This window comes from Panthera leo, chromosome D2, assembly GCF_018350215.1.
Source record: "Panthera leo isolate Ple1 chromosome D2, P.leo_Ple1_pat1.1, whole genome shotgun sequence".
NCBI lineage: Eukaryota > Metazoa > Chordata > Mammalia > Carnivora > Felidae > Panthera > Panthera leo.
Window position 1 is genome coordinate 1,441,279 of NC_056689.1, and position 72,089 is coordinate 1,513,367.

At 43.1% G+C, this 72,089-nt stretch overlaps 1 protein-coding gene across 1 annotated transcript; it reads left to right on the forward strand.

Moving 5' to 3' along the window:
• Positions 1–7,835: 7,835 nt before the first annotated feature.
• On the forward strand, positions 7,836–39,847 carry ZWINT (ZW10 interacting kinetochore protein). The gene is made up of 9 exons (XM_042908687.1): positions 7,836–7,908; positions 8,797–8,887; positions 8,978–9,101; positions 9,237–9,403; positions 9,514–9,570; positions 10,130–10,272; positions 10,349–10,508; positions 10,597–10,700; positions 39,256–39,847. Exons 1-8 carry the CDS (start codon positions 7,868–7,870, stop codon positions 10,672–10,674), a joined length of 861 nt encoding a protein of 286 aa, XP_042764621.1. The 5' UTR covers positions 7,836–7,867; the 3' UTR covers positions 10,675–10,700; positions 39,256–39,847.
• Positions 39,848–72,089: the final 32,242 nt, after the last annotated feature.

Genomic DNA, 72,089 nt, shown 5'->3' on the forward strand with positions numbered 1-72,089 from the left:
TACTACGTAGATGTTCCAATCAGATATACAATTTGCCTTAATGCATTAAAACACCTGCACCAAAGGAACATTTATCAAATTTTTAAATAAAATTTTCACTATGTATTTCATAATACTAGCTATTGAAAAACACCCTATAAGTTACTATTACCAAAATAACTTTAAAAAATTCAGCAAGCTAAATTGTGTAAGTTCTGAGGTCCTACTTGGAGAATATTTGAGACATAGAAAAAAATCCATCAGCCAATGGTCTAAAATGATATAAACATAGAAATATTCCTATGTTTAGGCATATAGGAAAGAGAAAACACTCTTGACAGTTATATCACTCATAATGAATAAAATTTAATACATATTTAGGGATTTTTTGAAAATATCCTGGCACACGTGCTTTATTTACCTAAATCACTATTATTGCAGCCTCTGAATTAATGCAAATCACAATGGAATTACATTTTAGTAATCTGTGTGTGATATGTGATGTGGAAAGCAAAAAAGTCAGTGATTCTGTAGAGAAAAGGGTCTAGTGTTAAAATTATAGAAGAAAATTTAAGAGATTTTAAAATATTACTTTTCAGCTAATGTTTATGGTGTAAGATACACAAACACACATATGAAGATATGTGTGAAGATAGAGATCGATCGATCAAAAGGTAGATAGATAGAGAGATAGATAGGTAATGTGTATATGAATATACAGACCTATTTATATATAGTGTTTTATTCATTGGATTTCCCATGACTCACTTAGAGGAGCTTGCCACAGGACAAAGTCTGGAAACACAACTTCAAGTCCTAAAACAATGCTGGGAGAGCTGGACATACCAACCAGAAGTTTCTGTGCAATGGGAAATCAGCCTCTAAAATATGATATATTGTCTTTAATGTTTTATAAAGTACTAGAGGCATTTTTCTGTAGACAATTGCAAAGATCTGTCTTATGACATTACTTATATTTACTTAATGCTCTATGAATTTCAGATGAATCTGCCCCATAATCACTTCATGCATCCCAATAAAACAGTTGATGTTCCATTTGAATGCTAACATAAGTACTATTTTCAAAACCATTTCACATGCGCTACATAAAAGCTTCAACATGAGTGAGGAAATTTTGTTTCCAGGAACATATGCTTTATTTTTTATCTTCCATTTGTTCAGTGACTGAATAGATGTTACCATCCTAATAATGAAAATATAATGCCCATATCAATTACATGGGAAGGGAATTCACTTCACTTCCTTCCTAGTTGTGCTATTATTTTCTGCAACAGAGGAAGAGTGAAACAAAATTTCTACATATAATTTATGGAGGGCATCAGAGTTTGATTAGCTGCAAACAAGCACTCTTAAAAGCTATAAACACAATTTGTGTATTTGCAACTTCTTTGCTGCAAATGTGACGTTTTCTAAACCATGGAATTATTTTAACCTGTTGGTTATGTTGAAATTAATGTAAATGTAAACTTTGTGCACTTAAAATACAGGGTATTCATATCTAATGTACCTAAAAGTTTCTTTGAACCATTACTGTCCAATTGAACTTTCTACCAATGGAAAGATTATAAAATTTGTATTGTCTGGTATGGAAACCATTAGGCATACATTGCCACTGAGCACTGAAATGTGGCTAATGTCATTTAGAAACTAAATTTTTCATTTTACTTAGTTTACCCTAACAATATTTAAATTTAGACCTAAAGTGAGGTCATTTACTATATTTGGGGAAAAAATGATTCGAAAGTCAATATTTCCACGGAAAACTTTTTTACATGTTCATTTATTTATTTTGAGAGAGAGGGAGAGAACGATTTGGGGAAGGGGAAGAGGGAGGTGGAGAGAAAGAATCCCAAGCAGGCTCCGTGCTCATTGCTTAGCGCAGAGCCTGATGCGGGGCTCGATCTCACGACTGTGAGATCATGACCTGAGCCAAAATTAAGAGTCGGATTTTCAACCGACTGAGCCACCAGGCCCCCCAGGAAGATTCCTTACTGCTAGCACGGGGAAAGCATTTCTCATTAGACTAGAAGTACGTACAAAACACAAATCACAGGGGAGCTTTATTAAAACCTCAGTGCAAAACTACTGATTTGAGAGTTGGCACGAATGCATCCCAATGCATTCTGCCAAAATTTTTCTGAGAACTTTCCATAGTACATACCTCCATTTCTTTGCTTTAATGCTTCTATATAATCTGCTTTGTATTCACTCTATATAATCTGGCTTCTAGGTTCTTACCGCTTTATCAAACATTTCTCTCAATAAATACTAACAATCACCCTGCTGTTAAATCCAGCTGGTAACTTCCACCCCATCTTACTCGACCTCTCAGTATTTCTCTTTTTTGGAAACCATCTTTTCCCTTGACTAACAGCACACCACACTTGATTGCATTTTCTTTTACCACTCTAGACTTTTCCCTTTCATTAAAAACCATCTTTTCTCCATAAATCCATAAGCTACCAGGGTTGTTCAACTATACGGGTTCCAGCCATCTGTTCCTTTTCACTATGTATTGTCAACCTAGAGAATGGCATCCATTTCCATGGTTTCGAGTTCCTGTATATTTACAACTATGAAACATATATTTCCTGTTCTGACCTTCTTCCACATCCTAAGCTTACTTGTCCATGTGCCTTAAAAATACCTATTTGGTTAGCCAAAATTCCTAGAAGTCAACAGGAACAAGTCAAGGATCTTTCCCTGTCATTCCCCACACAGGACTCTCTTCTTGTTAGAACCATTATCTAAGAAATTATAACATAATTCATCCTGTCGCAGAGTCAGAAATCTCAGCTCATACTTGATACACAGTTTAGCAATTTCAGTGTATCCAGATCCACTCAATCATAACATGTATGGATTAGTCCACTTGAACACATCAAGTTATTCCCACCTCCACTGCCCCTGCACCAGACAGAGTCATCCTCCACAAATGTTCTCATCTTTTCTAAAACTAATGGAATGGTATCATCTCCCAGTCTTTTCTTTCTTTCTTTCTTTCTTTCTTTCTTTCTTTCTTTCTTTCTTTCTTCTTTTCTTTTTTTTTTTTTTACCCAGAATTCAGGTTTAAATTTACTATACTGAAATCTGACTTGCCATCTAATAACCAAGAAACCTTCAATAGCTTTTAATTCCTCTTATGATAAAACCAGCAACCTTAAAACAGCCAAGACCTGGCATAAACTACCTCTCTTATAACGTGCATGTAACAAATTATTGTTAATTGCTTACCATTGGTTATGAGCAAACATATATCCATCTCACACCCTCAGTGAGCTTGCTGATTAGGAAAGGAGAAAGATATCAATCAAATAATTCTATAATTCAGGGTGCCTTGTTGGCTCAGCGGGTTAAGCATCCAACTTCGGCTCAGGTCATGATCTCGCAGTTGGTGCGTTTGAGCCCCACGATGGGCTCTGTGCTGACAGCTCAGAGCTAGGAGCCTGCTTCAGATTCTGTCTCCCTCTCTCTCTGCCCCTCCGCCGCTCAAGCTCTGTCTCTCTCTCTCTGTCAAAAATGAATAAATGTTAAAAAAAATTTTCAAATAATTCTGTAATGAAATGTAACAATTAACTGTAGTCAGTATTAAAAAGTCCACAGAGTTTTGTGAACCTATGATAAAGAGTCTTCATCTAGGCTCATAGGTAAAGGATTTTGAGCAGAAATCTAAAGAAAGATTAAGAGTTAACTTTAATTAAAAAAAAAATTAAAAACAGTTGCTCTTTAGAGTACATCATCATTTTTAAAACATAGAGGAAATTATTTAGATCCTTTACAGAAATAAAACACACTTTGCATGGTTCTACTCATTTATAAGATGCATTTTATGACCAATAGTATGGACTTGTTTGACCATGTGATGTACACTGGGGAAGAATGGATAGTCTCCTGTTAGGGGTAGTATTCTATCAAATATTGTAAATGGCTTACTGAAATTCTAACTGTGACTATAGATGTATTAAACCTCAGTCATTTCTCCTTGCAAATCAGCTAGGTTTGATTCATATGTTTTGACGGTTTCTTATTAGGTGTGCATAAACTTTTATGATTATTAAATTCAAGTGATGAGCTGACCACTTTATCACTATGAAATTACCTTTTTTATTTCTGGTAGTATGTTTTGTTTTGAGTATATGTATATATACTAAAATAACCACCCTAACATTCTTTTAATTAGCATTAGCACGGTAAAGTGTTCCCACCCTTTTACTTTTATCTATTTGTCTTTATATTTAGTGCATTTCTTAATGTAATTGTTTTGTTTTTGGATCCAATCTGATCATCTCTGCCTTTTGTGTATTTAAGGCACTTACAGTTAATGTAACTATTCATACAATTAGCCTTAAAGTCTATCGTTTTGCTATTTGTTTTCTGTTTCCCTCATCTTTTCCTCCTTTCCTTTTCCTGCCTTCTTTCAAATGTGGTATTATTCAGATTCAAATTTATCTTTTTTGGGGGGTTATTAGCTGTGACTCTTTACTTTCATATTTTAGGAGTTGCTTATATTAGTTTTCTATTGCTGTACAACAAATCACCACAATTTAGCATCTTGAAACAACACTCACATGTCATGTCTCAGTTTCTGTAGGTCAGGATCTCAGGCAGTTTCTCTGGGACAGGATTTTTACATTCTTCTCGGGGGACTCTAAGGTTGCAATCAAGATGTTAACCCAGCAGCGTTCTTCTCAGGAGGCTCAATTAGGGAAGAATCGGCTTCCAAGCTTATCTAGACTGTTGGCAGAGTTCAGCCTCTCGTGGTTGTGTGACGGAGGGCCAAGCTATCTGCTAGGATCTCTTCTCCAGCCCTGGATCCCACGTGATCCTCGCCGCTGGCCTTTGCAACCCGCCTGTTTGCTTCTCCCAGGCCGGCAGGAGAGCTCTCTCCTTTGGTTTGCTGGGGAACATTATACAACGAAAGGGCATCATACGAGTGTGTGATTTGCTTAATGCAGCCTAATCAACAGATTGATACCCCATCACCAGTACTATATTCTGTTGTTTAGAAACGAGTCACAAGTTTCACCTTCACTCAAACAGATTATACTAGGGAGTGACTCACTAGTGGCCTCCCTGGGGCGGGTCACACCGCTTCTTAAAGAGATCACAGTCCACAGCTTTATCTTTAGCCCAGTCTACTTTCACCTCACACACAACTTTAAATAAACAACAAAGATGTGTAGTTTACTTGTGTTTCTTTTCTCCCCACACTTTTTTTTGGGCTACATTTTACTTGCGCATATAATTCCCCCGATTGCTATTTTTATTAATATAGTTTATTAACTTTTAAAAAAAAGATTTAGTGGTAAAAAAAAAGACATTTTTATTCATGTAGTTGCCATTTCTGGCACTGTCCATTTCTTTGTATACATTCAGATTTCAATCTAATGTTTCCTTCTAAGTTAAAAGATGCCTCGCCCATTTCTTGTAGCATGGATCTGCTAATGACAAATTCCTTCTGCTTTTGTATGTCTGAAGTGTCTTTACTTAACCTTTGTTTTTGGAAGGTATGTTTCCTGTAACTTTCTAGCAGTGCTTTGAAGATGCTGCTCTAGTGTCATGTTTTTTCCATGGTTGCAATAAGAAAGTTACTGCAATCCTTATTGTTGTTCCTTTGTATATAACATATCCTCCCACACAAAGCTGCTTTCAAGGTTTTCTCCTATGGATGATTTCAAGCTGTGCAATCATGGTACGTCTTGGGATAGTTTTTCAATGTTTTAATTTTTATTTGTTTAGAGAGAGAGAAAGTATGGGGTGGGGGGGGGGGGGCTCTGTCAGCAGAGTGCGCCGCTCCAACCCAAGACCCCTGAGGTCGTGACCCTAGCAGAAATTATGGGTCTGATACTTAACAGATGGAACCACCCAGGCACCCCTTGAATAGCTTTTATATACAATTATGTAACCTTCTCCACATTTTAGAAAATGTAACCTTCTCCACATTTACCTCCTAAAAGAAACCCCATGTCCTCCTGCAGTTGCTCTCAGCAGGCGACCAATGCCCATCTCCCCACCCTCCTGCTCCCCTGCCCCCACCCCAACCCTGGATGACCACTAGTCGGCTTTCTGATTCTCTACAAGTGCCTAATCTGGGTATTTCATGTAGATGGAATCATACAACATGTACTCTTTTGTGACTGGTTTCTGCCGCTTACCACAATGTTTTCGACGTTCATCCACGCTTCAGTAAGTATATCTCATTCTTTTATTTCTGAAAATACCCCGTTGAGTGGATGCAGATTTGTTTTCCAGTTCACCGGCTGATGGACATTTGGATTGTTTCTACTGTTTGACTTTTGTAAATCATGCTGCTGTGGGCACACGTGTGTAAGTTTTTGTGAACACAGTTTCATTCCTCTCAGATCTATCCCTACATGAAGAACTGTGGTCCATATGGTCACTCATGTTTAACATTTTGAGGAACAACTATACTGTTTCCCCAGGCAGATGAATCATTTAAAAAAAACTTTTTTTAAACGTTTTACTTTTCAGAGACAGAGAGAGACAGAGTGCAAGCAGGGGAGGAGCAGAGACAGAGGGAGACACAGAATCCAAAACAGGCTCCTGGCTCCGAATTGTCAGCACACAACCCCACGGGGGCTTAAACCCAGAAACCATGAGATCATGACCTGATCCGAAGTCCTACCCTTAACCGACTGAGCCCCCCAGGTGCCCCCTAGGTGATCATTGTAAGTTTTTCTTTAATGGTTTTTTTTTTTGGAGAGTGAGTGGGGGAGGGGCAGGGAGAGAGGGAGACAGAATTCAAAGCAGAGTGGGGTAGGGGGGGACCCAAACACACCAACTGTGAGATCATGACCTGACCTGAAATCAAGAATGGGACACAGGCACCTGAGCCACCCAGGCGCCCCCAGATGCATCATTTCATATTCCCACCAGCAACGTGAACATTCCGCTTTCCGCACGTCCTCACCTTTTATCATCTTTTTCATTATCTCTTCTTATTTTTTGAACATAACTGTTTTTAATATCCTTGCCTGTTTGATTCTATTTGCTCTGATCAGTGATTTTTTTTTTTTTTTTTTTTTTTTTTACTTCTCACTATGGATTTTCTTTACCTCGTTTTTTGCAAACTTGGTAGTTTTTATTTGGCTGCTGGACACTGTAAATTGTGTGACGCTGGCAGCTGGACATTTTTGTTTCTATAAATATTACTTTGCTCTGGCCTGCCACTTACTCGGTGATGTGCTCGCAGTCCAGCGCTACCTGCTCCCTGCCGCGAAGGCACACGGCTCTGAGCTCTCAGCGCAGGGCCCGCGGCCGCTGAGGCTCCCATCCCGATGGGAGGAAACTGCCCCGGCTGCTTATTCCACATTCCCTGAGCCAGTTCCGGGAGGGCCCGGGGGGCGGACCCCCACCTCCTGGGCGGCCCCCGGCCCCCGGCCGAAGACCGCTGCGCTTCCGGGATACGTGTTCTTCCCGACTAAGGCCAAGCATCTGGGGAGGTAGACCCAGTGCTTTCCTTCACCCCAACATAGTTTAAGCCAACTGGATGCCGAGTGTCTCCCCAGAGCCCAAACTCAAACTTGGCCCTCGGTCTCCCGCTGGACGAAAACCTGCTCAACTGCGCTGCCCGGCCCACGCCACGCCCCCAGGCTCCAGCACCGCCTACGGGCAGGGCGCGCAGGCGCAGAGCGCCGGCGCGCCGGCCACGCCCAGCCAAGACCGCGCCGGCGCCAAACAGCCGTCACTCCAACGGCTCGTCGGCGTCTGCCAATCAGAGTGCACGCTGACCCTCGCTTCCCGCCCACTGGCCCGGTAGCCAATCGCCTGCCCCGGTGCTCACAGCGGCGAATTCAAAGCTCATTGAGGGCTGGACGCGGAAGAGCGGGAGCGCGCTGTCGGCGGGATGGAGGTGGCGGAAGACGGGGTGCGGGGCCCCGCGCTAGAGTGAGTGTGTGCTGCCGGGTGGCCGCCGGGGGCGGGCTGGGAGGACCTTGTGGGACCCCGCGTACTCCCGGGGTCCCTGGACCTCGCCGCGGGACGTGTAGGCAGGCACCCCCCTCTCCCTGCACGCACCCCGGCTGGGTCCCGGGGGCCGCTTCATCCCTGAGGACCCCGAGTCCCTGGACCTCGCCGCGGGACGTGTAGGCAGGCACCCCCCTCTCCCTGCACGCACCCCGGTTGGGTCCAGGGGGCCGCTCCATCCCTGCGGACCCCGAGTCCCTGGACTTCGCCGCGGGGCGTGCAGGCAGGCATCTCCCCCCTCCCTGCACGCCACCCAGCTGGGTCCTGGAGGCCGCTCCATCCCTGAGGACCCCGCGTCCCCTAGCGGGTAACACCGTCCAGGCATCAGATGTCTGGGAGGGTCTTTTAATTTTGGTCTGGACTGTGTCAGCGCGCACTCCGGGGGACTGTTCTACCCACACCCCTGCCTGCTGGTGAGGCGGCTCGCAGAGCCTAGAGCAGGCACCCAGCTCTCTGTCCGATCCCCGCCCCCAAATGTCCCCTGCCCGAGACCCCCTGCTGCCCATCGGAGCGCTGCCCCTTTCCTTCCCTATCCCGTATTCCCTGATGGCCTTCAGACCTTCCACCCAGTGGTTCCTCTTCCGTGAGACCTTTTCTGCCTGAGATCCTAGCCCCTTATCCTGACTCCCCCTGCTCTGCTTGTTTTTACTATCCCTTCCGTCCCCAGACAGCACTGCAGACCTTCCTGTAGATTCTGGTTTGGGCAAGACCCAGCGTTGTTGCGCACCTGCGAATGCGTCTGTGCGCACAGGTCGGCCAGGACTAGCGCCCCAGGAGTGTCCAATTTTCCCCTTTTTCTTGCCCCGGCAGGGCCCTGGGCAAGCTGGCACACGTCCTGGAGCCTACAGGCCTGCAAGAGGAGGCGGAGCTGCCGGCCCAGCTCCTGGCGGAGTTTGTGATGGTATGGGCAAGCCTGGGAGCTAGGGCAGCTCCGGGGTCCCCTCGTGGGGGTACTCGGCAGACGTCCCTCTTCTGCCCTCTCTCTGAACAGGACTCCCGGAAGAAAGACAAGCTGCTGTGCAGCCAGCTGCAGGTGGTAGACTTCCTGCAGAACTTCCTGGCTCGGGAGGACACTGCCCAGGGACCAGAGCCCTTGGCTTCTGAAGACGCCAGCCGTGAGCAGGAAGGGGGTTGGGGTGGAGGTGTGTCAGGTCAGCAATTTGGCTGATGGGAGGACAGAGGCCCCAGTGTGGCAGGCAGACAGGCAGGCCAGTCTCATCTTTGTTCTTGTCTTCGGTGGCTCCTTTCAGGGCAGAAGGCAATTGCTGCCAAGGAGCAGTGGAAAGAGCTGAAGGCCACCTACCAAGAGCATGTGGAGGCCATCACCAGGGCCCTGAGCCTGGCCTTGCCCAGGATGGAGGAGGCCCAGAGGAAGCGGGCGCAGCTCCAGGAAGCCCTTGAACAGCTCCAGGCCAAGGTGGGGCCAGGAGGAGGGAGAGGAGGGCAGGCATGCTGGGGTGGACCCCTGGCCACCTCCCAAATCCAACCAGAGAAACACTCTTCCTTCTTTGTTCCCCTTCGTTGCAGAAGCAAGTGGCCATGGAGAAGCTGAGAACAGCCCAGGAGCAGTGGCGGCTGCACCAGGTGGGTCCAGGCCCCTGGGGGAGTGTCCCTTCTGCACCCCTGCACGGCACTGGCCACGTCCTCTGCCCTGGAAACCTCCATTCCCTTCTCCTCTGTGAGGCCTCCCCCCACGGGCCAGGTCCTCTTCCCATGTCCTCTGCCCGGAAAACCTTCACCCCCTTCTCTGTGAGGCCTCGCTGCTCGGGCACCAGCAGGGAGTTAAATCGCAGCCTCGCCACTGACAGTGTTAGGACCTTGGGTGTCCCCTGACTTCCTGTGCTGTTTCTTTGTCTACTCCATAAGCCAGGTGGATGACGTCATCAGTATAGCAAGTGCTTAAAACAGTACTTGGCACATCACAGACTAACGTTCGTTTGTGTTAGTCTTTCCTCCGAACACTTTGCACTAGAATAGCTCGTTCTGACCCCTAGTCCTCTCTAGGCCCCTGTTTCCCCTAAAGTGAGTAGAGTTCCTCTTTCCCTCTGTGGGTCTGCACCCCAAGTCGTGCCTAGGCTGGGGATTAAGAGTGTGGCTGAAGGACCTCCACACCTGCTGAGGCGTTTTGCTCTCACTCCGGTAGGAGAAGCGTCTGCAGCAGCTGGCGGAAGCTTCTGCGGAGGTGAGGCTGCGGCAGACGGGGGCCCAGCAGGAGCTCCGGCGTCTGCATCAGGAGCTTGGAGCCCTACGGCAGCAGGCGGGGCAGGAACGGGACAGGCTACAGAGGTGAGGCTGGGAGAGTGGGCTGCACACCCCCGTGTGGCCCAGTTTTCCTCCCTCACCAGCCACCTCTTCTCTGCAGGCACCAGACCTTCCTCCAGCTGCTGCACACCCTGCAGGGTCAGCTGCCATTTCCCGAGGCAGAGACGGAGCCCCCACGGAAGCTGGACCCTGCCGAGGATGAGCCCCAGCAGCGGAACACCGGGGATGCCGTGGGGAGAGACGGGGCTGGGCCATCCGAGGTGAGTGAGAGGTGGGCCGGGGGCAGGGCGGTGGACAGAGGAGCTGGGAGCCAGGCCTGACCCATCACCCGCACCGTGTGTCCCCAAGGCTGACGGCCCACCGCCTGCTGTGGACATAGGCTCGCCGTGGCTCCCTGAGGGGCAGTGCCACGGGAAAGGAAGCTAGAGCTGCACGGCGTCCCCGGACTGCAGGTATGGAGGGAGGGGCGGCCTCAGTCCACCTCCTCTCTGTGTCTGAGCTGTTGTCCCTCGGGGGCTGGAAGTGGGAAGGAGCAAGGATTCATCTTGTGGCTGAGGCCTAGCACCTCGCTCTGTGCCCAGCCTGCCCTGGGCGAACCCCTGTCTGTCTTCTCACCGTGCCCCGCCCCCATCCTTGTTGCGGGATGCTCGGGGCTCTGGAGTGCAGCCTGGTTTCTGACCGGGACCTGGGTGGGGTGGGCTCCCGAGCCTGGAGCTCTGTCTGTTCCCCCTTTTGTGTCCATGGTCACATGTCGGTCGGTGGGCAGAGCCACACGTGGAGCTAGCGGTACAGCAGGTGCCGGGACCAGTGTGGACAGAGAGCGAGTGGGTGGGGAGGGGCCTGGCTGGCAGCCCTGACGCTGCTTGTCCAAACCCACGGGAATCCAGCTCGCCGAGCGTATTCACTGGAGGAGGAGGATGCTTCGTGCAAGGCGGTCGGACGTGGCGCAGTGACGGAAGTGGTGATGGCGTCCCTGCCTCAGGCTGGCCCCTTGCTGCGAGCCGGGGCCGGCAGCCGCGGGTCTGGCTCGGCCGCGCACACCTGCCCGCAGAGTGTGGTCCGCACAGACCAACCGGGATGAAGAGCAGCCCTGAGAGCAGAGAGAAGCCCTGTGTCTGCCTGAGCTCCTACTTCTGTCCGTATTTGGGTGTGTGTTTCCGTGTTCACTGTCTCCGTTTTTCTTGAGTGTGTGGCTGGTGTGGGCACACTGGGGGCACTGCTCTCTGGGGGACAGCGCGTCCCTGTGGGGAGTGTGAGGACTGCCGTGTGAGAGACACCAGCGACCACCCCAGCGGGAGACCCGTCGTCCATATGAGGGCGGGACCTTCCTGCGTGAGCGGGACCCCAGCGGCTCTGGGAAGAGCCTCGGGGGTTGTGTTTTCAGACGCCTTCCGGCAGGTGGAGACGGAGGGAGGTCTTTGAGTCCTGCTCTGGGCTCTGCTTCTCTGAGGGCCCGAGTTCCCTAGTGTTCTTTCAGACGTGTTGGCCCCGTTGTTTAGGTGTGAGATAGGTCTGATCTCAGAGGTGTTTGAAGACCCCCTCAGGGCTGAGTGAGGGGTCGGGATTGAGGACGCTTCTCCGTCTACCATGTGTGAGGGAGCAGGCTTCTAGCTCCCAGGTGCCCAGTCCCACTCACCCCTCTTCTTGCTGGGGGGCTCCCTCCCCGACCTTCTGCCTTATCTCTGTGGCCTTGTGGGCCCTGGGATTTCTACACGGGACAGCAGGCACATCGGCCCTGGGGAGGAGAGCTGCTAAGGGGCGCTGGGGTGCGGTTGGGATGCTGTGGGGTTGCCCGGTGCCTCGCGCTGGTGGCTGATGGAGCCCGCAGGGACAGGAAGACACAGTCCCCGGAGCCCCCCAGGCCGCTCCCAGTCCAGTCAGGGAAGAGCTGGGTGGACGAGCAGTGATCACACGAGCACACCCGAACTTCTGGCAAGCAGGCTTTCCTCCCCGAGTGGGGGCGGGGCCAGTGCGCCCGTGAGGCGTAGGGGAGGGCGGGCTGGTGTTGCACCGGCCAGTGTGGCTGCAAGACTGACCGACCAGCTAGGGGACCGGGCCTTATTCGCCGAGAGGAGCAGGGTCTGGCTGTAGCAGTGCTCTGTGCTCCCGGTCCCCTACGGACCATCCTGGGACCCTGGTCTCATACACGCACTTGGGCCTGTGGGCCTGTGGGCCTGCGGGCCTGCTGGCCTGCTGCCTGCCGGGGACTTGCTCTCTTTTCCACCTGCTGGAGGGACGGAGGCCAGTCCCTGAACCGCTGGTCTGGATGCCATTGCGCTGTCCTAACCGAAGTCTCCATGGTAACTAACACGGACCATCGGCTCAGTCCAGCACCAGAGAAACTCTTCTGGTTAAGAATAGTGTTTTCCTTTTAAACATGATATTCTTCTGTGGCGAAACACTGCTTTGCTTTTTCTTTGCTAGCTTTAATTTCCCGCTTCCCAGCTACTGTTACGTGTTTCTAGGAATTTCTCATTTCTCAAGCATATTGGTGTACCGTCATAGTATATTTTTTATTCTTTTAACGTGTGCACACTGTTGCAGGGTGGCCTAATGTGTATTCCTGATATTTTTGTGCCGTATCTGATGTTCCCTTTGATCTGTCTTCAGCTGTGCATTCATTTTCACATATTTAAAGATTCAGAATTGCCTTTTGTGACCTGCTCTTGTTTGTGTCTGCTCTGGTTCATTGGCCCGTAGGCCTGGCTTGGCCATTTCCTACCTTCTGTTTCTAGGTGGAGAAGATGTACTTGTTTTGTGAACTTTTAATTTCTATCAGGTAATACACTTGTGTATCTGGTTCTTTGTTTTCTCAAATAAAATGTAAGGCTACACATTTCTTGTGGCTTTCTCTAAATATGTTCACATTCAGTTCATAGAATTTTCTATTTCCCATTGTTTGATTTGTGAGTTTCTTAGAAAAGTACTTTTGCAGTTTTCTCTGCATGGGAGGATAATCTTTCTAAGTCTACTCTAATTTGGTCAGAGAATGTCATCTATATAAGAAATCTTTGGAAGGTGGCAAGGGATGCGGGTAGAACCAGGAATGTGGTCTCTTGTCTTTTCTTTTTTTGTGCTTCACAGGGGTTTGAAAGGACGTCTGTTTTGGAATTGTCCCTTGTGGTGGTTTCTATGTGTCTGTCACATTTTGCTTGTTATTTTTTCAGTTTTTGTCTCCCGGATACCAAATTTTTTGTTTTCTGAATGTCATCTCCTGAGAGGTGTGTTCAGGTCTCCGAGTATGATCTCCTTATGATTCTGGTAGATTCTGCTTCCCCTGCCCTGCGCCTACTGTGTTAGGGCACAAGTTTACACGTGGGTCTTCCTCTGAGCCGGGCTGTACCACTGTTGACGGGCGAGTGTCTCTTAGCCTTGCGATCTGCCTGCGTCGGTACCAAGGAAACTGCAGCTCCCTGTGTACCTTTGCCTCGTCCGCGTCTCTGACAGCCTTGTGAGTTTCAACTTCTCTTCGTCCTTGTGTCGTGCTGTGTTTTTAGAGAGCGAGTGAACGAGAGCAGGGGAGAGGCAGAAAGAGAGAATCCCAAGCAGTCTCTGAGCTGTGAGCACAGAGCCTGATTTGGGCTCGATCCCATGAACTAGCAGATCATGATCTGAGGCAGAAATCAGGAGTCAGACGCTCAAACATCTGAGCCATCCAGGTGCCCCCACTTTTTATTTTTATTGCTTTTATACCACATTAAAGAATGATTTTTTAAAAGCCAGTTTCATAATTTTTCTATCTTTGGTTTTATTTTTTTATCATTTTGTTTTCATTCCTTTTATCTTTTTTCTTCTGAAGGTTGTCACTGGTTGCTACCCCAGTTTAGCTTTTGAGTTAATAACGTCTAAAGTTAAGTGTAAGAGTCTCGATCTTGAACAAGAAAGGAAGCTTGGCACCACTGATGGGTCAGCACACTCTTGACTAGTAAGATGTTTCCGTTCGGTTCATTACTTCCAGCCTGTTCTCTCCTCACAAAGCGGACTGACTCTTCCCTACATTTTCTGGTCATGTTTACTCATTCACTTTGGTTTTCTGCCTGCCTGATTTTATATGTCAGAGCTTTCACATGGGGTGATTTCCCATCTGAAATACATGTGTCGGACTTTCTTTTAGTTATAGGGTCGGTAGGCTGTGCAACACTTCACTGTTTCTTACTGTGAAATCCTTTTATTCTGTTCTCATTCTAGAAAGAGGTTTTCATTGCGTAGAGGATGCTTAGGGCACAGGGGCTTTCGTTTAGAACATGACTCTAGCTTTCACTGTTGCTGATGGGAAGTCAGCTGGCCGCTTAAAGTTCTTCCTGTACATCTGGTTCGTTCATTTGTTCACTCACAATGCTTGTGGTTTGTTGGGCTTTCTAAATCTGAAATCGCCAGTCTTTTCAACAGTTTAGGAGTATTTTCAGTATCTTCTGTATAAGCTTCTTCCATACGAGTTAGACATCAATTAGATTTTCTAACTTTGTTCTTCATGTTATATAAACGTTCTTCCATATTTATAGTTACTTTTTTCTCTCTAGGATGCATTTTCTTTGTTTAAATCTCTTTTGTTAACTATGTTACTAACCTATTGGATAATCGTTAATTTCATTTTTTGTCATTAATTTTTAAGCAGCTCTGTTAGACCCCAGTCTACGTTATTTGGAGTTTTTGTGTTATTCTGGCCTACAGTTAGAGCTGATCCTTTCTGACCCTCATACAACATGTTCCGGTCTTTCCCCGGCGTTGGAAGGGTGCGTAGTTTCCATCTTTGCGGGCCTGCCTAGGTCCTCACCTTCCTCATGTGCTTCTTGTTTCTTCGTGTGGTTTATGTAGTTTTACTACCAAGTGTCCATTTTTATTGAACTTCGCTGTTGCGAATACTTTGTGGCTGGTCACAGGGGGAGAGGGTGGGTGTGTTTTCGTTTAGTAGCTTGTGGACACACTAATGTTCCTTGTGTCTCTCCTACTTCTCATTCTTGCCGGTTGAAGACTCTTTTTCATTCATATTTCTCAAAGACTTTTTTCTATTTTCTCTTTCAAAAGCACAAGCTTTTGGCTGTATTTTAATACTGCTTTAATGTTCTTTCATTATCCTCCTTTCCAAGGTGCCACCCTACAATTCTTTATTGAATTCTATTTTTATGTGACTGTTTCCACCAGGAAGATAATTCTTGTCAACACTTGGATGGTTTCAGCAAAGTTAATCCTTTGCATTCTATCTTTACAATTTTAAAATTTGTAAAGCCGAGATTTCACTTTGGATATTCTACCCTACTGTGAAAAGAAAGCTATTCTAAAATAGAATAATATAAAATATGATATGTGTTAAATAATAACAAATTACATAATAATTAAAGAAAGCTATTCTGGCCATTCTGGTTAATACACGCCATTCCTATCTTACAGAATTTATGCAACTTTTTGTATTGTAATTTTTATGGGTCTTCTTTGAGGCAATTATGCGTAAGTTTTAAAATACAGAGGATGAGGGGGCGCCTGGGTGGCTCAATTAAGCATGCGACTTCTGCCCAGGTCATGATCTTGTGGTCCGAGCCCCATGGCGGGCTCTGTGCTGATGGCTTGGAGCCTGGAGCCTGGAGCCTGCTTTAGATTCTGTGTCCTCCCCTATCTGTACCCCTCCCCCACTCGTGCTCTGTCTTCCTCTGTCTCTCAAAAAAATAAATGTTAAAAGAAATAAATACAGAGGGTGAGGGGCCACTGGGTGGCTCAGTCAGTTAAGCATCCGACTTCAGGTTATTGTCTCGCAGTTTGTGAGATCGAGCCCCTTATGGGGCTCTGTGCTGACAGCTTAGAGCCTGGAGCCTACTTCAAGTTCTGTGTCTCTCCCTCTCACTCTGCCCTTCCCCTGCTCACACTCTGTCTCCGTCTTTCTCTCAAATAAACATTAAAAAAAATTTGTTTTAAATACACAGGATGAAATAAATTAATTTCATTATTATTCCTAACCCAGTCTTTAAATGCCCCTTTTGGTACTTTGAGCACTGGGCTCTGAGGAATTTAGTGTTGGGGTCTTGATAAACTTTGCTTTTGAAATTTGGGATAACCTAGGCATTAGATCTCAGTCTCAGGAATCAATATCTTTTAGTTTGTTTTCAGGACTTATTAAACAGTTTTTTGAGGGCATGTACATTCTTTTATTTATGTTGTTAAATTGAACTTATATAACTGTTGACGTAGTTAGGAAAATCTTCACAGGGCTCTCAGTATACCAGATTAGGCGTCGGATGCCTGTTCCCACGTACCTATAACTTCTAAACTGTCAGATGGACTCCAGCAGACACACCTATGTGGACACGCGTGATTTGGTTCATCGTGCATTTCTTCTTTGTCACGCCCTAGTGAGGAGTTGATAATTACTTAAATGGATTGATTACTATATACCTAAAATTGCATTTTGAAATAGGAAAGAGAAGGAGTAAATCCAGAACTATAGGAGAGTGTTATCTCTGGTTGTTTTGCTTGGTCACCATGAAGTCAGGACTGTGTGGGAAAGACACGCAGATTTCGTGTTTAGATTCTGCTCTTGATGGCGACCGAGATGCTGATCCTTGTTCCGGTGTGCCTTTTTCAACACGCGAAGGAGGGGTGTGTTCAGAGTACGTCATACTTGTCAAATAAACACGTGGACACGTACACATCCACACCTAAAACAGGTGGAGAACTCGCGGATCAGATGGGGGAAGTGGTTTCAGGCTCCTTTTCTCGGACACAGGTCCTGTCATTCACACTGGCTCTGATTCCTCTGTTCAGGAATATGCATAACTTTCGTCCACAAATGAACTCACACCAGTGCCCTCGTAATTTAAAAGGACTTAGGAAATGCTCATTGCATTATATTCAGGGAAGATTTCTCAAAGAGCTGCCTGTTGAACTCAATTTCAAACAAATGCAATTATCCAGAGGCAGATTTCATCATTTATTGAATGTCAGCTGTGTGCTCAACATAAGTTTTGAGAATTAAAAGAAAAAAAAGGAAGATGATAAAGACAATCTCAGTTTACATTCAGAGACAGGAAGGAAAGACTAACTCTAACAAGCAGTACTGACTGTTCTCATGGAGTGAGGGCTGGCATGTTCAGCAGCACCGGGATGGCCACGTCCTCAGTAAAGCACAGAAAGTGACCCCAGTGACCTCAGGAGCACAAGAGGCCGGGCAGAGCCTGGATCACACTGTCAGGGAGGCCTTTACCTTGATGGCTGGGGGAGGCCAAGCCTTTACCCAGGAGCCAAGGAAACCTGCTGAACAAGGTTTTTTCCTCCTTTGGCAAAAAATCTCCAAGCCCCTTTTAACCCATTGAAATAGAAACTCTCAGGGAAGACCCGCCCCCGGGGAGGGCTTTGTGAATCCTGGCACATGCCCTTGTAGCAAGCGGTACCGCTGCCTTCACTGTGTGGAGGTGAACAGTCTCCCTGAGCATCCACTGCCTGCTCCTGCACGTGCCACAGTGGCAGCAAGCAGAGGGCTGAAATCCATTCAGGCTCCAGAATGGACCTCTGTTCTAGAATGCTGGTGCTTCACACTAAGTGCAGTAGTGATCACGATTACGAGCTCTCATGTTCTACCCACGAAGACCGTCACTAGAGCAGCTCAATGACGTAGTGCTCTCGGCTGGTGACAGTTACCGTCAGGACAAGTGCAGAACAACTAGACTGATGGATGGCCTGTCCCACAGTCACTGTTGTTTGGTGTGTTACTGGAGGCTCATGACTCCGTGAGAATTTTGGAAAGTATCACAACGCAACATCACTCACTGTGCCTCGGGTGTAGGCTACTTATCAAGGTTTTAGGGACTTACAGTTGAAAACGGGAAAAATCCTCAGCCATAATTTAAAATGTTTGTGATAAAGAATGGTGAACTATTTCCCATCAATTAGCAAAATGACTGTGGTTTTTAAACACTACCCTGTGACTACCATAACTTTGGTGTTAATGATTACATTGAACAATATTCGGAGACTTCCGGAATGTAAAGATGAGAGGAGCTTTATGTTAGGAGTCTTGTCACTGTTGGTGCCGGCGACAGGCTGTTCTTACTCTTTTGAGAAAGAATAAGACAAATATTGTTTGATTAAAACAGAAGTGTGGTTGCTACCGTAAGAAGAGATTTTCCATTTTCCCCCTTCCATCTATCTCTATCCCATCTCAGGGATTTTTAGTTTTCAGGATCCAGTGAACTAATTAACTCTGTTAGGGTGGTGGTGGCAGTGGTCTAAAGAAGTAGGCAGTGAAAAACAATGTTACGTTTATAACAACAGAAAGAAAGGGCTAGTAGATATTCAGGTAATTCTAGTAGTCATTATTGCATGTGGTATACCTTTTATGTAGGCGAAACACTGAAACTATGGAGTTCCATGTGCCTCAAGGAAAACAATTTGTTTTATAGCTAAATAATGGAATTGGGTTTGCTTGTTTTCGACATTATACAACAGTGTTACTGGTGTGAGTCACAGTGCCTGCAATTTAGCCTTGCCATTGTCCAGCTCGAACAGGGGATGGCCTGGCCAGTGGTGGTGAGATTTTCTTTACAAGGTTTACAATTTCTGGCAAATTTCTTGCCTTGTTTGTTCTTTTTCTGAAATTGTGTGTGTGTGTGTGCACGCACACACACACATACGCAGTCATATTCATTCATTCCTTTATGTTTTGAGACTAAGTTGTTAATTACATGCAGATTCAGAATTGTACTAACTCCCTGGTAGTTGTGTTCTGTTAGTATTTATTGATCACGCACTTAACGAACATTTCAGAGTACCTATGTGTCAGTTACTCTTCCGTTTTTTAATAAAAATCTATTTGACGTAACGTTGTATACATTTAAGGTGTACAACATGTTCATTTGATGTGTTTATATACTGTAGTATGATTGCCATTGTTGTGTGAAGCTACCATAATTAGTACCTCTGTCACATTAATAATCATTCCTTTCAGTGGTTAGAATACTTAAGTTCTAGGCTCTTAGCAAGCTTGGTGATTATATAACAGTGTTGTCTGGGTTCCTTTGTTCTGTGCATTAGATTTCTAGGGCTTCTTTACTACCCGTTACAAGTCTGTCCCTTCAAACAGTGTCCATCCTGTTTTCCCCGCCCCTGTCCTTTGTAGTCATCATTCTGATCTGTTTTCATGAGTTCGGCATTTTTAGATTCCACATGAGTGATCCCATACATTACCTGCCTTTGCCTGACATACCTCACTTAGCTTAACTGCTCAAGGTCCATCCACGTCTCAGATGGCAGATGTTCTTTAACATCACTGGATAATAGATAATGATATGTGTAGGTACCTGGATATGTACGATATATATGGAGACTATTTTATATAACGTGTAACGTATCTGCTTCTTTATCCATTCATCCAACAATGAACATTTAGGTTATGTCCACATCTTGGCTATTGTGACGAATGCTGCAGTGAACAGGGGAGTGCAGATCTCTCTTGGACACCCCGTTTTCATTTCCTTTGGGTGTACACACAGAGATGGAGTTGAACCAATGTACATTCCCACCATCAGCGGAAAGGTTCCCTTTTCTCCACATCCTCACCACGCTTGTTACCTCTTCGTGTGGAAGTTTAATTCTGAGCTCTGTATTCTGTTCTCTAGGTCTACGTGTCTATTTTTTATGCCAGTGGCATATTGTATCATTACTGTGGTTTGTAGTATAGTCAGGACGTGTGAGGTGCCTCCAGCTTTGTTCTTTCTCCAGTATCGCTTTAGCTATTCGGGGCCTTTTGCGGTTCCATACAAATTTTAGGATTTTTTTCTTTTTTCTTTTTAGTTTACTTGAAGCCATTGGAATTCTGATGGGGATTGTGTTGAATCTATAGATGGCTTTGGGTAGTACGGGCATTTCAACTATTCTTTCAATCCACGTACAAGATGTCTTTCCATTTGTTTGTGTATTCTTCAACTTCTTCCAGCAAGGTCTTGTATTTTTGAATGTACAGATTTTCACTTCCTTGATCAAATTTATTCCTAGGTATTTTATTGTTTTTGAAGCTATTGTGAATAGGATAGTTTTCTTTATTTCTTTTGTGGATGTTACATCATTAGTATATAGAGTTGCAACTGATTGTTGTATGTTGATTTTATATCCTGCAACTTTACTGAAGTTCCAACAGTTTTTTTGGTAGAGTCTTTGGGATTTTGTATATACAAAATGAAATCATTCACAAATAATGACAGTTTTACTTTTTCTTTCCCAATTTGGATGCCTTTTATTTGTCTTGACTAAATGCTCTAGCTAGGACTTCATTACTGTATTGATTAAGAGGGGTGAGAGTGGGCATCCTTGTCTTTTTCTTGATCTCAGAGGGAAAACTTTCAATTTTTCTCTATTGAGTGTAATGTTAGCTATGGGTTTGTTATACATGGCCTTTTATATGTCATGTTTCTTTGGTACCCAATCTGTTAAGAGTTTTATCATGAAAGGATGGTGCATTTTGTCAAATGCCCTTTCATCATCTATTGTGGTTATTATGTGATTATTTAAATCTTTCATTCTGTTAATGTGCTGTATTACATTTATTGATTTGTATGTGTTTGAACCATCCTTGCATCCAGAGATAAATCCCACTTGGTCATGGTATATAATCATTTTTATGTTATTTAATGTGTTCTTGAATTTAGTTTGTCAATATTTTATTGACAATGTTTGCATCTATATTCATCATGGATGTTAGTCTTTAATTTTCCTTTCTTGTAGTGTTCTCTTCTGACTTTGGTTACATGGTAATTTTGGCTTCATAGAATCAATTTGGAGGTGTTCCCTGGTCTTTAACTTTTTTGGAACAGTGTGAGAAGACTTGGTGTTAATTCTTCTTTAATTTTGGTAGAATTCACCAGTGAAATCACCTGGTTCTGGAGTTTTCTGTGTTAGGTTTTTGATTACTGATTCAATTACTTTACTACTAGTTATTGGTCTGTTCAGATTTTCTGTTTCTTCCTTATTCAGTCTTTGCATACGCTGTGTTACTAGAAATTCATCCATTTCTTGTAGGTTATATTTGTTGGCATGTAATTGTTTATAGTAGTCTCTTAAGATCCTGTGTATTTCTGTAGTGTCAGTTGATTTCTAATTTTATTGGAGTCTTCTCCCTTTTTTAATTAGTCTAGCAAAAGGTTTGTCAATTTTATTTACCTTTTTGAAAAACCAGCTTTTAATTTCATTGATCCTTTCCATTGTTTTTCTGGTCTCTATTTCACTGATTTCTACTGTGATCATTATTATCTCCTTTCTGCTAACTGTGGACGTAATTTGTTCTTTTTCTAGTTCCTTGAGGTGTAAAATTAGGTTTTTATTTGAGATCTAATTAACAGATGCACATAACACTAAACTTTCCTCTCAGAGCTGCTTTTGTAGCATCCCATAAGATTTGATATATTTCCATTTTCCTTTGTTTCAAGATAATTTTTTATTTCCCTTTTGATGTTTCCTTTGACCCACTGGTTGTTCAGAAGTGTGTCGTTCGGTTTCCACATATTTGTAGAATTTCTACCTTTTGTCTTGTTGATTCCTACTTCATACCATTGTGGTGAGGAAAAAAAAAAAAAAACAAAACCTTGGTATGGTTTCAGTCTCCTTAAATTTGCTAAGATTTGTTTTGTGTCCTGTCACAATCTGGTCCAGGTGCATTTGAGAAGAATGTGTATTCTGATGCTATTGGATGGAATGTTGTATCTGTGTCGGTTAAGTCATTTGGTATAAAGTGTGGTTCATTTCCAGTGTTTATTTTGTTGATTTTCTGTCTGGATCATCTATCCATAACTGACAGCAGAGTAGTGACGTTCACTACTATTTTTGTATTATCGTCTATTTCTCCCTTCATATCTGTTCGTATTTGCTTACCGTACTTAGGTGTCCCAATGGTGGGTACCTATATGTTTATGATCATTTTATCTTCTTGATGTATTGACCCTCTTATCGTCATATAGCAGCCTTCTTTGTCTCTTGTCACTGTTTTTGGCTTGAAGTCTGTCTTGTCTGATGTAAGTATGGCTGCCCTCGCTGTATTTTTGATTTCCACTTGCACGGAGTATCTTCTTCCATCTCTTCACTTTGAGCCATTCGTGTGGAGAGCTGAAACGAGTCTCTTTTGGCGGCTTAGAGTTGGGTCTTATTATTTTTATCCGTTGAGTCACTCTGTGTCTTTTGACTGGATAATTCGGTCTCCTTACATTGGAGCGATTATTGATGTGTAAGGACTTGGAAACGCCATCTTACTGTTTTCCTTCTGGTTGTTTTCCGTGGTAATGTGTTCAGTGCCCTCTTTTTCTAATGGTTTGTGAATCTAGATTGTTGCTTTGTGGTTACCATGAGGTTTATGTAAAACATCTCAGATAAAAGTTCTTTGATGCTGAAAGCAGCTTATCATCATTCCCCTGGAAAGGCTCCACCCTATTACTCCTCCTCTTTTATGTTTTTAATGTCACAGTTTACCTATTTTATGCTGTGAATTTATTACATTATAGAGTGTTTTTACTGTAGTTAAGTGGCCACGGTGCTTTTCCAATACAGAGTTAGTTTTCTAATTCTGGCTGTTTACTTCTCACCTACCCAAGTGCAGTGCACTGTCCTGATTTCGTGTCACCGATTAGCACCTTTGCATTTCAGCTTGAAGAACTCCTGTTAGCATTTCTTGCAAGTCAACTCTTGTGGTTGGCAACCTTCCTCAGCTTTTATTTATCTGGGGATGCCTTTATTTCTCCTTCGTATCTGAAGGGTGGTTTTGCCACGTAAAGTATAGTCGGCTGGCCAGTTTTCTCTGTCAGCACTTTGAATGTGCCATTCCACTCTCTCCTGGCCCGTAGGGCTTCTGCTGAGAGCCTAACAGGGTTCTTTTTAAGGGTTACGTTCCCTGGCTGCCTTTAAGATTCTTTATCATTGAGGGGTGCCTGGATAGCTCAGTTTGTTAAGCATCTAACTTCGACTCAGGTCATGATCGCAGGGTTTGTGGGTTTGAGCCCCTGCGTCGGGCTCTGTGCTGACAGTTCGGAGCCTGGAGCCTGTTTTGGATTCTGTGTCTCCCTCTTTCTCTGTCCCTCCCTGCCTTGTGCTCGTGCTCTCTCTCTTTCTCTCTCTCTCTCAAATATAAATAAACATTAAAAAAATTTTAAAGAAAGATTCTTTATCGTTGATTTTCGACAGTTTCATTGTAATGTGTCTTGGAGGTCTTTTCACATTGAGATAATAGGGTGTTCTAGTAGTTTTGTGAACCTGTGCCAATTTCTTCCCAGGTTTGGGAAGTTCCCAGCTATTAAGTAGACTGTCCCCTTCTCTTGTCCTTCTGGTATACCAGTCACTCTTCTATTTGCCCTTTTGACCTTTCTGATGGAAACTGATGGCTCTTGTAGGGTTTCTGCCCTACTTTACAATCTTCGTTCGCCTCCTCATTGAGCTGCACTCTCTCTGTGTCCTCGAGGTTACTTGTTCTTTCTTCTGTCTGGAGCGATGCTTCCTTCCTCCCCTCCTTTACTGAATTCTTCAGTTCCAGGATTTGCTTGGTTCTGCCTTATAATGTTACTCTCTTTTGTAAAGAAGTGCTCTGTTCATTAATTTTGTTCCTGAGTTCACTGAATTACTGTTCTGAGTTTTCTTGGAGCTTGTTGAATTTCTTCATGACTGCTGTTCTGAATTTGTTATCGGATTGCAGTTTTCCATACCATTGAGTTGTGTTGCTGGAGGATTACTGTCTGTGACACCACGTGTCTGGGATCGTTCACAGTGTTGGGAGACATGCACTTGTGCTTCAGCCTCTGAAGTATCAGTCACCGTCCTTAAGTAGGGTTTTCTGTTGACCGTGGATCTTACAGTTCAACGGTTTGGCCATTAGGAACCTTGTTTCTTTTGGAAGGTGGCTCCGTAGCTGGAGCGTGTTTCTCCTTTGACTCCTCTGGCAGACGCGTGCGCACAGGGAGCTGGTGGCAGAGCCCGGGCAGTTGTGGGCTAGGCGCCTGGGGCTCTGGGGGTCCCTCTGGGCCTGGTGTGGTATCCTCCAGGGGCCCAGGGCCATCCTGCTGCTGACGTACTGAAGCAGATGGCATGAGGCCCGTTTCTTCACGGCGCTTTGCCACTGTCGTCTTCCTCTTTCCCTGTCCTGTCCCTCCCCCGGTCTTGGGTGGTTCTCAGACGTGCAGGTGCTGCTGGAGACAGGGCCCCTCCTCGGCAGCCTGTATAGCTGCTGCGGGGGTCACTCTGCCCACGGGGGAGAAGGTGTGGCCTTTGCCTTGTAGTTCACCTGTCTCTAGACCTTGGTTCCCAGTCAACAAGAGCACGATTTAAGGGAGATGTCTTTGTTAAGTGACTCATCCATAAAATCAGTTTTTGTGGTCAGACAGGTTATAATATTTAATTTTAGTTTGGAAACTTAAGTTGTAAAGCTGTTTAGTGTTGTGTTTTGTTTTTCCTGGCGAAGTATCTTGAGTGTCATATTTTTTAAGTGTATGTGCATTTACATAAATTCTAAACTGAAGGCAGGCATTGTTCTTTCTTTATAGCTTAATTTTATCTTGTGTTATTTCTTAAGGAGTCATTTATTTCAATCATGAAGTCACCCGGAAGCTACGGGAAACCTTCCTCACTTCATCGTAGGACTGATTGCTATCCATGGTCTGCTATTTTTTATCTGTGAATCTAGTTTACCTCTAAGGAAGCTGAATGGACAGCCTGGCTCATTTTAAATTTTGTATTAAGAACAGAGTGCACTCATTTTGTTCAATGTCAGGTGAAGCCTATCTAATATTTCCTAGATGGTTAAGTATATGAAATTATATATAATAAAAAATTACAGAAAAATTAAAAATCTGTCTTCCTCCAGGTATCTCTGTCCCCACAGAAGTATACATGCTTGGCAGGAATGTGGATGAACACTCTCCATCCTTGGGGCACCTGAGTGTCCCGGGGGTTGGGCATCTGATGCTTGATCTCTGCTCGAGTCATGATTCCCGGGTCACAGGCCCCACGCTCTGCATGGAGATTTGCTCTCTGCCCCTCCCCCTGTCTGTTTCTGGCTCTCTCTCAAAAATAAACATTAAAAAAGATTTTTAAAAAAGGAGTTGGAAGGTAAGAGACAAAAGCAAATAGATGTTTAAACTATTATCCATTTATTTTCATACTGATTTTGTCATCTTTTAGATTATTTTAGTGAAAATAGCAGTTTTGTCAGCATAAATTTTAATTTTTTTTATGTTTTATTTATTTTTGAGAGAAAGCACGGGAGGGACAGAGAGAGAAAGGGAGACACAGAAGCTGAAGACAGGCTCCAGGCTCTGAGCTAGCTGTCAGCACAGAGCCCCACGCGGGGCTCGAACCCACAAACCGCGAGATCATGACCTGAGCCGAAGTCGGACGCTTAACGACTGAGCCACCCAGGTGCCCCTGTGGTGTACAGTTTTATTTTTTTTTATTTATTTTTTTTTTTTGGTGTACAGTTTTAAATCAGGATTATTAGTCAGTTCATAGGTAATAGACATTTAATGGTTTTAGGCATTAACTAGTTACATCGCGTTGTTACCGATTATAGTATAAATAACTGATGATCTGTGGTTTCACCTACAGAAACAAACCGACTGTAGCAGCAGTCGGGATATTCGGGGCCATCGAGCTTGGTTTCTTTCCACGGGTCACTGGCACATACAGTGACTCCCTGCAGTGACCCAGATGTGTTATCTGGGGAGACAGATAGCTAACCTTAAAGTGTGATGTGCAGTAAACTCATGTTGAGGTTTTTGTTGTTGTTGTTTGTTTTGTTTTGTTTTAACATTTATTCATTTTTGAGAGACAGAGACAGAACAGGAACGGGCAAGGGGCGGAGAGAGAGGGAGACACAGAATCCGAGGCAGGCTCCAGGCTCCAGGCTCCGAGCTGTCGGCACAGAGCCCCGTGGAGGGGCTCGAATTCATGTGCTGTGAGATACGACCTGAGCCGAAGTCAGACGCCCAAGCAACTGAGCCACCCAAGTGGCCCAGACGTGTTTTTTTTAAAATGTCGATTTCAGCTGTCTCTGAAGATTCCAGTTCCCAATCCCCTGTTCAGATTTTGCAAATTTGCCAACCCCCTCCCGTGATTATGACGCAGTGGATTTAGGGGCTGTTTCGTGAGAAACGCTGCATGATTCCCATGACGATCTTGGCACACTCGGCGCTACCGGCTTGCCGGGCTGGAGACCCGGAAGCCATGGACAGACCCGTTTTGAGCAGGACTGGGGAGGCGGGAGGGAAGGGAGGGCCTGGTCTCCCGGGACGGCTGGGGCCTGGTGGGATGACAGGACGCGGTGGTGGCAGGAGACGCAGCCTGAGGCCGAGGGGGTGGTCCTGAGGCAGTGGAACTTGTGCTGGAGGAGGTGTGACGGCGGGCTTGTGCGAGCGCAGTGTGTAACACACGCACCTGCGGAGTTGTGCAGGACGGGCACACCTCCTGATCGGGGAGTGCACGTTTCCGTCTCCGAAGAGCCGACTTGCCGGAGTTTGTCGTAGGCAGAAGTAGAACGTGATGAGATGTCCCCGGACCTGAAGCTCGTCTGCGCCGAGTGAGGCCCCACGGGTGCAGCCCGGCTGAGACGGGAGTCCAGGCCTGCCGGTGGCCCTGCCCAGGCCCCCACCGTGCTCCTGCGCCGAGCGAGGACAGAGCTGTGTCAGGTGGCAGGCACGTGATCCTGCTGGCCCCGCCGTCTGCATCCGCTCCTGGTGCCCGGGCAGGTGTCTGCGGTGACAGGATCGTGTGCCCGGAAACGGCCACTTGTCCCTTGTCACTCCACGCATCTTCCTCTTGGGAGACAAGCCTGCGGGCGGCACTGGAACGCTGGGCTCGGATGCCGCTGTGGCTCCTCACCTGGGGAGGCAGGTGCGCCCCACCCCCCCCCCACCCCCCCCCCCCCCCCCGGAACCTTCAGCCCTGCCCCTTCGGGAGCAGCCAGGAGCGCGTGGGGCCTCTGACGTCCCTGCGTCCCAGGGGAACCAAGCGGAGGGACGGCTGCACCCCACACCTCCCGGCCGGGCCCTGCCCTGCAACCAGGTGTGTGATGTGCTCACCTGTCACCTGGGGCCCCGGCGACACGTCCGAGTGACACACCAGTGACAGGCGCCTCGGGTCCCGGGCTTGCTCCGTCGCTGCGTCTCCCCCACGGTGACACAGGTATAGCCTCCCGGGGGGCTTGTGACCCTCTGCCCCGCGAGTTCCCTCCGACGGTCCCCAGGCCCACGTGCTGGGCCTGGACTCGGGGGCTCCTGGGAAGACTTCTGAAAGCTAAGAGCTCCTTCCTCCTTGCTCTGATTTCCGGAAGTCACGTGTCTCACCTGCGGTCCTGGTCCTGTTCTGTTTGATATTTCCTTTGTGATGAAGTCTCTGCCCCCTCTGCGCTCCCCAGGCCTCAGCCAGCCCACACCGACTCCCCCTGCAGCCCGCATGGGTGGGGGGCTGAGAGCTGTTGGGGGGGGGTGGTGGTGAGGGTTCGGGGGCGGCCGTTTGTCACAGACTCTTCCTGACCTCAGTGGTCTCCAAGACTTTCCCTATGAGCAACAGTATCTTTTAAAAAAATTAATGAATCTCAAATAATTGTCATCTTTTTGTTAAAAGTATAATTAGTAAAAGTGAAAATGTTGACTTTGAACAGTATGGTGTTTTAATCTAATCTCGGAGGATCTCCAGATGACTGAGTTGCCATGGCAACCTGTTGGGGTGGAAATGCAAGAAAACTTTAAATATGAAATGTTTTGATCGTGTCTGTTCCTAATTGGTACTCTCTCCTCTCCGGTGTTTCCACTGATGTTTTCATAACACTTCAGTGGAGTACACATTTATCAGCAGTTAGAAGTTGTTTTATAGACAGTGAAACTATCACAACTTTATGATTGTTACCTTAAAAATATGTAATATATTTGCGACGCTTTGACAAACCTTTTGAAAAGCTGTTCTTACCTCAGCAATCTTTGGCGCATCTCAGAGCAGAGCCCCAAGATTGCTCCTGTGACCTTCCGCGCCCCGGGCCCGGTTCCACCTGGCACTCCCCATGTTTTAGGGAAATTATCGCTGACACTCTCTCTTCCTTATTTGTGTATTCTTACTACAGAATACACTGCCCCTCGCGTTACAGGTACCTGAGAGTTGTTTCTTTCCTTATTCTTCTTATAACCCGTGAACCTTATTTCTCAGGGGCTCGGACTCGGTTCAAGCCAGGCACGGGTCAAGATATGTTTAAAATTGCACACGAATTAGGGCAGATGCAGCCTTGCAGGAAATCTCCAAATGAAGGAGAGAGGTTATTCGTACTACAACGTAACATTTTGAAATATATAGATCTTGCAGTTTTTAAAAAAATGTTTATTTTGAGAGAGAGACAGTCAAGGAGGGGCAGAGAGAGAATCCCAAGCAGGCTCCACGTTGTCAGTGCAGAGCCTGACGCGGGGCTTGAACTCGTGAACTGTGACTTCGTGTCCTGAGCTGAGATCAAGAGTTGGATGCTTGACCGACTGACCCACCTAGGCGTCTCAGATGTTGGAATTTTTTTATGGTGGAAAAGCATACATGACACAATTTGCCATTCTAACTACAAGTGTACAATTAAGTGGCGTTTAGTGCAGTCACACTGTTGTACAACAGCCACCACTGTCTGCCTCCAGAACTTTTTCATGTTCCCAGACCGAAACTCCTTACCCAGTAACGGTATGCCAGCCCCTGACAACCACCATCTACTTTGTGTCTCTGAATTTATGAGACTTATTATGAGACTTAATATATTTAGAGTTATTATGAGACTGAATATAAGTAGAATCCCACAACACTTGTTCCTCTGTGGCTGGCTTACTTTTAGCACGGTGTTTTCAATGTCAAATTTTTCTTCATTCAGTCTGAATAACATTCTCCTCCTGTATGTATGTATCACATTTTGTGTGTTTGTTCATTCATCAGTGGGCACTTAGGTTGCTTCACGTTTAGGCTCTTTTGAACAACGTTGCTATGAATGTGTACGTACAAATATCCATAGGAGTCCCTGTGTTCACTTCTCCTGAAATTCCGGAAGTGGAATTGCTGGATAATGTAATCCTAGGCTCAATTTTTGGAGAAACTACCATACTGTTTTCCACAGTGGGTGCAGCATCTTACGTTTCCACCAGCTATGCACAGAGGTTCCGGTTATGCTACATCTTCACCAAAACTTGTTACTTTCTAGCTTTTTTTGTTGTTTTTGATAATAGCCGCACTAATGGGTATGAAGTAGTATCTCATGGTTTTGATGTGCGTTTCCCCGTCAATTACCAGTGACCAGTGTCGAGCATCTTTTCATATACTAACTAGTTGGTCATTTTTTAGGTGAAATGTCTGTTCAGTCCTGTGACTGTTTTTTAATCAGGTCATTTGATTTTTTGCTGCTGAATTGTAGGAGCTCTGGATTTTCTGTATTAATCTCTTATTGGATATATGATATGCAGATATGTTCTCCCATTCCATGAGTCACCTTTTTGCTCTATTACAGCCATTGATGCACAAATATATTTTTTCTTTAATGTATATTTATTTTAAGAGAGAGAGCAGGGTAGGAGCAGAGAGAAAGGGAGCGCGAGAGAGAATCTGTGCTGACAGCACAGAGCCTGATGAGGGGCTCGATCTCATGAACCATGAGATCATGATCTGCGCTGAAATCAAAAGTCAGATGCTTCACTGACTGAGCCACCCAGGTGCCCTGATGCACCTTTTTAAAAAATATTTTAATATTAAGTGTTTTTAATTTTGATAAAATCCAACTTACCTCATTTTTTGTTGTTGCCTTGATTTTGGTGTCCTATCCAAGAAAACAGTACCAAATCAAATGTAGTGAAGCTTTCCCTCTGTGTTTTCTTCTAAAAGTTTCAGAGTTTAATTAGTTCTTAGATTTGAGCCTTTGATCCACTTTGAGTCAGTTTGTATATGGTATAAGTAAGAGTCTAACTTCATCCTTCTGCACACAAGTATCTGGTTTTCCAACACCATTTGTTGAAAAGGGCCCTTTTCCCATCGAATGGTCATGGTACCATTGTCTAATATTTTACCATACATGTGAGGATTTATTATTTTTTTGGTAACATTACTGAATTTGTTTATTCTTTTTTTTTTTTTTTTGGTGTGGAATATTTAGGGTTTTCTGCCTGTAAGATCGTGTTATCTGTGAACAAAAATAATTTTATTTCTTCCTCTTTTATTTGGATGCCTCTTACTTCTTTTTCTTGTCTAGTTGCTCTGGCTAGGACTTCCATTACTATGTTGAATAAAAGCAGAAAGAGGGGATCCTTGCCTTGTTCCTGATCTTAGAGGAAAAACTTTCAGATTTTTACTTTTGAATTTGGTGGTTACCATGCATTTTTCATATATGGCCTTTATTTTGTTAGAGGGTTTTCTTCTAGTTTGTTGAGTGCTTTTATCATGAAGGAGTGTTTTATTTTGTCAAGAGCTTTTTTTTTTTTTTTTTTTTTATCAATTGAGATAATCATTTTTTTTATTCCATTCTGTTAATGTGGTTTATGTCATTGTTTGATTTTCATATGTTAAACCATTTTTGCATTCCAGGAGTAAATCCTACTTGGTTTTGTGAATAGTTCTCTTAATATATAATTTGAATTTTGGTTTGATGGTATTTTGTTGAAGATTCTTGCATCGATGTTCATGAGAAATAATTGTCTGTAGGTTTGTTGTTACTGTTTTTCTTTGTCTCACTTTGATATCAGAGTAATGCTAGCTGCATAGAATGAATTAGGAAGTTGTCTTAGTTCAGGCTGCTGTAACAAAAATACCATGAACTGGTGGCTTATAAGCAACAGAAATTTATTTTTCACAGTTGTTGAGACTGAAGAATCCAAGATCAAGGTGCCGGAAGATTCAGTGTCTGGCAAGGACCCTCTTTCTCATTCATACCCCTGACCTCATTAGGTCCTTACATGATAGAAGGATGAGGGAGCTCTGTGGGTTCTCTTGTATAAGGGCGAGAATCCCATTCCTGAGGTCTCCATCATCATGACCTAATAATTGCCTTTCAAAGACCCCAACTTTTAATATCATCACTTTGGATGTTAAGATTTCAACATATAAACTCTAGGAGGACACAAACAATCTCTAGCAGAAGTGTTTCCTCCTCTTCAATGTTTGGGAAGAATTTGAAAAGGATTGGCTTAATTCCTTTTTAAATGTTTGGCAGAATTCATTGGAGACACTGGGCTGGGCTTTTCTTTGTTGGGAGGTTTTGATTACTGATTCAATCAACCTGTTAGTTAGAGATTTATTCAGATTTATCTCTTAACGATTCAGTCTTGGTAGAGTGTGTGCGTGTGTATTTTAATGTTTAAGGGAGGGAAGTAGGGCCTGGAACATCTCAGTCCCCCATCTGGCTTATACCTCTGTCTATTGCACTCTGTTTACATTGTGTTCTGTCCTGGAAATCATCGGCAGCAGCACTTACTGTTCATGCAGTAAGAGCTTCCTTCTTTTCCAGCCAGCTGTTCCCTCTCACTTTTGCATGTGGCGTACATATGGTTACACCACTGAAATTGATGACTAGGACGTATCAGTTCCCTTGCTGTGATTGAAGACTGTATTTCATCCTGAAGGCACATGTCTTAGTGCAGGGGGTGGTGACTCTGCTTTCGAGAAGCATGGATTCATGTTCCAAACCTGGTGAATAACAACACTAGTGTTTTGGAGACTCGGTCATCTTATCTGTAAAATGAGAATGTTAAAGTAAATGTTTTTTAAAGGCTCTGTTTTATCTAACTCTATGGTTTTATAGTGTAGATAGTAATTTAAAATTTGATACAGTATAAGTGAGCATGAGAAGAGTTTTCTTGTACCTGCTCAGGACACAGCTACCTGGAGCACTTTGGATTAGGTCAACAGGCAGCCCTTGTGAAAATAGTGAAGAGGGCACTGGAATAAGTTACTGGGACCTAAGGAAACAGAATCTGATTCTTAAATCAATATGCACCTGCCCCAGCCTTTCACAGAATGTTACAGGTTGTCTGTGAACTTTCCCCTGAGGGTAAAACAGACCCATCTCTGGACATTTTCCTGGAGGAAAGGCTCATTGTTGGCAGGGAGCATCTTTGGAGAATAATACTATATGATATACCTCAACTATCCTTTGATTCTGGCCTAGAAGAATATGGCTCAAATTCTTTGATAAATAAGGTTATAAGAATATGGCAGAAAAAGCCGTAATATAAGAAAATATGGAAGGAATGTAACCTAAGAAAATATGGAAGGAAAAAAAAAAAACAGTGAACAACTGTTGCAGACTTTGAGGCTGGAGTAATCTCTTGTCCAGCAAGAGATCGGGTGCAGAATTAACTGTGAGGGAGGCTAATGTCCAGGAGGAAACAAGAGCCGGGAGGAAGCGTCCTTGCTCCGTCTTTATTAGGATCAGAAGGCTTACAAGCGTGATGGACATGCACAAAGAGACAGTGAAACCGTGAACATTAACTCTTGTGTGAGGGAAAGGGGGTTACGAAGATATGCGGTGTTAGGGGTTTGGGTCAGTCCAAAACAAAATTCTGGCGCGGGGCACATGGCTGTTTACAGCAGACACCAGGCGCGTATCTGTTCATCTTAACTGGTCTAGGGGCTAAGACAGATGGTGCCTGCTACTGCAGGGTCAACAAGGCTCCTTTCTTTCACTAATTAGCGCCTGGAAATTTCACCTTGCTGTGGTGGTATGCCCTGTTTTATCTGTTTACCTATTCTGGAGGCTTTAGTCCTGTGGAAGCAGCTTTCTGCTTTTATACTATGCTGAGGCACTTTTGCCCTGTTTATCTATTCTCGGGCGCTTTTGTCCTGGGCCTTGTTAACTGATTGGTGCAAACTCAGGGAATTCCTTAACTTACTCACCACAAACAACTTCAGGGTCACTAGAAAAATAAACTAGGCTCATAAAGGTGGAAGGAACTCAATGGTATTCAAATGCAAGAACCATCCAGAAAACTCACAAACTGGCCCTTCAATTCCCAGAGAAAATAAGTTTGCTTTAATATTGCTTACTGCCGAAAAAAAATTATTATTGGTTATTTTAGGACTTGAGGCCTGTGTGTTTAACACTGCCATGAAGAAAATCTGTGTACACAAAGGAGATTCTTCTTTATTTTCGGAAATCATAGCATGGAAAATAGAACACAGAATATACTTGAAGAGGCTTCTAAAAGGAAACAAAATTCTATAAACAGTTTACTTTCCGTGTTAAAATGTAATGTTCATGAATAGTAGCCACAAATATTTCTTTTGATCAATATGCTGTTCTGTTTGCTTATAATTTATACATAATTAAAGGTTGTTACACTTTATAAATGTATAATAGGTGTTGCCATTTATTTCCTTATCCTATTAAAACGTGAAATGCCACTATCTTCTGTTATTTTCAGATAGTTCTTTAGCTCATGTTTTCACGCATGTGGCACCGTTGGTTATGTCACTTCTGCTCATTAATGTCAGCAACGATAGAGAAAAGAGAACTGAAGTATAAATGCTGAAGTATAAATGCTGAATCCATCATTCATTCAGAAATGAATTCTATCATTTGCATAAGTTGGATTCAGGCAAAATACAAGAGACCCAAGTGTGAGAAAGTATGGTCGTGTCCTTCTGCTGGTATCCTTCCGCTGGTATCCTTCCGACCCCGGTGGGGTGTCCTTCCGTCTCCATCCTGCCGCCCACCAGGGGTTTCCTTCCGCCTCGGACCTTCCGGCCCCCGTGGGGTATCCTTCCGGTGCCGTCCTTCCACCCCTGCGGGGTGTCCTTCTGCCTCTGTCCTTTCGGCCCCAGTGGGGTGTCCTTTTGGCCCCATCCTTCTGAGCCCCCATGGGGTGTCCTTCTGGCTTCGTCCTGGCTCCCCCGTGAGACGTAGCTGATGCAGACACTTGAGGGAGAGGACCCTGGGAAGCAGGCAGAGTAGTAGGCACCAGGAATCAGTCGGCCCACCAGGGCAACACATTGCCCTGATGGAACCTGCCTCCTGCACCTATTTTGGAACTTTGGAGACTTGAAACCTTACAACTTGCAGGGGATGGCTTAGATGATGCCTTGCGATTCATTTCAGTCAATTTCATCTCTAAGCTCAGCAACTTTTGCTTTTGCTGAAGCCCAAGCCGCGGGGCAAACAGTCGTGCGCGTGCGCCCGGAGTAGCTTGCCCCCAGCTGGCAGGAAGTCAGGGTGAGCAGTCAGGACCTGCCCTCCAAATATCCACAGTCTTGTTCTGATCCCTGAATGCTGCCTTGGACTATATCCTGGATGTCTGAATAAGACCTACTCGTCCCCTTGGGACTCACAAGTGACTGGGCAGCCTGGTTGAAGCCGGTGCATGGGTTGGCCTCATCTTGCTGCTGGAAGTACTGTTGATAATAGCCATAATTATACTCTGTGCAGGACAAATTAAATATCTTTAGCCCGACTCTCTGTTGGTCAGATTGATCAGGATGACAGATGGAGCTGTATACTCACGTGAAGAAATATTCAAGTTCCGCCAGGAATGTGCAGGGTCAGATATTGGGGCAGGCAAACAGCCCTTGCCTGAGCATCACTGCTGGGCATGGCAAGAATGCACAGTCCGACCACCCTGCCTGGGCGATTTCTCAGGGTTGTATGTGCAGCCAGCCACCTTGAGGAAGGAAGTGACCTCTCTAGGAGAAAGTGGGTTTGTTCGCTGTCTTCTGTAAAAGATGACCCCCATGGCCTCCCATGGCCTGTGCTCCTCCGATGTGACAAACCCACTGTATGTGTAGCTCACACTAGGGCCCTCCACGTTGGCCCCGTGGGACTGGGCCCCGAGGAGCGGGATGCTTTTGCTACTCAGTGTGCTGTGAGTAATAAAGTTTTTTGTCTCTGGGAAAAAACATCCTATCCAATAGAAGCCTGAAAAGAAAAATAAATACGTAGTAAAGGAATGTATAAAATAAGATAGAAATTAGTCCAGATAATTGCTAATAAAAAATTTACATAGACTAAATATACTTGATAAGATGCAGCAGTTTGAGAAGGAATTTTAAAATGATCTGTGACGTATACCAGAGACACTGCTATTAGAGGGCAGGACAAGTGATGAAGATCCTGGAGCGGTCAGGCATCAAACAAGTAATTAGGCTGCAGCTGTAAAATTTTAATATACACCAAGTATCTTGCTATATTAATATTTGTAAGCTCTCATCAAACTCGAAACAGTTGATCTTGTTAGAATGCCGCCAGATGGGATCCATATTGATCTTATTTAAGGTTTACAACAAACTCGAAAACCAGGTGTTTTTAAAAAGCAGAGAATGGAGCTGTGAACATTCGAGTAATTTCTCAAGAGCTTGCCTAGAACATGTGGCCCAACTAGGACTCAGTCTGCGTGTTTGGTTCCTTCTTTCCTTCCCTTCTCCACCCCTCCTCTCCTCCCTCCTTCCGTCCTTTTCTTTCTTCCTATCCTATTCCTAACTCCAAAGCTGTTACGCTTTCGGATCTGTCTTTGAGTCTCTTATTCATACACTAGTTACAAGTAACTTAATAAATATGAGATCATTTGGCAGCTGCCTAGGATGTTATGATAAATAGAAAAGGCCTCATTACATGTTAGCTTTGGAGACCTGACCAAATTATTCCAACCTATTCTCTGTGGTGTTCTGCCCTCACCGTTTCTTAAATAACAAGATTATCTAATGTCAGAAGCGCTGCATCCTTTGCAGTGGTCTTGGAAGGTATGTGTAGGGGAGAGGAGGAGGCTAGAAGGCCTAAAGAATGTGCTACTGTACTTGTGACGAGGGAGTCCTTTGTTCTCTGGGTCCTGTAGCTCTGGTGACAGTTTTCCCTTTCACACCCTAATGCCAGTGACTACAGAGAAGAGTGTGCTTTCTACTATGTGATCCCCTTTGCGGGTGGTGGGTGGGAAATAAGGGATAAAGGGGCCTGTTGCACGTGCAAGACGGTGGGCACATTGCACCCGCTCAGGAAGTCATGGGGCATGAACAGAAGAGCCGCCAGTTGCAGAAACGTGGCAGAAGCACAGCGGCACCTTGTTCTTTGTTCGTTTTTCTGCTATTACAGCTTCAAGGCGACTCCCTCTGGGGCCCTGCTCTGCGCTTTGGAGGCTTAAGTTTGGTGGCCCTTTTTACCAGTTTGCACCCCGTTCTCCTCAGGCGACCGCTCACACTGTGAACCCCGGTGCCCGTATCACAGCACCTATTAGTGTCTGTGACCAGAGAGCACACAGACTGATACTCCCTCGAGCTCTATGTAAACTGTAGAACACGCAAATTAGATAACTCGCTCGTGCAAGATGACTTTTTAACTCTCAAAAGACTAATGTACACAAAATGTAAAAAAGGACAGTTAAGCAAATGCCAATTAAAGCATCCTCTGAAGACCAGCAGCATCCGCAGGGAACTTCTTAGAATATTCTGAGTTCCCGCCCCCGATTACTGAGTGAAGGCCGTTAGTCTGTGGGATTTTTCTAAATGTTGATTTTATTTATTGAGAGAGAGAGTGAGGATGAGCAGGGGATGGGCAGAGAGAGAGGGAGAGAGAGAAAAATTCCCATGCAGGCCTCGCACTGCCAGCACAGAGCCCAACGCAGAGCTCGAACTCATGAACCATGAGATCATGACCTGAGCCAAAATCAAAGAGTCGTTTGCTTCACCGACTGAGCCCCCCAGGCACCCCACGTGAATCTCTGTTTAATAAATACTCCAGATAATGTTAATGCAAAATAAAATGTGTGAACCAGTGGCATTTATTTATTTATTTATTTATTTATTTATTTATTTATTTATTTTCTGTAGTGACATGACAGGTAAGACTTATTTGGACTCTTAATTTTATTTTATTTTTATTTTTTTTAAGATTATTTATTTATTTATTTATTTTAACATTTATTTATTTTTGAGACAGAGAGAGACAGAGCATGAACGGGGGAGGGTCAGAGAGAGAGGGAGACACAGAATCTGAAACAGGCTCCAGGCTCTGAGCTGTCAGCCCAGAGCCCGACGTGGGGCTCGAACTCGCAGACCGCGAGATCGCGACCTGAGCCGAAGTCGGCCGCTTAACCGACTGAGCCACCCAGGCACCCCTGGACTCTTAATTTTAAAAGAGTGAAGAAATAATTTCCAAGTAGTTCAGTGTTGGGTTACTGGTATAGAGGAGGAATTAATTTTGTAATAGAGCAGACCAACAAAAGTTGTGAGGATTCGGTAATATACGTGTGCCACTTGGACATGACATTCTGTAAATGTCAATCATCACGGAATTCTAACATGCCCACTTTTACATTTTAATATCTTCACAATCATGTGAGTCTTACAACCAATGCAATTAGAAGTATTGCGCTGATGAATTAACAGCTGTCCTCTGGCTTGGTTAAGAGTGAAAAATCGACTGCATGTTGCATATGCATGCCATGTCAGTGTTTTCACGTTCTGTCTGTCTCGTCCCTGGAACACAGTCAGACTCTGATTTGTTCAGGTCTTAGCTCTGTCGTGAACTTACTGTCCTCCTTAGTGATTCCCTGAGGTTATGTGAGCGACCGTCTTCATCCGTGAACTAGGCCGTCAGAACCGCGCTATCCTCATCTATATGCTGGGGGAAACAAAGGTCTCTCCAACTCTAATGTTCTGTGGTTTCAATGAAATACTATTAGAAATAAGATCAATTCACAGTGGTGGATGTAGACAGTTAAGGTAGCAGAACTGAACGGGATAAGAATGTCAGGAAGCAATGATTTTGCACAATAAAGAGCTTTCTGGCCTGGACAGAAAGGATGCAAGAGGAGGAAATATGATGACCCTAACAAAAATAATCCCGACTGGAGGGGCACCTAGGTGGTGCAGTCGCTTGGGCATCCGACTTCGGCTCAGGTCATGATCTCACGCTTTGTGGGTTCAAGCCCTGCGTCGGGCTCTGTGCTGGCAGCTCAGAGCCTGGAGCCCACTTCAGATTGTGTCTCCCCCTCTCTCTGCCCCTCCCCTGCTCACGCGCTGTCTCTGTCTCCCAAAAATAAATAAACATTAAAAAAAATAAAATCCCGATCTATTCCCTTTGTCACACATGGAGAGACCTGGGATCATGTTTCCAGGACAGAATGTGCCCCAGGGGAGGTAATTCCCGTGCGCCTGTGGGTCCTCAGAAGAGCCAAGAGAGATCACCTTCTTGATCATGGAAGAATTAGGGGATGAGCATGAAGGCTGGGGGACACACCAGACGGCTTGGGCCACTTCCAGCCTTCAGAGCTGCCAAGAGTGTCAGCAAAACTGGGGGACTTAATAAGGGGGCGAGCATACTTACAAGTCCCGCACACCTATTTGGAAACAGGAATAAAGCGATAGTGCTGTGCTCTTAATTTTGTTTCCCAACATGCCGTGTGGTCAAACATGTTTGTCTCCTATTCCAGATATTCCTTAAAGTGCTGGAGGCAAAAGTAAGTCCCCTCAGATACAGTCATAGCGTAAATTGTCTTTGGCTCAAGCAGACCACCTGCCATAAGGGTCTGAGCACATGTAATTCGGGAGGCGGTTCTCTGGAGCTTTGGCCTTGAGTGTGGAAAGCACGGGAGAGGGAAAGGAGGGAGGCCCTTCCTGCACTGCCGCTGCAGGTGATCAGGGCACCACCGCTCGCATCTCTGGGCCAGTGTGTAAAATGTGTACGGTGTGCCAGGCGGCAGGAAAGCCAGGCTGGATATGTGTTTGCCGGTCGTCCTGCGTTCGGGTTGCTCAGAGGATGACCCTCCTGGTCCTTTCTCTGCTTGCACAGTGTGTTCAGCTGCCAGAGTTCCGTACAAGACAAGGCAGCGCTAGAGCAGAGCGAGCAGGGCACCGGCGGCTTCTGCGGCCCCCTCTCGGCACCCCATGCCCGCCTTGGTCTCACGTTCCGCTCCTCAGGGCTCATCCTTGCTTTAGCAAGGTCACAGCCACTCAGGATTGTACTACACACCTACAAAAACTCTTTGTTTTTAAATAATAATTGTAAAATCACATGCACTGTTAAGAAATAACACGGAGTTCTCGTATTGCACTCAGGTTTTCCCTTTTGTACCACAGATTCCAGATTTACCGCAGCCAGCATCAACACACGTGACGATCTAGGTTGCCCGCTCCGCAAAGTGATCAAGATATTCGTGTGTACGGACATCTGGGTTCTGTGCTCCCAGACCGTGATTCCTACAGTTGCCCACTGAAGGTCTTCGCGGAGGCTGGATGGCCCAAGAGGGACCCCAGTGAATCTCCTGAGCTCCGGATACACCCACCTTTGTCCTTGCTTGTCACAATCCCACCTCCCGACCGAAGGGTTAGTGGCTTCCGGTAGTAGAGTATTTTATCTCTTGGCCACCTGCCGGTCTACTGGCAGGAGAAACTCAAATAACCATTGGTTGTCATAGCTTTCTATTTGTCGAAATTCAAGTCTCTGCTACGAAGAATGTCCCCCACCCGGCCTTCCTCCAAGACAGAACCTGTTTACATAGACTGATTTAATAGGGGAGAGAAGTATAGATTATGCGCTGGATCCTGAGAATGATAATGAGATAGGTCACTCCTAACCACCACACCTTGGTTCCTTGACCCGTACATTTTAGCTTCAGATACAGATGTTCATGGATTGGGATAAATGGAAGAATAAATATCGTAAGATATCCATGCTGCCCAACCAGTCTACAAATTGCATTCAATCTTTATCACAATCCCAAAAGCGGTTTTCACAGAAATGAGAAAAAATGATCCTATCATTCTTATGAAACCACAAAAGATCGTGAATACCAAAGCAATCTTAAGAAGAACATGAGGTATCATGAGAAATCTAAAAAAGTCAAACTTGTAGAAACAGAGACTAGGATAGAGGTTGCCTGGCTGGGGAGGAGAGACATAGGGAGAAGTTGGCAAAAGGGCTCAGACTGTCAGTTACAAGACGAGTAAGGTCTCATGATCGAATGTGCACTGATAAGTGGAGTTCACATGACGGTGTTGCGTGATTGGAATCTGCTAACAGACTAGAACATAAGTGTTCTCCCCTTTGCACCCTTCCCCCCATAAAAAGGTCAATAGGTAGGATGATGGGTGTGTTCATCAACTTGGCGGGAATCCTTCCACAATGTACACGTGTATCAAATCATCACACGGTACACTTCAAATATATTACAATTTTATTTGTCAATTATTTCTCAAAGCTGAACAAAAAGCAAACACAAAAAGAAGGAACAATGTTCAAAACTCTATTCTAGAAAACCGTATGTAAGGTCTCCAGAAAATTCATAGTAAACATTTATAAATCCTATTTTTTTGTGTGGAGAATTGGAATATAAAGTGAATGCATACACATTAGGTAGGAAATTTTTATCAGCCCAGTTTTGGCCAGTCAGCTGTGAGAAAGGGGAGAAATGATGACTTTTGTATAATTTGCCCGAAGTCTCCATGAGAATACTACCCCCTCTGGGATTCCTTTCTGCCCATGCAGAGTTCCTAGAAGGTACTTTTTCCAAGCGCGTTGTGTGGAAAAACGTGACTTCGTTTCTTCGTGTCCTGATGATCCATGTACACTCTGGTTTGTCAGAGCCACTTGTGCGCCTTTGTGATATAATGTGTCACAGACGATTCGCGTGGCTTCTGATCATGAGTGATTCTCCAACTCACGTGGGCAACTGCCGGTGCCTTGTCTCTTTTTCGTGTGCCTCCACGGGACTTGCATTTGAAATTGTTGTGTCAGGTAAACTGACTGCAGAAATCACGTTGTTATCAAAGACGTGAGCAGCCAGCCTTTGGAACAGAGACCTGGGGGTGGTGTAGACCGGGAGAAGAGCTGCCCGCGTGGGGGAGCGTGGCAGTGACTGTCGCCCAGGACGCACGTCCCGGGTGGCCTGGGCTCCTTGCTGTCTTGCTCCTTCATGCTGATTCTGTAATTAGTGACCCGTCAGTGATGTGTGAGGCCAGGCATTGGCCACGTTGGTTCTGATGAGGAACATTTGAAACCACAAAGGAATGTCCTCCCTTACGTTTGTTAATCCAGGCTGCTATCTGGGAACCAAACGCCCTGCTAAATACACTGCTTTCATTTTATCTGTCAAGAGTTCAGATTTTAAGACACTTTACCCTATTTTACAGATAGTTAGGGGGCACCTGGGTGGCTCAGTCAGTTAAGTGTCCGACTTTGGCTCAGGTCATGATCTCACCGTCTGTGAGTTCGAGCCCCGTGTCGGGCTCAGAGCCTGGAGCCTACTTTGGACTCTGTGTCTCCCTCTCTCCCCGCTTGCACTCTGTCTCTCTCTGTCTCTCAGAAATGAATAAACATTAAAAAAAAATTAAAGATAAGGGAACTGAGGCTCAGCGAGATTGAAAATGACTGGTTAGTTGATAAAGGAGAGCTTACAGCTCAAGGTCCCGACGCCCTGTGCAGTGGGCGCCAGAGGTCTGGACGGAAAAGAAGCTGGTCTCTGAAAAGCTGGATATTCAGTAATTGTCGGAGCTGCTGACAGTAAAACTCGTTTTCTAATCCTCTCCTGGAAACGTATTTTTGCGAGGAAAAGGAGAGTTTTTTTCTGGTTCTTATATTAAACTCAGTTCTCATCTCGGATCTTAGGACAAACGGGAGCAGCCACTCTCAAATGACCTCATTTGGATTTTCCTCCCAAAGATACTGCCATTCAGTTTCTCTTGCAGATTTCTAACGTACGCGTGAGACCTTTCCCTCATGAAGGCTGCCTCCACTTGAGGAGGTAGACGTTTGGTACAGTTTCCCTCAAAAACCTCAGAACCTATGAAGTGTGATATTTAAGGGCAAGAGATGTTATTTCCTCTCCAGCCCATGTGACTCACACATTAAGATTTTTTTTTTAATTTTTTTTTAATGTTGGTTTATTTTTGAGAGACAGAGACAGAGCGTGAATGGGGGAGGGGCGGAGAGAGAGGGACACACAGAATCCGAAACAGGCTTCAGGCTCCAAGGTGCCAAAACAGAGCCTGATGCGGGGCTCGAACCCACAAACTGTGAGATCGTGACCTGAGCTAAGTTGGACACTTAACTGACTGAGCCACCCGGGCGCCCCAAGATTTTATCATCAGGGTTAAAAGTTTTCTCAAAACTTTTTTTTCCTTCATCATAGCCTTTTTATCTCGATATCTTTGTTATTGTCTGAACATTTGACTCTTTGCATGTATTACTCATATATTTTAAAAGTTTATTTTGATTTGTATAAAAAGTCATGCAAAGTTCGATGGGTTGAGTGTTAGACCATAGCAAAATTTTCCCAAGTCAACTGTTTGTATTTAAATATCACATACTACACGAAAGTATATACTTTATACCAAATACAGTATAAATGAGAGAATTTAGCTGTGTGTTTCTAGAACCGCTGAGACAGTGATGTTATTTTCACTGTTTAAGTTTTTGCCCTTCAGTATTTATGGGTTACCAGCACTGTTCCCCATTTTTAAGAATTGTCTTTGGTTTGTATGTATGTATTTATATATTTAAAGTTTATTTATTTTTGACAGAGACAGAGTGTGAGTGAGAGCTAGGGAGGGGCCGAGGGGCCGAGAGAGAGGGAGACACAGAATCCGAACCAGGCTCCAGCCCCGACGTGGGGCTCAAACTCATGAACTGTGAGATCATGACCTGAGCCGAAGTTGGACGTTCAACTGACTAAGCCACCCAGGTGCCCCTAAGAATTGTCTTTGGTATTTAAAATATAATTCGTGGGCTGAAGGAACATAATCCCAAGGTGTTTATATGGTTAAACATCAAATAATGCACCTTGTTTGGTAAAAAGCATGACGCTATGCATATGGTGGTTGGGAGGTTAAACTGGGAAGGTTATATGTTACTAACTTTAGAAATTATGTCCTGATGGATTGATGGTTGATTTAAATATAAATTCGTGCCAAGTACCTGTTTTTAGGAGTGGGTTATTATGGCTGCAGTTTCCCTGAAGTCTTATTTCTGTTTGCCTTTGTGGGGCTTTAAGAAAACGAAGAATGGGAATGTGCAAATTGAGTTCTTTTTTTCCCTTTTGTATTTATTTGTTTTTATGTTTTTCTATCAGACAAGTGCCCTCCTCAGTCCCCATCCCCTGTTTCACCCAAACCCCACCGACCTCCCCTCTGGTGACCATCAGTGCTCTGTGGTTAAGAGTCTGTTTCTTGGTTTGCCCCCTCTCTTTTCCTGCCTTTGCTCGTTTGTTTCTTAAATTCCAAACATGAGTGAAATCATATGGTATTTATCTTTCTCTGACGGACTTATTTCACTTAACATCGTACACTCTAGTTGCATCCACGTAGTTGCAAATGGCAAGGTTTCATTCTTTATGTGTGAATAATATTCCATTGTGTATAGATTACGCTTCTTCATTCATCAGCCGATGGACACTTGGGCTGTTTACATAATCGGGCTGTTGTAAATAATTCTGCTATAAACATTGGGTTACATGTATCTCTGAATTAGTGTTTTTATATTTTGGGGGTAAATACCCGGTAGTGCAATTGCTGGGTCATAGGATAGTTCTATTTTTAACTTTTTGAGGCACCTCCGCACTGTTTTCCAGAACGGCTGCCCCAGTTTGCATTCCCACCAGCGGTGGAAGAGGGTTCCCCTTTCTCTACTTCCCCACCAACACCTGTTGTTGATTTTAGCCATTCTGATAGGTATGAGGTGGTATCTCATCGTGATTTTGCTTTGTGCTTCCCTGATGATGAGTGATGTTGAGCATCATTTCCTCAAAACGTTTAGAAAGAAAAGCACTGACTTTAGCCAGGTTTTCCCCTTTGTGTCTCGTAAACACGGACGGTCCAGGAGCTGGACGCCAAGTAGTGATGCAGCCCACTGAGGCACGTTGAGGCACTCACAGATAAATGTGCCCACCGTACAGTCCCTCCCTCACTGCTGCACAGCCATCCTGAGAACCTGGTGCATCACCAGAAGCCAACACCAGGTGTGGACGGGACGCCAGGCCTCCCTGCCAAGCACCGCGCTGGCCCGGGCTCGTCCAGCGTGGCCGTCGGCGCATCTGGTACACATCATCTCCAGTTCACATTCGACTCTGCTCTTTTGTGCAGCGTCTCAGGACACGCTTACTTGCCAGTCACACACAATAGCACACACTTCTCCCAGTAGCGATTTATAAAAATAATTCAGATGAGAGACTACTTTCAGAATTGTTAAAGAAGTCAGATACAGAGAATGTCAGCATTTCTTTTCCCCAAACTCACATTCTTTTTACGATGCCAGAAAGCTTTTTCCAAAATGTCTTGGGCCTAAATAAACACTGCAAGATGGAGGTAACTGCGTAAAATAAACTGTAAGTATTAGCATAATGTGGTATTGGGTTTTAGACTCCATTCGCTTTCCTGGTATTTTCTGTGTGACGCATAACTATACGAAGTGAACTCCAATCAACAAGTATTGAGGCAAAATACCATTGCAGATATGTGATTTTTGTTTGTTTTGTTTTTCCTGTTTTTCAGCTTTATTTCCTTGCTCCTATCACTTCCTAATCCGAGGAGCCCATTGCACTAAATTCCCTACGTCCCTGCGTGGTAGTTGTGTGCTCAGGACTTCTTTTTTCCTCTACCCTATTCCGCTGCTTACACTTCAGTGCAGGTGTTGAACAGACTGATAAATAAAACATAGCAGCAAAAAGTGCTGAGAATAAAAATACAGCACTGGGGAGAGGATAACTAGCTGAGGAGGGGGATCATCATGGGTTGGGTGCTGGTTAAAGGGATCATCATGGGATGGGGTCCTGGTTAAAGGGATCATCATGGGGTGGGTTCTGGTTAAAAGGGATCATCATGGGGTAAGTCCTGGTTAAAGGGGATCATGGGGTTGGTCCTGGTTAAAGGTATCATCATGGGGTGGGGTGCTGGTTAAAGGGGATCATGGGGTGGGTGCTGGTTAAAGGTATCATCATGGGGTGGGGTGCTGGTTAAAGGGGTTCATCATGGGGTGTGGTGCTGGTTAAAGGAGGTCATCATCAGGTGGGGTGCTGGTTAAAAGGGATCATCATGGCGTGGGGTGGTGGTTACAGGGATCATCATGGGGTGGGGTGCTGGTTACAGGGGGTCATCATCAGGTGGGGTGCTGGTTAAAGGGGATCATCATGGTGTGGGGTGCAGGTTAATGGGGGACATCATGGGGTGGGGTCCTGGTTAAAAGGGGTCATCATGGGGTGGGTGCTCATTAAAGGGGATCATCATGGGTTGGGATGCTGGTTAAAAGGGATCATCATGGGGTGGGGTGGTGGTTACAAGGGATCATCATGGGGTGGGGTGCTGGTTAAAGGGGGTCATCATGGGGTGGGGTGCTGTTTAAAGGCGATTATCATGAGGTGGGTGCTGGTTAAAGGCAATCATCACGGGGTGTGATGCTGGTTAAAGGGGGTCATCATGGGTGGGGTGCTGGTTAGAGTCATTAAATAGGGGCTCTGACAGTTGTGTTGAGGAGCTGGCGACATGAAGCCATCTCACACTGAGATATGGCAGGTGGTGTGGTGTGAAGATGTGTACCACCTTCTAGGACCTCAACGAGGGGTTGTTGGGTTTGAGATCCAGGGCTGGACAGTCGGCAGCTGCATTCGCAAGTGTGCAGTCGGGTTGTGGTCCACGTGGAAATAAAACCTTGGATGCTTCTGCGGTAGACATCATTTGTGACCGTAAGAGTGAGTGTATGTGCTCGGCAAGGGTAGGAAGAAAAAAGCACGACCCAGGAGGAGGCCAGCATTTAAAGACGGGAGTGTCAAGATCTCGGTGCAGAGGATCTGGGGGCGGCCAGTGAAGGGCACAGGAGGGAGGTGGGCGCTGAGGGAGGGATGGTCTCTTCTGAGGCCTTTTATTCGTTCGGTGGGGCAGTATTGTCGCCCTTTTCCGCAGTGACTTGTGTACCTTACGGTTTATGAAAAAATAAGAAACGTATGGTTCTGGAGATAGGCATTTTATCCGCCGAGAAAGAGAATTTGATGGATGTGCTGGAGATTTCAGGAGAGATCGAGGTCTGTAGATGTTGTGTGGGACAGGTAAGCACTGTTGAATCCCGGGATGTGGGAAGATGGCCTCACCGAGGGGCCATGTTACTCCGCTTGGCCGTGTTGTGCACATACATGGTGCACACGTATGCATACGCAGTGGGCTAATGACTGAATCTACCCAGAACTATGGTTTCGACCAAGAAAACAGCATGATTCAGCAAATCCTTCCATTGGGGATTGACGTGACCATGTGGTTGGCTGTGGCCAAAGGAAGAGCTGGGAGTGGTTTTCTGCCCTCTGGGCTGAAGCATTTACAAACCTGAGGGTCATGTTGGCGAAAGGACCTGGTATGAGCTGAGGTGGCCTCGGATGTTGACCGAGTGCAGGGGGAGAGCCCCCCTGAGGACGTAGATTGATGGAAACTTTTATGAGAACGGGAATTAACCTTTTGTTGTTTCCAGCTGCTGTGCGTTTGGTGATGTTGTCACGTGTCATCTGGTGTGTCCTGCCTGAGAAACAGGCATGTTTGCGGGAGCAGGTGCCTGAGGTCAGGGGAAGGACGAGGGCAGAAATGCTGAGACGTAGAAGCATGAAGCCTGTGAAGATTTAAGTCACCGGGAGTCGCGAGGGTGTAAGTGTCGGGTGCGGAGATGACGTTAGGACGGAGTGGGGAAGGAGGAGAGCATGGGGTTTACTGTGGTGTGTGACCTGCGACCACGGAGGAGGGGGGACCAAGGAAGGTTCTGGAAGTAGCTATAAAAAGCAGAAGGAGGTAATCATAAAACAAAATTAACCTCAAAGGATGTGGCTTTTCAAAGGGAATATATCTGAAGCACATAACCTTTTATCAGAATTTCAAGGTCCATAGCAAATGGCAACTTTAAAAATGGGTTGTGGGGCGCCTGGGTGGCTCAGTCGGTTAAGCGGCCGACTTCGGCTCAGGTCATGATCTCGCGGTCCATGAGTTCGAGCCCCGCATCAGGCTCTGTGCTGACAGCTCAGAGCCTGGAGCCTGTTTCAGATTCTGTGTCTCCCTCTCTCTGACCCTCCCCCATTCATGCTCTGTCTCTCTCTGTCTCAAAAATAAATAAATGTAAAAAAAAAAAAAAAAAAATTAAAAAAAAAAATGGGTTGTGTTCTTGGATTTCAGACCTCAGAAACAGCATTGAAATATACTCCCAAAGTAAGCACTTTGCCGTGTGGGAGTCTCCAAACGATAAAAGACTATTTGGACTGAAATTATAATGTGTTCACACAAATTACAAACCTTGACCTCCACTAATGTTGCCTCAAGGTTGGTTTTTCTTCTAATTAATTCACAGTTATGATATATATATTTTTAAAAGTATGTCGGTTTCTTACATTATTTGGAAAGAAAAAGACAACATCTGTCCCTTCCACTCAATTTTAACGTGAAGTCAAAACTGCGAAAAAATACAGTCCGCCTACTTCCTTTTACACGAATTTATATTCATTACACTTTTATGTCAAAAACCTGGAGTCATATACTTGACAACGTGAACTTTTGTCTCTATTATCTAGTGATCAATAGTGTTTGCTTTTTCATTATTATTATCCGGCAAAGTTCGTTGTGTTGCTTGGCCTTGTTTAGTGCTTTGTAGAATTTAGGAACATGAAGGGGTAAAGCAGCACACACCGCACCGGACCTCCAGGCGGTTTGGGCAAATAGTACGCGGCCAACTATGTTACAAAGTGGGGAAGGACCCCTTGTCTTCGCTGGTATTTCAATGGCGCTTTTACGATCCTACTACCTGCTTTAAGTTTCCAAAGTCCTTTATGGTAATTCGCTTGGAAAATTCCATAATTATATCTATGTGTATTACACCTGTTTCCTAAAATCACCATGACAATCCCGTTAAAATACTTTTGGCGGGAAAACGAGTATTGTTTTCCCTCTGGATTTGGTTTAAAAATATATGTATTATCTAAACTGAGATCATGTAAAAGTGACATATAAAGGGGATATTGTGGCTTTCAACTTTACAAAATGAACCGTTTTCGCTGTTTGCATTTTGTTTCTTAATCAGCAAGACTATTTGTAGGACCCTTTTGCCCATATTTTTTACAACCTTATGAGCAAATGAGCAATTGACGACACATATTGAGAATGTACTATCTGGTTGCTTTTCACATCCATGTACACAGGTGAAACCATGATGGTCACGATGACGAATGTACCACATGGAATACTGTCCTGCTCCTTCGCAGCCCACCTCGCCAGCCACTGACCATGTCCCCAGGCACAACTGATGTGCTGTCTGTCACCCTGAGTTTGCCTGCATTTTCTAGGATTTTATAGAATCGGAATCATGTAATACCCGCTCTTTCTTTCTTTGGCTTCCACTCAGCGTAGTCAGTTTGAGGTACCACGTTGTGTGGATCCTTTGCTTGTTGCATTTTGGCTTATTTTATTTTTAATGTATTATATAGACCTGTCACAATTCTCTTCTTCCATCACTTGTTAATGGGCTTGTGGTTTGGGTTGTCCCTGGTTCTGGCTACCACGAGTAAAGTTGCTGTGACGTTTCGTGTACGGTCATTGTGTGAACATGTGCTCGTATTTATCAAGGGTAAATCCCCATTCCTGTAGGGGCTGAATTACATGGAAGTGTCAGGAACTTTTGAAGAAGCTGACAGCTTCTCCAAGTGTTTCTGCCCCTTTACAATCCCACAGTCATGTACGAGAATTCCGGTTGTGCCCTGTCCTCGACACTTGGTGCAGCTTTGTTATTTTTCGACATTTTTATGGGGATTTAACAGGTGTGTCCTTGAGTTTGACTCTTTAATTGGTTTGCAGCTACTAATGTCGAGCATCTTTCCAAGTGCATTTTTGCCATCATGTATCCTGTTTGCTGATAGGCCAGCTCAAACCATTTGCCTCTTTGTGAGAAATTAGTTGTCTTATTTATTGTAAGTCTTTATATATTGTGGATATAGGTTCTTTATTGAATATACAATCTGAAAATAATTTGTGGTTTGTTTTCTTTTCCATTCCCTTGACTTTTGAAGAGCAGAGATCCTTGACGTTGATGCATTATGATTGATCAGTTGTTTCTTTTTATGGCCCATGCATGTGGTGCTGTAAGAAACCTTTGCCCCACCCAAATATTGTCTCTGGCCTGGCCGTTCCTAGCCCTGTGTGGCTCTGTGGTTACACCCTGTGCTCTGATCCGGTGGTTCTTTCTCTGGAGGCCAGTGGCCTCTTCACACACATGTTCAGAACACATCCACACAAGGAGGACTGTCACATCCCCAAGCTGGTGTCTCTCTGTTCACTTCTTTCCTGTCCAGTATTCTTCACCGTGTGCCCCGGCTTCCTCAGCCTCCTGGCCTTCCAGCTCCATCCCCTCAATTCAGGGGGACTTCTGGGCTGGGGCCACAGCCTGGGAGCTGTCTTGAGGCAGCCAGGTGAGGCAATCGTGGGGATACCATCATTATTTCCCCTTCCTCAGCGATCTGTGTTGTATACAGTCTCACCACCGTTGTTTCGTGTCTTTGTGTAGTTGTTCATTCGTTCTAGGTGATTCCTATCCCTGTTAGTCTGTCTCAGCCAGAAGTGGAAGACCCAGTGGTGTCGACCTGACATCCACTTATTTCGCTCCCCTTTCCTGATCTCGTGTCTGTTACATAGTCGTTTTGCTGTCCCGCTCTTACGGCTGTGACATGTGCTTCTTCATTAACCTCATTACTGTTGACTCCAGAGTTGTCAATGGAATTGAGCGAATACATTACTAGATCTCCATAAATCAACTAAGTCATTTATTTCTAAGGGTCAGTCAGGATGAATTAATTGCATGCTTTTTGGGGAGACAGCTCTATGGGTTCTCGTGTTTCTGCGTGTCATGTAAGCAGAGGAACTAACTTCTTCTTGATTATCTTTTCAAAGATGTTTGCGTGGAGACTGTCCTTGGAAGACAGAGATGACATTGTCCTGTAAAGCGAAGGGCATGTTTGCTTACAGTCTTGGAAGATAGAGATAACCTGTGCCTCCAGAGCAAAGGGCAGGCATGTTTAGTGCCCTTTATAAAACACTCGGGTTATCTGACTTCAGGTTTCCTCTCTTGTACTCTCTACCCACCTGTAATCTGGCCCTTTCCTTGTAGCCCTTTGGGAATTAGCGCCTAGGGAACCAGCACAAGAAACTGTTAGTATTCTGACTGCTGCTGTTTCTGAGAGTCATAAAATCCTGTGTCTCTGACCAAGGAGTCCTATGTCTTCTGCCAATGCTCATGATACTGTGGCGGAGTAAATTCTCACTTAAAAGAAGGGCAAAATCTCAGACTTTTTACAGTTTTGACGCGCTTTTGCAAATAATTTGCAAACACAGGTTGAATAGAATTACTAGTGGCAATAAGTTTCTTCTACTGGTTTTAAATCATTATTAATGTGTGACAGCTATGTAAAAAGGGTGTTTTAGACCACACTGGTGTGCTATGACATATCATGCTAACATCTCTTGAAAGTGAGCAAATGGAACAAAGGAAACATTTTGGCACACTTCCTGAATTGGTAGTCAAATTTAACATCAATGCATCAAAAGAAATTCACTGAAACTAAGTGAGTCTTGAGGAATTTTTTTACTGCTTGCCTTACCATTCTGTCTGGGACATATCAAAACATAAGGAGTGGCAGGAAGTAATAGCCTCTTGGATAAAGAGGACTGACTTTTCCTTTTCTTCGGGTCTTTCCATTGGTCTCTTTCTCTGAGCAAGTGGAGAATGACAACTATAACAAGATGAGGTCACTTCCCATGTTTACATGTTCATGCTTGAGAGGTTGTAACCACTTGGATGAAGCAACCTGACTCCCAAGTAATTCACATTTATTTTGAGTGGTTGGTAATGTATCAAGCAAAGTGAAGTCCATAGGAAACATACACCACCATCAATATGAAAGACAAACACACGTAATGTATCCAAGAAATTTTTGTGTTTCTTTGAGCATATTGTTTGACCTTTGTGTGACTCTGCCTCCTCGTCTGGAAAAGGCAAAATAATGGCATTTACTTCAAAGGATTGTTGTAGGTATTAAATGAGTTTGTATATGCAAAACATTTAGAACATAACCTTGCACTTAGAAAGGGAATTCATAAGTCTTGATTGGCTCTAATTATAAAGGAATAGACTCATTACCGAAGTGTTACACAATAAAATTAATTAAGTGAAGGAAGAAAGATGTATGATTCCTGTGACAGCAGTAACAAACTATCACAAATTGGGTGGCTCACAACAACAGAAACTTACTGCCTCACGATTTGGGAGGCCAGAGGTATGAAATCAAGGTGTTGATAGGGCTTTACTCCATCCAGACCCCACGGGGTTGTGTCTTCCAGCTTCCGGCAGCCCCAGACGTTCATTGGTTTGTGGCAACATAGCCCCAATCCCTGCGTCCGCCTTCATATGGTTTCCTCCCTGTGTCTCTCCATCATCTTCCCTCTGTATGTATCCATATCTATATCCAAGTTGTTCCTTTTCATAGCGGCACGATCATATTGGATTAGGGCCCACCCTAATGACCTTATTTTAAAATTTGATTACCTCCATAAAGACCCTATTTCCAAATAAAGTCACATTCTGAGGTAGTGGAGGTTAGGACTTCATCACATCTCTTTGCAAGGAAGAATTTAGTCCATAGCAGGAGGAATTATGCTACCTGTGTAATTAAGTAATATGGATACTTTATTGAAAAAAATGTATCTAAAAATATAAGAATATGCTCCATAAACTTACCGTTACTTAACATTAAAATATTTTAGGGTAATCTTGACAACGTACAGAGAATGCTTTATTAGTTACAGTGATACCACCCAAGTGGCAATGGTGTAAATGCGATTTACAGTTCAGTTCACGTGGCCACGTTCCCTTGAAAGCATATGACTGGTGATCATGGGATGGGAGCAAAGATTAAAAGACATAGCAGTTTTTGTATTAGGTCGATTTTTCTTAATAAATAATAAAATAATTTGAATGACCTAAAACACAACTGCGTCGAGCAGCTGGGTCGCGGGGTGGATTTGTACGGAGCTAGCCTGCCTGTAGGCGGTGCCTGTTGAATCCAAAGACTCTGAAGTCTATGTGTCTGGACATTAAATCCCAGTAAGTAGTGGGGCTTATTATACTTAACATGGTCCTGATTAACTGGTGACAGTTAAGAATCATTGCTTAGGTCTTCAAATCACATTCATTTGGTACAATATGACTTCGTTCATTCAGCTGTGGCAACAAGACCTAAAGATATACGTTGAACAATTATCTCCATCACTTTACATTTTAGATTCGAATTTCATCATTATTTTATTTTCTACTTGCAATGACAGACATTAGGTAAGCTAATTAGAGCTAAAACATTTAGTCATAAAAAATATGCCCTCAGAAAGGATTAGAACTCAGGCATCGCATTCTGGACTCATTGTCAGTGTAGCATGAATTGGGGGAAAGAGTGGACAGCAGATCATCAGGGCTCTAGATCAAGCATTCTGACAAAGGGAGACATAGAAGGGATCGAAGACTCTACCCCACTGCCTCCACATCTAGGACTTTGTGGAACAAATGCTAAAATAATCCAGAGGTTTTATCATACACCCAATCAAAGAACCGTATGTATGGATGGGTATCACTTCTTCCCTGTGTTTTCTCAGAGCAGCGCTTCTTCAGAATTCCAGGGGCTGAGTTCAGTCAGCTACAAAAGAATCAGAGATTTTGAGAATATATGAAGGTGAAATATAAGAATTTCATGAATAGACTATTCCAAGCCTTTCCTATAATTTAACTTTAAAAGAGGGTTGTATGTTAGCCAATCTGACAATAAATTATATTTAAAATAAATAAATAAATAAAAAATAAAAATAAAAGAGGGTTGATTTACATTGGAAGGTCTAAGGTATCACTTAGAGTTAAATTATTTTTAACAAATTCAGATGGTCTATGGTGGGGCAAAGTCTCACTGTACTGGGCACCATATTCTAAGTCTCTTTTCTACCATGAGAATTATAGAGCAATCCCAAATGTACAAGATACATTGCTTTATTTAAATTAGCTACAGTCTGATGTTGCACAAATATGAATGAATAACAAGAAAAAGAAGCAAAACCAAGTGGAGTAAGGGCCCACGGAAAATTACTGAAATGTGGAATTTCCCTCTATTACGGCAGTTAATCATCTAAGGCTTGAGAAAAAAGGGACATGAGGGGCCTGAACTTGGTTTAGGAATGTTACAATATCCATTCATGTATAATACTAAAGACAGTTATAACCCTAGCTATTGTATTTTGAATAGTCTCTGTGTGTCAGACATTGTGATAAATGTTTGGTGATAGACATTTAATTAAAACAACCCATTGAGTTGATAGTATTGTTTCCTGTGTGGAGATGAGGAAAATAAGACTCTTGTATATCAAACAACATGCCATATCCATGAAGCTTCAGGTTAACATCATGGTAGACATTGTTCAGGTGATCAACAGCCATCATAGTCTTCCAAGGTCCTTGGTGAGAAGTCCACATATAGCATGAAGCCACAGTCCAGCTTCCCACAGAATCGGGTGGAGAAGAGTTATGGAGAAGGAAGGATTCCAAGTAACTGCGGTGAGGCTACAAGCAGGAGTTATCTCCCTGGGGGTTAGAATGTCAGACAGAAAAACTGAGTCTATTTAGTAGCAAAAGAATGCCAGACGTGGATTGTGGATGTACCACACTTTGCATTCACCCTGCCTCATCTTGACAAATTACCTGTTCTAAGTCACAACATAGTGATGGTCTCAACCAGGATTCAGACCCAGCTCTACCTAAGTGCCAAAACTATGTAATTTCCATTATGTGTTAATAGTTTACCTGTAGGGACTGAAATAACAGGCAGAAAGCAGGCATGGCCCCCAAATATTCAGTTGCTTAGGAACTGGTTGAAAGTGACTTTAGGTGGCAAAATGACTTACCTTAGCTACTCTGTATTTCAGAGGGTGAGAAAAAGTCTATTGAAGTAAGAAATTTAAATAAAAAAGTGACCTGTCAGCCGGCAAATAAGCACATTAATTAATTAATTCTGATATTATCAGTTGATCTCTTCTTTTTTGATTTTTCATTTTTCATTTTTTGTTTCTTTACTTTTTTATTTAAGTATAATTAATATACAGTGTTATATTAGTTTCAAGGGTATGATGTGGTGATTCAACACGTCTATACATTGCTCAGTACTTATCACAACAAGTGCCCTCTTTAATCCCCATCACCTATTTAATCCATCACTCCCCTCCCCATCCCCACCACACTTTCTGGTAACCATCGGTTTGCACTGTATGTTTAAGAGTCTTTTCATTTGTCTTTTTTTCCCCTTTGTTTGTTCATTGTGTTTTCCTCAAATTCCACATATGAGTGAAATTATATGGTATTTGTCTTCCTCTGACTGATTTTTTTCACTTAAAATTACACTCTCCAGCTCCCTCCATGTTGTTGCAAATGACAAGATTTCATTCTTTTTATGGCTGAGTAATATTCCAGTGTGTGTGCATGTGTGTGTGTGTGTGTGTGTGTGTGTGTATACCACATCTCCTTTATCCATTCCTCCATGGATAGATACTTGGGTTTCTTACATAATTTGGCTGATGTAAATAAAGCTGCAGTAAACATAGAGGTGCATATATCTTTTCAAATTACTGTTTTCATTTTCTTTGAGTGCATTCCCAATAGTGGAAATAGTGGGTCATAGGGTAGTTATAGTTTTAACTTTTTGGACAAACCTCCATACTGTTCTCCACACTGGCTGCACAGTTTGCATTCCCACCAACAGTACAAGAGGGTTTCCCTTTCTCCACATCCTCGCCAATGCCTATTGTTTCATATGTTGTTGATTTTCGTCATTCTGACAGGTGTGAGGTGGTATCTCATTGTGCTTTTAATTTACATTCCCCTGATGATAAGTGATGTTGAGCATCTTTTCATGTGGCTAGTGGCCATCTGTAGGTCTTCTTTGGAAAAATGTCTATTCTGCCCATTTTTAATTGGATTATTTGAGCTTTTTGGTGTTGAGTTGTACAAGTTCTTTATATATTTTGAATATTAACTTCTTATCAGATACATCATTTATAAATACCTTCTCCCAAAAGTATGTTGCTTTTTTGTTTTGTTGATGGTTTCTTTGCTGTGCAAAGTTTTTAATTTTCTTCTGGTCCCAGTAGTTTAATTTTGCTTCTGTTTCCCTTGCCTAAAGAGACATACCTAGAAAAATGTTTCTACTGCTGATGTCAGAGAGATTACTACTTATGTTTTCTTCTAGGAGTTTTATGGTTTCAGGTCTCACATTTAGGTCTTTAATTTATTTTGAGGGTTTTTTTGTTTGTTTATTTTTGTTTTTTGTGTTTTTTTTTTTATATGTGGTGTTGGAAAGTGGTGCAGTTTCATTATTTTGCATGTAGCTTCCCAGTTTTCCCAGCACTGTTTATTGAAGAGACTGCTTTTTCATCATTGTATATTCTTGCCTCCTTTGTTATAGATGAATTGATCATCTAAGTGTGGGTATTTCTGGGCTGTGTGTTCTGTTGATCTGTGTGTCTATTTTTCGGCCAGTACCACACTGTTTTGATTACTACAGCTTTGTAATATAACTTGAAATCTGGGATCGTGATACTTTCCAGTTGTGTTCTCCTTTCTCAAGATTGCTTTGGCTACTCAGGGTGTTTTGTGGTTCCAGACAAATTTTAGGATTATTTGTCCTAGTTCTGTGAAAATGTTGTTGGTATGTTGACAGGGATTGCATTAAATCTGTAGATTGCTTTGGGTGGTATGGAAATTTTAACAATATGGGTTCTTCTAATCCATGAGCATGGAATGTCTTTCATTTGTATCAGATACTCTTTTCAAATATGCATTGTTAAATACAGAGTTCATAAAGATATATGGAGGGGTGCCAGGGTGGCCCAGTTGGTTAAGCATCTGACTCCCGATTTCAGCTCAGGTCGTGATCTCACGGTTCATGCATTCAAGCCCTGCGTCATATTACCAGTGCTGACAGCTCAGAGCCTGGAGCCTGCTTTGGATTCGGTGTTCTCCTCTCTCTCTGCCTCTCCCCCACTTGTGTGCACACGCTCTCTCTCTCTCTCTCTCTCAAAAATAAATAAACATTTTAAAAAGATATATGGATATATGAGTTTTATTTCCCAGTAGTTTTTGTCTGTCATAGAAATACTCAAACTCTTCTTCCAGCCAGTGTTACAAGGGTAGATTTTAGAATTTTTAGATTTGACCAGTCCCATTGGGCAAAACTCAGCCTCTCTGAGACATAAGTCCTTTAGCAGTCCAATGGGAATAGCTATCAATACCTGCATCGTAAATTTGGTGAGGGGCATCAGGGTGGCTCAGTCAGTTAAGCGTCTGACTTCGGCTCAGGTCATGATCTCATGGTTTGTGAGTTTGAGCCCCACATTGGCCTTGCTGCTGTCAGCGCAGAGCCTGCTTCGGATCCTGTCTCTCTCTTTCTCTCTCTCTCTCTCTCTCTCTGCCCTTCCCCTGCTCATGCTCTCCCTCTCTTTCTCAAAAAAAAAAAAAATCCAAAAAAATTTTAAATAAATAAATAAATAAATAAATTTGTTGAAATAATGCAATATAGATTCTAATATCATTTCCATCATCTTTATCAGCATCCTCCTTTTCTCTCTACTTACACATCTGTGTCTTTTTGTGTGGAATAAATTGCTGTCTTTTCTAGAATGTCACAATCTATACTAAACGTGTTCAGTCCACTTCAAATTCTGACAGCTTTTCAGGACACCCCTTACGCCCCAGTGCCAAATAGTCAGACACTCATTCAGGTACCTGTCTCTGAATCAAAAAAGGATTCAGTATTTTACATAATCCCTTACTGATGATCAATTTTGTCTTTTCCATTTTATGAGTTTAATGAAAGCAAAACTCTAGCTACTTTCACTTAAAAATGATTATTTTTAACTTATCACCACAGCAATACCTTGCATGTTAAATAGATAGTAATACCAGCTTGGATGGGCTTGGCTGGGTGTTAAGACCTTGCCTCACATCCCCATCTTCTTTCAGTGTTTTGTGGTCATTGATGGTCCAGCAGCAGCATCTAGAGTGAAGCCAAGAAAGGAATCAGAGGATGACCCTAGAGGTTCTTGTGATTTTTATTTTTTATTTAGGAGAATTTTTATGGATTCTGCACACTTATAAGGATACTACTAAAAATAATACCTGGTCTCCTAGTTCTTCATCATTAATATACATTATTGTATTTTACTTTCACTTGTTGGCAGATGAGGATGGATAGAAAAATTGTTGATAAAATTTTACATGACAGGGATGTTTGAGATTAATTCTTACTTTGTAACACGGATTGCCTTCATTAGCTATCGTGATTAATAACAGACAGATGGGATTCAAGAATTCTCTCCAGAAGAGATTGTAAGACCACAAAAGACTCCAAATCGCCAAAGTTATCTTGAGAAAGGAGAACATGCTGGAGGCATCATGCTCCTTGATTTCAAACTACGTTAGAAAGGTATAGTAATAAAAGACAGTATGGTGCTGGCATAAAAATAGGCACATGGACCAATGGAACAGAATAGAGAGTCTAGAAATAAACCCATGCCTATATGGTCAATTAATTTATGTCTTACGGCATAATCAAAAATCAGATCAGAATGGATTAAAGACTTGAGTGTACCCCTGAAACTATAAAATTCTTGGATTAAAACATAGGGAAAAAGTTCTGTGAGATCCATCTTGGTGATGATTTTTTTTTTTTAATTTGACACGGAAACAAAAATAAGCAAGTGGGACTACATCAAAGTAAAAGCTTCTGCACAGCAAAGGAAACCATCAACAAAATGAAAAGGCAAGTTTGGAATGGGAGAAAATATTTGCAAATTATAGATATCTTAAAGGATTAGTATTTAAAATACATAAAGAACTCATAACTCAATAGCAAAAAAAAAAGTAAAAGAAAACATAAAAATGGTCAACAGGTATATGAAAAGGTGCTCAACATCACTAATTATCAGGGAAATGCAAACTAAAACCACCATGAGATATCACCTCATACCTGGTAGAATGGTTATTATCAAAAAGACAAGAAATGACAAGTGCTGGTGAGGATGTGGAGAAAAGGGAACCTTTGACAATGTTGGTGGGAATGCAAACTGGTGCAGCCTCTCTGGAAGACAGTAGGGAGGTTCCTCAAAAATTAAAACTAGAATTAACACATGGCCCAGCAATTGCATTTCTGTGTATTTACCTGAAGGAAAAGAAGACAATGAATTCTAAAAAATAATGTGCATCCCCATGTTCAACGCAGCATTATTTACAATAACCAAGATGTGGAAACAACTGAATGTGTGTGTGTGTGTAAATGAGACACAATGAAATACTATATAGCTATGAAAAGGAAAGAAATCTTGCCATTTGTGACCACGTGGATGGACCTTGAGCTCATTATGCAAAGTGAAATAAGTCAGACAGAGAAAGACAAATACTGTATGATCTCATTATATGTACAGTTTTAAAAACAAAGGAAAAACAAGTTCATAGATACAAAGAACAGACTGGGTGATTGCCAGAGGCAGGTCATGGGGTTGGGCAAAATGTGTGAAAGGGGTGAGAAGGCTCACACTTCTAGTTATAAAATGAATAAGTCATGGGGATGTAACGTAATGTACGTGTAATGTACGCATGGTGACTATAGTTAATAGTGCTTTATTGCATGTTTGAAAGTTGCTAAGAGAATTGATATTTAAATATATTTAAAAAGATATTTAAAAAAATTTGTAGCTATGTTGGTGAAGGATGTTAACTAGACTTATCGTGGCAATCATTTAGCAATATATATAAAAATGGAATCATCGTGGGTTTTTTTGAATTATTATGTTTTATACCTGAAAGTAATATTATTTTATATGTCAATTATACAAAAAATATTAAACAAATTAAATAATTTACAATGAAACAAAAAAGAGATTATAGGAAAATCTTATAGTCCTGTTCCTTTTCTTTTGTTGAATTCTCTCTTAATATGTCTTTGGTCTGAGAACTAAGGGTCTTACACACATACACACACACACACACACACATACACACACACATATATATATTTTGCATATATATATATTTAATTTTTTAAGTTTAATTTTGAGAGATAGAGACAGAGCATGAATGGGTGAGGGGCAGAGAGAGAGAGAGAGAGAGGGAGACAGAATCCAAAGCAGGCTCCAGGCTCTGAACTGTCAGCACAGAGCCTGATGCGGGGCTCGAACTCACGAACTGTGAGATCATGACCTGAGCCAAAGATGGAGGCCTAACTTACTGAGCCACCCAGGTGCCCTATGGGTCTTACCAATTTATAAATAAGTTACCGTGCCCAAAAAAAGGGAGAATATGGCAGTCGTGTAGAATGACATATGCTAAGTTTTCATTATTTTATTCACATGTATTTTCTAAGCATATGGTAAGTTATATTTTGTATATTATTATTATTAAAAATTTTTTTTTACTATTTATTTATTTTTGAGACAGAGACAGAGCATGAACGGGGGAGAGACAGAGAGAGAGGGGGAGACTCAGAATCCGAAGCAGGCTCCAGGCTCTGAGCTGTCAGCACAGAGCCCGACGCGGGGCTCGAACCCACGGACCGTGAGATCATGACCTGAGCTGAAGTCAGACGCTTAAATGACTGAGCCACCCAGGCACCCTGGTATTTTGTATATTATTTTACTTCCTTGGTCAGACATCAAGGTTAACAAAGTTAGATCCCTTCTTTACTACTACTTAATAATTTCCTCTAAAACTACCATAATCTGATATACACAGATGATTTTGTAAGCAGATATTGGAGTGCTGAGGTTGTTGATAATGCATGAAGCTCTCTCTAACACTTCCCAATCTCCCTTACGTTGAAAGTACAATTATATCTTCATTTTTACGTGAAGAAACTGAGAGTTAGAGATGTTGAAATATTGTGTTATACAGCAAGGGAGAACTAAAATCTGAATTTGAACTCATGTGCACTTGACTCTAAAAGATTTTTTATTAACTATGTTATGAAGTTTTAATCACCATACTTAAAGTGGTAGCTCTTAGTTGATGTATTTCCAATCATTTTTAAACTAATTTTTTTCTTTTATGGAATACTCAGAAATACTGTTTTAGATCATCATAATTTAAGTAATACACGTGCCTCTCAGATTATCTTGTACTGAATTTCTTTAAAGCAGGCTGTATTTTTAAGGATGTATGTACAGTACTGTATTCCTCAGCCCTTCTTTTTCACAAATGGCCCAACTGATGATTTTCAGTCTGTAATGTGTTTAGAGTAACAACATTTTACTTACTTAAAGATTATGCCATCATAACTTAAAACTTGTAGGTCATGGTTCAAAAATAAGAAATAATTGAAAAGAGAAGAGAAACAGCCAGAGTAATTCTTTTGGGTTTAATAGATGTAGAATTTATGATTCAAGGCTTAATTTGAAGCTTAATACTATGTAAGTGTTTGGCATTTCCCTGAAACACAAAACCTAAGCAAGATTAATATTTCAAGGAGGAGGCACAGCAAGAGATTAAGCCCACTCGTCCCACCCACAACTCAGTGTCACCTTGTTTTTCTTGGGTTGGTAAGTGTAGAGTGATTCAGAATATACCTTACCCCATTGGATCGGCTAACTACTTATCAAAGTGTTAACAAAATGTAAGGTTAACAATGTTACCGGGATCTTTTCCCTTAAGAACACCAAGAATCTATTATAATGTATTTTTCATTGAAAAAGTTAAATTGTTGTAGTGGCCATTAAAGATTTTGCTTTCCATTATATAGAAAATTCACAGCTACTGATGAACTCATTACCAGATAACAGAAGCCTATCAATATATAAACTATATCACAGTCACTTATAGCAATCTCTGTCTTTTTTTTTTTTAATTCACTGACTATATCTGGGCGCCCGGGTGGCTCAGTCGTTGAGCGTCCGACTTTGGCTCAGGTCGTGAGATCTTCAAGCCCCGTGTCCGGCTCTGTGCTGATGGCTCGGTGCCTGGAGCCCGCTTCGGATTCTGTGTCTCCCTCTCTCTGCCCCTTTCCCACTCATGCTCTCTCTCTGTCTCTCAAAAATGAATAAATGTTAAAAAAAAAAATGGAAAAAATTCACTGACTATAATTCAGGACCAATGAAAAATTATGAATTATGGGTTGGAGAGGCCATCTGAAACTAAAGTTATATGTACACGCATGTACATACACATATACAAACATACACACAATAAATCCATAATAAACATTGTGAAGCAATACATAAACATACACGTAAAATAAATCCATAATAAATATTGTGACTCAATTGTACAACTAAAACTGAACGGCTTCTCTCCTTTCTAATAGTGTATTATTGATGTCTATAAAAACTACAAGAAATCTGGCTTCCAGATGCATGTTTCCTGGTGTTAAATGTAAGAACTCCCCGTCAAAGCTGGTTACTGCAAATGAGCGTAGGAAGCAGATGACGGCAGTAAGTTAACTCGGTACGGAAATCCTCAGCACAGCAAGCTCTTCTAACGGTTCGGATCATATCAGACTCTGTCACCCGCTGGGCCTCGACACACGACAGAGACACGTCTTTCCAGGAGTTTCATTTTCACTGAGTTCAGGCTAAATGCCATGCAGACATCCAGTATTTCTCGTAGGGATATTGTTACAGCTGCCAGATAGTTCTGCTGGAATTCAGGTCAGGAAGGAAACTACACTCTTCCCCAAACTCTCCAGGCTGTTCTCTGACAATAGCTCTTATATCACACACAGTATACTTTGATTCGATTTTCCTTGAACTATTTCATGTTCGAGTGGGTAAAGAATAGATTTTGTGTGTGTGTGTGCATGTGCGTGTGCGTGTGTGTGTGTGTGTGTGTGTGTCACGATGTACTGTGAATAGGGTATCTGGGCACTGTGGGACCCCCAGCTCATTTTCTTCTGGCTCCAGACTCAGAAGCAAGTATGTTACCAGAAGCCGAGCACAGAGCTGGAGTCTAAGCTAGAAACTTGAGGTCTAGCAGCCTGCCCTTTACACGTTTACTTCCAGAACACTCCCATCTATAAAGGGGAGGGCGTTATAGCATCTATAACATGGGGATGTGGGTCCCAATGGCACCTAGTTCACTCAAGTAATGCATAACCCCGAATTAAGTGCTCCATTGTAGTAACAAGTAATGGCAGTCGCCTTGAGAGTATGGACAGCTTCATGGGCTTCCTGTGATGTCGCCCGGCACTAGGCAACATGCTCCACGTGTCGTCTTGGGAATTTCACTCAACTCGTCGGCCTGTTAACAAAGTGCTGGAGGCACAGTGGATGGTTGGACAGGAAAAGAAAAAGTCCACCTGTCAACTTTTTTGCCCTGTTACATCCTCAACAAACTAAGCTGGACTTTCTCAAATACCCAAGCTTTGGCCACATGAAAATGTGAAAATGTGTGAAGAGACTTAAAGACATAATAGTGATCTTTTGAAAATAATTGTAGCTAAAACAAAGGAGAGAGTATATTCACTCCCTGTTTGAAAACAGATCTCACTCCAGACGCCCAGGAAAGTAATTTGCACAATAAAAGGTGCTCAATAAAATTTTTTAAATTTAATTAGTTGATGGCAATTATGTAAGGAAGCCAGTTAACGAAGCAACACTGACCCCCCTGGAAGATCATATAATCTGCACGTGGAGAACTATTTGAGTGTTTTGGATCGTATCAAGTGATCATATTCGGTCTTGTCTTTTGTAGACTCTGCGTCCCCTTGTATCATCCTGTGTCCAATACAACCAAGAACACAGAAGATTTGAAAATATAAGAATTATGTTAACTGTAAAATAGCTACCGAGTTCCTGTGTAGCTGTGATGCAAATGTATATATCTCCTTCTTCAGCCTCCTAACAGCGAGGAACAACAATGCGCAGAAGAAGAACAAGTACAAAAATACTTACGGAATAACAGAATATGACAGTATAGGAAATATCTTCTAAATAACACAGAAGCTGGTGCTTTCAACAGAAAACTCTTTGAATTGTCTAGTGCAATAATAAATACACTGAAAGCTTCTTAAATGGATTACATATGTGGTATAATAAGGTAAATCTGAATGGAGATGTTTGGTAAGTACAGGTCTGACTTGAGGCGGATCCTGAACAAACATTTACTACCAGGCACTGAGTGTATTAAGAATTGAACACGGGAGGGGCGCCTGGGTGGCTCAGTCGGTTGAGCGGCTCAGGTCACCATCTCGCGGTCCGCGAGTTCGAGCCCCGCGTCGGGCTCTGTGCTGACAGCTCGGAGCCTGGAGCCTGTTTCGGATTCTGTGTCTCCCTCTCTCTGACCCTCCCCTGTTCATGCTCTGTCTCTCTCTGTCTCAAAAATAAATAAACATTTAAAAAAAAAAACATTAAAAAAAAAAAAAGAACTGAACATGGGAAAAAATATCTCACATATGCATTTTTTTTTAATTCTAAAGAGTGAGAATTGTTCTTTACAATGATTATATAGATGACTGCAGAGTGTCTTGAGAAATTTAAAAAGAGGAATAAACTAGATTTAGGTTCTTTTCTGGGTTAACTATATTTTGTTGAATGCCAATATTTTGAGGACTGTTTAATGCTGCAAGCATTTATTAGCTATCTTTTCTGTACATAACAAGGTACTTTGTGATTTGGAGAAAAAGTTAAGATACTTTTCTCATCCAGCTTGCTTATAATTTATTAGTGGGAATAAGTAAACATACAACTATTTTATATATTTGTGTGATAGTAATAATTTGAAATATTCTTTCTTTTAAATAAGATTGGGAGTTTGGATATTGATAAATCTCATTTTTGAGTCATAGAACTTTCCATGATCCTCTTGAATAGAGATTTAATTAGGTCTCAGAGAAATCAGAAGTAATCTTTACTAACTCCCTATTGCTTTCAGAATTAGTTATAGATTTTCCATCCTCCATGGGGAAAAACTGAGAGCTTTCCCCCTGAGATCAGGAACACGACAGGAATGTCTACTCTCACCGCTGCTGTTTAACATAGTGTTGGAAGTCCTAGCCTCAGCAATCACTTGTTTCTAAAAGTGTTTTATGTCATGGCCTAAGCTTTCTACCATTGTTGCCCCAAACAATGTGTAAATGCCCAGTAAAATAGAATTTAGATTTGTATTTCTGACCACAGTCTATGCTTTCCTCACAAGACCTTTGCCTATGCCCTACAATATCACTCACACTACTAAAAATTCTTCTTTGGTGTTAAGTCACTGTCTACCACTCTCATGAATGTTATTCTAGCATCTTTGTTTCTGTTTCAGAACTGTAATGATACTTTGCTTGAATCTCTCTTTCAAAGTACCAATTATGCAAATTGAAAACACTTGGTATAATAGAAAGCTCAATGTAAATACTGTTTTTTCTTCTTTTCTTGACTCTTCAAATATTTGATAAGTAACCACATATATCAAACTGCTTGGTGCTAGTTTAACCTCGAGAGACTCAGGATCCACTGGCAGAGAGAAGTAAGTAAGCCGATGTCTAGAGTATAGGAGACTAAGGACCATGGCAGACGAAGGAGCAAATGGTTCAAAAAACAAAGTTGTAAAACAGATAACATCTTCCCCAAACTCGGATCTAAGGTACAATGGGAGGAAACAGTGAGTTTGCAGGGATGATGGGAGAGAGTCTAAAGAGAATGAAAGGCGATCTGAACTGTGCCGTGCCATAAGCACACATCTTTGAATCTCGTGAGAGCCATGCTCCACATGGAGAGGTCTTATGCAGAGGACTGGACACATGTTCCAATAGGGCCATCATGGAATCAGTGTGGGTCCTAGTTCCAGGGGGTGGGGGAAAGAGAGTGCATCAGAAGCCTCCTGGAGGAGCTTAGGGAAGAAACGATTAGGCCTGGCTGGGCGGCAGATGGGAAGGATGGGGCAAGATAGGAGAAGTTGGTAGAAGGAGCCCACGTAGCTGCCTGGGAAACTGCATTACTGTGTTTATGAAGAGACAGAGCATAAATGTGGTGAAGCAAAGATAAAGGAGGAAAGTGGTACTTTCCGCGGACACCTTGTAAACTTAGGGGGAGATCTTTGGTACGTAGTGGAATGTACAAGTCTGAAACAAAGTGGTCCTACAAACAGAGATCCCCCAAAAGGAAGAGAAGGCTGCAGTTGGGTCTGGGATGTCAGTGCCACAGACTTTCATCCCACACGAAGCTGGTCTGCTCAAGTTTCTGTCCCCTGTCTCCAGAGCTGGAGACCTTTCCATTCTCACAAAGTTGACCTAGGCAATCTGGATGGGTCTGCACAGAGAGGTGGCTCTGGAAGACGGAATTTCATGGTTATTGTTTTTTGGGGGAATCTCTTTGAAACTGGTTACAAGCGTAGATGTTAGCATGGTCCTTTGTTCAGATCCCTTGTTGAAATGCTTTTACTCAAAAGCAGGACAGATTGTTTAAGCTCTTCAACAGTTATACTGCTGATTTATAAAATAGGAACATTTCTAAAATAGGGATAACTTTCTTAACTCGCTGTTAACGTAGTGAGGAATAAAAACAAAACATATATTGTTCTTGCCAGGGGTCTTGGCACATAAAAGAATCTCCAAAAAATAATAAATAGCATTACTTACTTGGTCTTCCTCCTCTTCTTCACCATCTTATGATCTTTTGTGCTTGGTTCTTACCATTTATGTCAGGTGAGGTGCGCTGGCAATATGAGCAGGCACATTGTGTCAGTGAGAACTTTTTGGTATCTTCCAGCAAGTGGTTTTATGCTTCCTAGAATCTTGTTCTCCTCTCAAAATAGATTTCCCTTATCACATCACAGTATCCCCTATTTGCTCTTCCCTTCTCCAAGAATCCAGGAATAATATGTCAAATTTCAAATTCTGAAAAACATTTTGAAGATTCCACTCTTACGTTCTTAATTTTCTGCAGTACAGAGAGATATTAGACTATTAAAGTGTCCTTAGTTCATATATTTCAAAGGTGCCCTTTAAGTTATTTACAAATTACAGTAAGGGCAGGCAATGTCTCTGTGATGTTGTTCAGCATGGAATTTGTAGAGACGATTAGAATTCCCCATAATATTTTGAGAGAATAGATGGATGGATGAACAAAATCTCGTGAGGATCTTGGAATTGCAAGAGTCAGGTTTCCAAAACAAGTGTTTTCTTCTAACTGACTTTTTGGTTTTTGTGTGTCTATGTAGAGCTTTTCAGATACTCAGGTGCAAGGTACACATTATATTACAATTAATTGAGAATCAATATGGGCCAACGAGTTAGTGTTCTATCGGTGCATAACAGAGCGTCACTACAAAAGTGGCTGTAAACAGCACGTATTTATTAGTGCACAGTTCTGTAGGTCAGCTAGCCAGCATGGTGTGGCCGTGGTGTCTGTTCGGGATACCAGAAGCCCAAAGCAACGTTTTGGCTAGGCTGGGCTCATGTCTGTAGGCTCCGGGGAAGAGCCCCCTGTCAATCTCATTTAAGCTGTTGGCAGAATTCAGTTCCTTGACGTCCTAGGATGGAAGTCCCCACCCCCCTTTTCTTGCGGGCTGTGAGCTGGGGACCCCATTCAGCTCCTAGAGGCTGCTCGTAGATCCCTGGCCTGGCCTCCTCCATCTCGGCAGCAAAGACAAAACATCGAATCCGTCTCAGGCCTAGAATCTCAAACTTCCTCACCCGCTACCAGCCAGGCAAAAGTCTTTGCTTTGAAAGGGATCATGTGATAGGTTAGCACTACCCAGACACTCTCTCTTTTTTAAGATCAACTGATAAATGACCCTAGTTCCATCTGGAAAATGCTTTCTATGCTGTGATATAATATAACCCCGGAAAAATACCAGGGGGCAGAGCCGTTTTAGAATTCTGTCTATCACAATCAAATTTGTCACTATGCCAACCTCTGTTCCATAGATGGTTAATTTAGGTGTAAAGATAACTAAAGTTAAACAACCAGTGATTTTCCAAGAATATTTTTGATTGTATAAGTATGCTGTCATAGTAATTATAACAGGCTATTTCAAGATTTGCTACGGATTCACATTTAGGTATAGCATATACTGACATAAACACAAAATTGGTTTTTACATTGTAGAGGCTTTTATGAATTTATTCTTGATGGCTGCTATCTTTAAAAAGATTTTTTTAACGTTTATTCATTTTTGAGAGACAGAGACAGAACATGAGCAGGAGAGGGGCAGAGAGAGAGGGAGACACAGATTCCAAAACAGGCTCCAGGCTCTGAGCCGTCAGCACAGAACCCGACGCGGAGCTCAAACTCCTGAACTGCAAGATCATGACCTGAGTCCAAGTTGGATGCTTAACCAACTGAGCCACCCAGGCGCCCCATGGTGCATAAATAATTTTCATTTGCATAACACAACCTACTAGATTCACAGTTCTGAATATAGGTATTATGTATTCACAATCTCAAGTATAAACCGTGGCTTAGTCTATGTGACTGGCAGGATAGCTGGAATACGTGACTGTTTTCAGATGGAACACGCAGTGTGTTTTGTTGCCGGAGGTGCCCTGCCCTTTAGGAACGCCTTGTGCAGAACAGGAAGTGCATAGAACGTACATTACATAACACGAGGGTGCCGTTGGGGTATAGTGCCGATCTCTGGCAGCTTCGGGTTTCAGAAGCAAACCCAACGTCCGTCCGTGTTCTGAACTCTATAGTCCTACATCATTCAGTTAGTTTACCTTCAGGTTAGCCTTTTCTCCCAGACATTTTAGATCAGAGCTATGCAGGGATGCCACGTCGTGTTGTTTTAGTTAGAATCACCGGAGGGGCGCCTGGGGGGCTCAGTTGGTTCAGTGTTGGACTTGGGCTCAGGTCATGATCCTGCGGTTTGCAGGAGCCTGGAGCTGCTTCAGATCCTGTGTCTCCCTCTCTCTCTGCCCCTCCCCTGCTCGCTCGCTCTCTCCCTCTCTCTCAAAGAAAAACATTTAAAAAAATTAGAATTGCATGAGAGTTTTTACAGTAGTCTCTTCTCTCCTCAATCAAGTAAATGGCCAAATTAGCAACTTGAGCTTGCTCTAAATTATCAAGTGGAAGAGGGTGTTTAGAAAGTCATCTGTTTAAAATAGTCATTGTTTGCAAATCTAGCCGGCCTTTTACAAAGAACCAACCAATTAAAATCAGTCAGCAGGAACAATTGCAAAATGAACGTGGTTGCCTAATATTGACTTAGTTTTTCTTCTTTGGTCAAAACGATTCTAATCTTGTCTTCCTTTTACTTTTTTTTACCCTATTTTACATGCACACACAACACATACACACATCATATTGCATATAACAATTAATTTTTGAAAAGAATCAGAGACCTTGGAGAACAGCCAGTGACGCATGTTGTATTGGGTATGGGACTTCATTTTTTTGTTTATTTGAGCAAATATTGGCTGTAGAATTTGTATAAACTGTTGTAGTCAGTCCCTAGGGTTAGCTTAAAGACTGAATTAAAGTAGGCAGAGGAATTAACTCAGATTTTGTAACCTAGAACATATGAAAACAAAGTACATTATGTCTTAAGCCATCTATTTAGAGAGAGAAAGTTATAGAAATAAACATAAATTCATTATATTCAACAACAGGACTAAATAGTTATTCTTTGACTTAATTCATTTGTCTTACGAACCTAATTTAAAGAAACCTAATACCCAGTGTAGAAGTGGACAGTGTATAAGAGAGTTCAAAGAGTCTCTGAATTTATCTCTTTCAAAAGAAAATCCTATTCATTGTGAGGAAATTTGAGGACTTTTTCAAAATTCTTAAATTTTGATATAAGAATATGTATACTTGGAAGATATTTTCAAACAGCTAAATTAGGTGCAGAAGGAGCTTATTGAAATCGAAGGGTTTTGGGGCGCCTGGGTGGCTCAGTGGTTTAAGCATCTGACTTTGGCTCAGGTCATGATCTTGTGGTTCGTGAGTTCAAGCCCCATGCCAGGCTCTGTGCTGACAGCTTGGAGCCTGGAGCCTGCTTCAGATTCTGTCTCTCTCTGCCCCTTCCCCGCTTGTGCTCACTCTGTCTCTCTCTCAAAAATAATTAAACATTAGGAAAAATTTTTTTTAAGAAAAGAAACCAAAACCTTTTGATTTTTCTTATGAACCTAAAAGGAAAGCAATATCCATACAATATTCATCAGAGTATAACATACTCTACCAGAGGGCAGTTCGTGTAATGAAAGAAACGGGACACAGGTAGTACAAACTCACTAACAATGATTAAAGGCTGTGTGACTTTTGGCAGTTTACTTAGCCTCTCTGAACTACATTCTTCTTGTCCATAAAAAATATGAAAAAATATATCTATGGACCTGTTTGAGTATTAAATGTCATATTTATATGCGCCAGTAAAGTGCATAGAGAAAATGAAAGTAAAAATCAGAGGGCTTTTTTATTTGGTCTCAAAAATAGCTTCCATATAGGTTCATACAACTAACAGAGTCTACCTCTGTCTTCAAGAGTCACAAAGAGGAAAATTCCTCCATAATTTGAAGACACCCATGTTCTTCACACCCATTGTGTATCTTCCAGTCCCCCCTTATAGTTGCCCAGCGATACTTGCCAAGTTCCTTTAACATTTGAGTTGTTTTAAGACATTGAGACCATTAACTCTCTTAGTGACATTTCCTCAGCTTGTGTAGGAATGGAAACAATGGGTGGGTTGAGGAAGAGTCTCCCCTTTCTCTGTTGACAGCAGGGCTGTCCTTGTAACCCGGGAGGAGGAGCAGAAGGCTTTTTGTCTCAGCCTGACTCATCACTGAGCTTGTCCTCGCTTGAGCTTTACCTTCCTTACAGGTGAACTGCTAGTTGCGACATCTTTCAGTCTAGCCACACCTGATACATGTTTCTATCCCTGCGGTCTTCATCTAGTCAATACCCATTTCCGTAGGGTAAATTTTCCTAATGATGTTTACTGAAGTTGAGATAAAAGCAACATCAAGGAAAAAAAAAAGGAATTAACTGCATGCATGTGGTTCTACATAATGTTCATAATGGAGAATCGAAGGAGAGAGACGATCAAGTATGAGGGTGCTTTGATCTTTACTCCGAAGCTCAGCTATTTCCTGATTTGTTTATAAGGCAACACTGCCGTCATATGCAACAAAAAAAAATACAAAGCTCTTGGATATTTATAGTGTTATCTTCTGTGTAAAACTGTTAGTATGGATACGCGGCTACAATTATTCCAATAATGTAATGTTGACTTTCAGTTGGCTCAAGTAAGCTCTTGTGCCCAGTTGAGTTAGAAACAAACTGCTAGAGACTCTTCGAATTCAGAATCATTCGTCAGGCTTCACAATTAAGATACATGTAGTACTCATTTGTGACAGCAGAGGATACCTGAGATTTAAATTTAACTTAAAATTTCTCATATTTCAAAAATAGTCAGTGGTTTTTATCTACTGTTGCTATTAAAATATGAGATGTTAACTCCACCAGAGGTTAATATAAATTAATAAGGAACTGATTTTTTTACAAAACGAAAAATTGAGGCCCTAAATCTAAGAATTGAGGTAAGATTACTGAGCTGATGATGTCTTTTTAAAATTGATCTATAATTGACATGTAACATTATGTAAGTTTAAGGTGCACAAGGTATTGATTTGATACATGTGTATGTTGCAATGTGATTACCAGTGTAGGGTTCCCTAACACCTCCATCATCTTAGGTAGCTATCATTTCTTTCTGTGGTGAGAACATTTGAAATCTAGTGTCTATCTTACATCACCCACAAAAGTTATCTCAAAAGGGATTAAAAGACATACATATAAGACCTGAAACCATAAACCTGTTAGAAGAAAACAGGGGAAAAGCTCCTTGGCATTGGTCTTGGCAGTGATTTACTGGCTATGACACCAAAAGCATAAGGAGCAAGGGCAGAAATGGACAAGTGGGACTACATCAGTCCCAAAAGCTTCTACATAGCAAAGGAAACCGCTGACCAAATGAAAAAGAAACCTACAGAATGAGACAGTATTTGCGAATGATAGATCTGACGTGCGGTTAATATCCCCAATATGTAAGGAACTCCTACAACTCAAGAAAAAATTTGATTAAAAAATTGGCAGAGAAACCGAATAGACATTTCTCCAAAGAAGACGTCCAGATGGCCACCAGACACATGAAAAGATGCTACACGTCACTGATCGTCAGGGAAATGCAAATCAAAACCACAATGAGGTGTCACCTCACACCTGTCAGAATGACTGTCGTTAGAAAAGAGGTTAACGTGTTGGTGTGGATGTAGAGAAAAAGGAAACTTGTTCCTTGTTGGTAGGAATGTAAACTGGTTCAGTTACTATGGAAAACAGTGTGGAGATTCCTCAAGAAATTGAAAACAGAACAGAAATTGAAAATATCCCACCAATCCAACTTCTGGGTATATATCCAAAGGAAATAAAACCAGTGTTTGGAGAAGATATCTGTATTCCCATGTTTATTGCCACATTAATCACAACAGCCAAGATGAAGAAACAACTGAAGAGTCTGTCAGAGGATGAGCAGCTAACAGTGTACCATATGAGGTGGAATATGATTCAGCCGTAAGAAAGGGAAATCCCGCCACCCGCAACAACTTGACTGGACTGTATTATATACTGCAAAATTAAAGATGTCTTTTAGGATAGGGTTTTTATGGAACTTCTTATTCCTGGCAATCATAGACGCATAAGTTTGGACTGTACTTAAGAAAATACCAGCGAGTATCATGGAAAATTTGAAGCAATATGTCAACTTTAAGAGCTTAACATTGGAGTCCGAGGTTCCTATTCAAAACCTGCTCCGGCATTTTCAGCCACGTACCTGATGTAAGTGACTGAGTCCATCCATCCTCAGTTTGCTCATTCATAAGATATGGGTTGTAATCGTCACTATATGATTAAAGACATGAGGA

Bases quoted from the DNA above. Each gene is read 5' to 3' on its own strand.
- ZWINT (XM_042908687.1), top strand. From the start codon at position 7,868: ATGGAGGTGGCGGAAGACGGGGTGCGGGGCCCCGCGCTAGA. The intron at 9,102-9,236 runs GTGAGCAGGAAG...GGCTCCTTTCAG, and splicing joins GGCTTCTGAAGACGCCAGCC to GGCAGAAGGCAATTGCTGCC. The intron at 10,509-10,596 runs GTGAGTGAGAGG...TGTGTCCCCAAG, and splicing joins ACGGGGCTGGGCCATCCGAG to GCTGACGGCCCACCGCCTGC.